The following is a 72,089-nucleotide window of genomic DNA, read 5'->3' as shown; positions in this document are numbered from 1 at the left end:
AAGCTTCGTTTCCCGCCCAAACTTATGTAAACAAGTACCCACGTGCTACTGTACAATGTCAACTCACTATTCACATCACTGTTCCCTCTGAGCAAGGGTCATGCTTAGATAAAGTATTATTATTTTAATCACGGACCAACGGTCCAAAGCTTCCCGCCCATAAAGGTCAACTCTCTATGCAAACTGGAGGTAACTTAGTTTGAACACTGGACAAAAGGCTTGGTCACTCCTTCTATATCATTACTTTCATTTCCACTCCATTCTAAATGCTCCAAATTAGCTCCTTTAAGCTCCGATCACCTTTAAACATAAAATCAATCAAAGTATTTTTGTTCGATACATATAAACAAGTAAAACATACAATATAAAACTCTTAAAGCACGGTCTTTAAACCACACATCAGCACCCACAATTGGTTTCTCTCTATTTTGTTCAAGTCTCCTGTTCTCGATTTTCTAACGGCAGTTGCTGGAGTCTTAGAATAACACAAGTCTATAATCTTCGTGTTGTTCTAGGGTTCAACCCTATAGTTTTCATCTTCTTGCTTTTGACCCGTCTCCTTACACCTATGGGAGACCAAGCCCAACGGCTTTCCCCTTGTTTACTTCACAACCCCTTGGGCACTAGACCACTCTCGACCGAATATGGCAGTCACCAGCTTCAAGCGTTCCTCCTACAGCCACTACATGGGAGCAGGCCATGTCGGTCCTGCCCTTGGCTCGAAGTGCTGCGATGAGCACTCCCATGGGAACAAGTCAAACAGCAACAACTCCTGAAAACCTTCAAGGCTTTAACCTCATGCCTCAGATGATGGCTCAAATGATGGCACACTTTCCTTGGACCCAGCTCATCAACCAAGCGCCGGGTACCCACCAAGGAACCACAAGTCATAATCCTGCTGTAAGGCTAGACGAAGATCTGGGAAAACCTTACAAACCCAGTAACCTATCTTGTTTCTCCCAACAAATCGCCGATTATGACTTTCAAACAAAAATCAAGATGCCACCCCATATAAAAACATATGATGGGACTGAAGATCCCTCCAGGTCTTCACTGGAGCAGCCAGAATCGAAAAATGGTCCCATGCTGAATGTTGTTTGATGTTCATGCAAACGTTAGTTGGATCAGCCAGGATATGGTTCAATGACCTTCCTGCTCAAAGCGTTCGAAGCTTCGACGATCTGAGCAAGGGCTTCTTGGCCAACTTTTCACAACAAAGAAGGTACGTCAAGGATTCCACGGTCATTTTTCAAATAAAACAAAGGATGAAGAGAGCCTTCGAGATTTCATCGAAAGATACAAAAAGGAAGGGTTGACATATGTGGGGGCTGATAAAAAAATGAGGGTGGCAGGCTTCATAAACGCCATCACCTCCAAATAACTCACAAGGGACTTTAACAAGTGCCTACCTAAAACCCTTGAAGAAGCTCTCGAACAAGCTGAAGCTCATATCCGAGGCGAGGAGGCCGTTGATTTCAAAGAACAAAGAAAAAGAGCTCCTAGTTGGCGAGGCAACAGCCCTAACCGAAAGAAAGGGAACTACAATCCCTATGACAAATATCCCAGAAGCTCAGATCAACGAAGGCCTGAAGGCCGGAACCCTCCAAGCAGGGAAAAGACTGTGAACTTCACAGCCTTAACCAAAACCCTTCAGGAGATCCTTGCCACCGAGGAAGTGAAACACAACTTCCGACCTCCTCGACCCTTGCCCAAAAGCAAGAAGAACGAAAGCTCCACCCAGTTCTGTGAGTTTCACGAAGAAAAAGGTCACCACACAAACGATTGCTTTCAACTCAAGAGAAGAATTGAGGAAGCTGTCAAGTCTGGAGAATTGGCTCATTTGGTGAAAGGGGTCAAAGACAAGATGGCTGAAATAAAAAGCAAAGAAGTGAATATGGTGAATATAGACCAAGGTGTTCCCCACAAACGACAACGCTTGGAGGCTTGGGAGCTTCAATGCATCTGCTTCCCACCGCCTCAATGTGACTTACTCTCCAACCCTCTAACGGTGGAAGCAAACGTGGGAACACTCAGAACAAACAAAGCCTACATTGACGCAGGGGCGGTCACAGAGATCATGTATGAAAGATTCTTCAACCGGCTGAGCAAGGAAGAGCGTTCAAGGCTTCAACCCTCTGAGTCATCTATAAAAGGTATCGCCGACGTACCCTTGAAGCCTTTAGGCCAACTAACCCTTGATGTCTGTTTTAGTGAAGGCAAGATGAAGAAAACCAAACCGCTCACTTTTGTGGTTGTCAACACACCTTCCAACTATGATGTAATCATAGGAAGGCCAGGGCAATGTGTGTTCAACATGGATGTCTCGGTTGGTTAAGGTGTTGTGAAGTTTCCCACCGACATGGGAATTGCAACCCTTCAACCCACCCAATAGGTGTACACGGTTGAAGGGGAAAGTTCAAAGAATGAAGACGAAGAGCAAGGCTTAATCATAAACCCCAAGTACCCTGAACAAAAGGTACGGGTAAACACAAGCCTTTCCAAAGAAACACTTTCACACCTTGAAAAGATGTTGATAAACTATAGCCATGTCTTTGCTTGGTGCCCGGAAGACATGACAGGCATCCCTCGAAGCATTGCAGAACATGAGCTGAAAATACCTCCCGATGTCAAGCCTGTTGTCCAAAAGAAACATAGCCTAGCTCCTGAAAGAAGCTTGGCAGCATGTCAAGAGGTTGAAAAGCTTGTACAAGCGAGGATCCTACGTGAGGTCAAGTACCAATCTTGGGTGGCTAATCCAGTCATGGTTCGAAAGCCTGACAAGTCTTGGAGAATGTGCATTGACTTCAATGACTTAAACAAAGCATGTCCAAAGGATTGCTATCCCTTACCCGAGATGGACCTCAAGGTTGACTCTTTAACCGGCCATCCCTTTAAGTGTTTTCTCGACGCTTACAAGGGTCACCATCAAATTCTCATGAAAGTGGAAGATGAGGAAAAAACCGCATTCCACACGGACAAGGGTATTTTTTGTTATCAAAAGTTTCCTTTTGGCCTACGAAATGCCGGTGCAACATACCAACGTTTGATCGACAAAGCATTTCCTAGCCAAATTAGCAGAAACCTGGAAGCTTATGTTGATGATCTAGTAATCAAAAGCAAAACCGAGCATCAAATGCTTGAAGACATACAAGAAACCTTCCAAAACTTAAGAAAGATCAACATGAAGCTTAACCCTGGAAAATGCTCATTTGGGTTCGAAGAAGGCAAGTTTTTGGGGCATATTGTGGGGAAACAATGCATAAAAGCTAATCCCAACAAAGTCAGGGCTGTTCTTGAAACCAAATCCCCACAAAGCAAAAAAGAAGTGGAAAGTCTGAATGGAAGGCTTGCAGCCTTGAATCGTTTTACCTCCAAGCTTGCTGAGAAATCCCTACCCTTCTTCAAAACACTAAAGGGTTGAACCAATAAGAAAGATTTCAGGTGGACGGAAGAAGCAGAAGAAGCCTTCAACCAAATGAAGCAACACTTAGCTTCACTTCTAGCTATTGCAGCCCCTGAAACGGGAGAGTTGATCTCTGTCTATCTCTCAGTCGCTGAAGAAGCATTAACCGCGGTTCTAACCATCGAACGAGACAAAGTTCAGGTACCCGTTTATTTCTTTAGTAAAACCCTAAAACTGGCAGAGGTCAAATATCCTCCTTTGGAAAAACTTGCCCTGGCCTTAATTCAAACGGCCAGAAGGCTTCGAAGGTACTTTCAAGCACACCCTATACAAATGGTCACTGACCAACCCATAAAAAGTGTGCTTGAAAAACCAGAAAATTCAGGCCGATTGGCCAAATGGGCTGTGGAACTAGGTGAACATAACATCACCTATGTCCCAAGAAAATCTATCAAAGCCCAAGTCTTGGCGGACTTCATTGTAGAAATTCCAAAGCAAGTCATTTCTGAAATACATACAACTGACACTAAACCTTTTGACCCTTAAGCCTGGAAGCTTTTTACCGATGGAGCTTCCAGCATCGAAGGGTCAGGAGCTAGGCTCGTTTTAACCAACCCCGAAGGGTTAGAGTTTACATATGCTCTTCGACTTGAATTTCAGACCACCAACAACGAAGCTGAATACGAAGCATTGATCTCTGGTCTGAATATTGCCAAAGAGATGAAAATCCAAAAGCTACAAGTCTTCACAGACTCGTTGCTTGTTTCAAGTCAAGTCAATGACAGCTATGTAGCCAAAGAACCCAACATGAAGAAGTACCGTGAAAAGGCAGAAGGGTTGATGACCACGTTTCAAGAGTGCACCATCAAACAAGTCTCAAGATCACAAAACAAGAGAGCCGATGCCCTGAGCAAACTAGCATCCCTCACATTTGCACACCTCACCAAGAAAGTATTGGTGGAAGTGTTGAAAACCCCTTCAATTTAAGAATTGGAGGTTCAAGATGTAATCACTGAAGAAGGTCCCAATTGGATGACTCCTATAGAAAAGTTCCTCAAAGACGGTGAGTTACCTCTGGACCAGACGGAGGCTGAAAGGGTTCGAATCAAATACAGACAGTATGTGTTACAAGGAGAAATCCTTTATAAAAATGCCTACCTTGCACCACTACTGAGATGCGTGGGCCCCGAACAAAGTCAATATCTGATCAAAGAGGTTCGCGAGGGGATATGTGGAGCTCATTTTGGGCCGAGAACGGTGGTTGCAAAATTGATGAACCTCGGATACTTCTGGCCCACAATGCACCGAGATGTAACGGAACAACTCAAGAAATGTGAAGCTTGTCAAATTCATGCACCGGTTCCCAAAAGACCTAAACACGATCTAGTCCCCATCTCCTCGGCTTGGCCCTTTCACAAGTGGGGAATGGATATTGTTGGTCCATTCCCACCAGCCAAGGGTGGGGTAACATTTTTGTTAGTAGCCGTGGACTACTTCACCAAGTGCCCTGAAGTCAAACCACTTGCAAAAATAATGGGTAAACAAGTCATTGAATTCGTGTGGGAAAGCATCATTTGTCGCTATGGGTTGCCAGGAGTGTTGGTCACGGATAATGGGAAACAATTTGCTGAGAAGCCTTTCAGCACATGGTGCAAAGAATTCAGAATCACTCAAGTGTTCAGCTCAGTCGCATACCCACAATCCAACGGCCAAGTTGAAAGAACAAACAGAACCATCGTTGAAGGAATCAAAGCAAGGCTGGGAAGACATAACAACAATTGGCTTGAAGAACTCCCAAATGTTCTATGGGCAATAAGATTAACCGAAAAAACAAGCCACAAACGAACGCCTTACAACCTGGTGTTCGGATCGGAAGCTGTAATCTCAGCCGAAGCCGGAGTTGTGACTCAAAGAACACTCAACATGGACCTCGAATCGAACAACAATGAGACCATGTTGAATTTGCAACTCCTTGAAGAAATTCGTGATCAAGCCGTAATACAAGAGGCTAAGTACAAGCAAAAAAATGGAAGCTTATTACAATGCAAGAGTGAAAGATGAACGTTTCAAGCCTGGAGACCTTGTACTTCGAAACAACGAGGCCAACAAGAAAGAAAATCAAGGAAAACTTGGCCCAAAGTGGGAAGGACCATACACAATCCTTGAAGCTCACTAAGGTGGATCCTACAAGCTGGCCGACACAGAAGGCAAAGAGCTTCCAAGACACTGGAACGGCAAAACCCTTAAAAGGTTCCATGCCTAGTCAAAGTCTAAAAATGTATTTCAAGAGTTGTATAATTTTCCTTTTTGTGAACAACAACCTCTTGAATGAATGATAAAGTATTTGTCATAACTTGTCTTTACTATCCTATAATCAGATTGAGAACCTAGCAAGAAACTCCATGGCAAGGGCCATGTAAGGGGATGATCTCCCAGGCCACATCGCTTAATAGATTCAAGGGTTAAATGGACCTATATAAGGGGTGAGTTCCTATATCAATCCAACTCCATAAGACTTAGAAAATTTTTCAACCAAAACTTGTCTCATAGACAGGTCTGAACAGCCTACACCAATTCGTTCCTTAAACTTAGAAAAAGTTTACGAAACAAAAACATACACTAACTAGTGATACAAAGGATAGCCAACATGTGCTTTTTATCTAATGAAGCCTTGAAGCTAAAGTGACTGCAGCACTAAAACTTCTTAAGGAAAGTTAGCTAAAAACACATCAAACTAACAAGACAAGCAATCAAAACACAATACACAGAACATTACGATTCATAAACAAAGCCTTAAAAGGCTAGCATCATCCATGATATGTCATTAAGGCTAAACAAAGAAAATCACAAGGATTCCCATGAAAATGTTCAAAGGGCCAAAAAGGCCAAACACAACCATAAGGCAGAAACTTTAAGAGTTTCATGCTAAACCTACATTGTTTAAGATTACACAACATTGTTTAACGGTGCTAAGAAAGCTACGAATCAAGTGTTTAAACATCAGAAACAAGCTTTGAAGTACTAGCCTTACCACCTTTAGCCTTCTTGGACTTCTTGACTTGCGGTCCAACATCAGCAACAGCCGACCCTTCGAGGCTTGTCACATGAGATTCGTCGCTACCCCCCAGATAAAGTTTCTTCACTATCACCAGAACGGGAGCGCTTCTTCGACAAGGACTCAATCACCTATTTAACAACTTTCTCATCAAGGCCGGATGGTTTCAAACCCTGCAACACATAAAGAGGCTTACCAAAGCATGATGAAACTTCACCCACATAAAAAGTGAGCCTTTCCATTGCACGAACTGAATCCATGAAAAGCTTGTAAGCTTCACGGTTGAACAGGGGTGACTTCTCCATAGGTTGGCCAGACTCGTGATAACTACAGCCAACAACGAAGCCCAAATGCTTACCATGGGCCAACAGCTTCGTATACACATGGCCCAACACCGAGTTGAATTCATTAGAATGAAGCAAGTAAGTCACAACCTGTTGAAACCTATGCTCAATCAGCCACTTGTTGTCGTCAGAGGTCTGGCTGACTGAAGACTTCAAGCCTTCTTTCTCCATCTCAAAGGCTTTCCTCTGCACCTCAAAGGCTTCCCGGTCAGCATCCAACTTAGCCCTATCGGCCTCCATAGCTTTCTTCAACCCTGCCAGCTCAATCTCATGGCCACGGAACAACTCATCAATCTTCTTAACATAACCCTCCTCTTTCTTCGAAAAACCTTTAATCTCTTTCTTCATATCCATCATGGAAACCTTCATCCCCTCTTTCTTCTTGGAAAAGTCCTCATACTCCCGCATCCCCTTTCTAAAACGAGTAACACCCTCTTCCAAAAGGGCATAAAGGTTGCAAGAACTCAAGATCAACTTCAATAGCATGGAATCACATTCCATGCCAGAAATAGTCTCACAAACTCCAGGAGGAGCAAAGTTGGCTAACACATCAGCAAAAGCTTCCGGATTCTTGAAGCTATCACCAACCTTCACGTTCCACTCCGGCACAAAGAATGCATCCCCATCCAACCCTTGAACGACCGGCATCACAACCTTCTTGCCAGTCGACTTCTTCTTCTTGGAAACAACCATTTCTCCACTTCCACACTCGGACCTTGATCTTCGACAACCAAAACATCGTCACTAACATCAACCGGCTGATGAGAAGACGATTGACCAGAAGACTTCAACAAACGCCGTGTAGAACGACGAGTCGAAGCCTTGGGACCAACAACCTTGGTGAAACCTTTAACGTTCGGCACTCCCACATACTCAGCATCTTCAAAACGACCCTCTTTCCCTCAAACCACTGAATCCTCCCCAACAACAGCAGCAACATCGGTAAACCCAACGTCTGAAGTATCGTCACTCTTCAAAAAGTCCAAGGCAGACATAACTACAAACACAAAGGAAAATCATTAGCAAACATATCAACAAAACAAAGCAAATATGGACAAACAAATGCATACCCTTATTATCCCTCATAAGCACGGGATCCCGATTAGGCTTATCCCACAATTTGCTTATTCCTAACAACACAAGAAGATGTTCGGGAAGAGGGCGAAGACATGACGAACATTTTCTAATTGATTTCAAAAAAGCCTCATTCAACTCCGATTCGGCCGGCTCTGGTTCATATAGAACAGCCTCGGGTTGTCTCCAAACTGGTTTAAATGGAAGGATAGAATCAGAAACAAAGAAAAAACGGTCCTTCCAAGAACCAAGGGTTGTAACCGTCGAAGAAACCAAACATATGTCAACCTGTGTGTGTTCAAACGTGTACCAATCGCCGTTTTTCGCTAAGCAAAAGAAACGGAGAAAACTCAACAACGAAGGGTCATAACCTAGGGCTCTACATAAAACTTCAAAGTGTAAAACTCTAGCAATACCTAAGGGATAAATCTGACCGAATGACACACGATAATATTCCAAAACAAAGATCTAAAATGGATGCCGTAGATTCGAGAACTCAAAGTGACGGCAATAAAGGGCAATAAAACCCGCTGGACAACGATCGATTGAAGAATCGACCGGCGGAGCAATCGGTTTATACTTTAACCCTAGTCCCCATTCAACACAAAATGATTCAACCTCTTCTTGGGTTAATCGAGAAAAGATTACTGACAGATCCTTTTTAGCAACCATAATTTTGAAAGAAAGGGGAAGGATTTTAACTAACCTGATGAAGGATTGAAGAAAAACTCGATGGATGTTTCAGAGAAAATGTGGAACTATAAACGAAAAATGAAAGACAATGAACGGTTATATTATTGAAGAGCAGTTATTGGGAACCGCAATCTGGCAGTTACCATCACATTAACTGTCATGTCAGAAATTCAAAAAATAACCAAATCTGAATAAAGCCTCGAATCCTGCAAACCTCTAAGCCTTTAAGAAATAAACAAAATGTGTGCAAAAGTCAGAAGCCATTGAGCTTAACCCTCAAATTCCTCTGACTTGGGGGGCTGATGACGGGGGTAGCCCAAGGAATCAATAAAATGGCTTCCACACATTAACGCTAAAAAGGTTAAAAGGTTAAATGCTTCGTTTCCCGCCCAAACTTATGTAAACAAGTACCTACGTGCTACAGTACGATGTCAACTCACTATTCACATCACTGTTCCCTCTGAGCAAGGGAAATGCTCAGATAAAGTATTATTATTTTAATCACGGACCAACGGTCCAAAGCTTCCCGCCCATAAAGGTAAACTCTCTATGCAAACTGGAGGTAACTTAGTTTGAACACTGGACAAAAGGCTTGGTCACTCCTTCTATATAAAGAGGACTTAGCCATAAACAAGAACAACATGATCTGGGCAGATATCATACTCTCCCTGATCTTCTCTTCTTCCTTTAGAAATATGCTCTTAGCTTATTTCTTTCTTACTCCACTAACTTCATAGCTTCACCAAGAACATCATCCAAAAATCGATTCCAAACATCACGGTTCTGGATCCTTGGTGAACTGTAACGATCAAACATCAAACTATTGAACCTCCTTCTACGTTTTGCAAACGTAGAGGAACACCACGACCTGCGTTAGGTTAACTTGAACCCTTGAAGCCTGTTAGCCTAACCAGTCCATTCACTATCATTGGTCTTATCTTTGTTGTAGCAACACTTTAGATAACAGATATTTGAATATCTTATAAATAATGTAATGTATAGAATAATCTAATCATACGCAAGCTTTAAATAATCTCTACCTATTCACAATTCGCTAATCGTGTTTGACAAATATAAGTGAACTCATTAGCTACTTTGCTATAAAGCCATGAACTAGCAGAAAAGCTCTATTCTAGTTCTAAATACTCCAGTTGCCTAAAATTCATAGTTGCACTAAATGTTATCATTCATCTACACTTAGATTTCATATGAGTTTCTTGTTTGACACTTAGATTATGCAATTTTAAATGTTAAATGCTTTATGATCACAAACTTGCAAATGATTGTTTATGCCTCGTAGGCCAGTTACATCACAGATTCAAGTGCTTAACACAACATAGTTGCTTTATTTTCCTACTTTTTGAATGAAGGAGTAAGACATAAAAGAGAAATAAGTGAGAGAGAAACGAAAGAGACAATTAAATAGACGTAGACAAATAATGGAGACACGGTGAAGAGAAACAAACTCTTCGTAAATGGAGAGTTGAAGAGAAGATACTCTAAATGATCAAATACGAGAAATCAAAGCTCAGTCTCGTCACTCATTTCTCACGTCTCTCTCATACTTTCTTATATATAGGAGTGTTGGTAATATTATATGTGTTTATGTGTATTGCACGATTAATTATTACATTTCTAATTGTCAGAGTGTTTATTGTGGTGGCCTTATCCTCATCCTCATTAGTATGATCATATGTCATTCGAGTACATTTGACCGAACTAGTGTCATGGTATGAAGACTTATTTGTTTTATTAATTGTTATTAATACCACATCTAGAGTAACTTGACCGATCTAGTGTCATGGTGAAAAAACTTAATTGTTTTATTAATTGTTGTTAATACCACATCGGAGTAACTTATCAATTTATCATATCACCAAAGTATGAGTAAACACTGAAATAATGACCAAAAACGAGTGTAATTAAGAATAAGTACCCGATATAGCAAGAACGGAAAGAAACAGAAGAAATGCAAAACAAGCAACTGAATTTTTGGCCATGTTTGAGAAACTAAAGTTCAGGAATACTTGTTGCTGATTTTGTGAAGAAAAGGTCGAGATGATGAGGGCATTTATAGGAAGGAAACGTACATGTTGCATGTCTCCAAATGAAGACAAATAAGGAAGAAAATATTGCTAAAGTTTCCACACAAATTGTCTTGTTATTGACTTTTCAAAATATATGCATGCATCTAGAAAATAGAACAAGTTTTCCACACAAAATATCCATAACGGTTACAAGATCATCATGCTTTTCTTCTCTACATAAATGTTAGCTATATTTTAAATTTTTGGATTTCATAAAAGATCAATTTATTTAACTTACGTAACTATAGTATTTAACTTATGTAACTATAGGATGCTTTACACAATTTAACATAGTTAATTTCTATTTATATATATATATTACTATTATTTAAAAAAACAACCTAAAAGTGAACGATTTTTTTTCCTTTCTCTTTTATTATTATTACTAGATTATAACACGTGTACTATACGGGACAACATCAAACATTTTCAAATTAAAAATAATTAATAATAACTAATAAAAATTATATTTAATAATATTCAATTTACAAATTACATATTAATTTCATTTGAATAGACATGCATATATTATCTACTTTTAACACTCATTCAAAACCTAAATAATAGTAGTCATTCATAACTCCAATAGGTCATATGATCAGATGAGATGGTTATAAAACAAAAAAAATTATAATATTGTAAATTTCGATTCATACAACTAAAGTTAAGAAATATCTTACTACACTATTAAAGCAATACAACATATCCACATGACATTTAACTAGCATGTGCAAATATGCTTCCAAGTCATCTGATTTCCATCCATACAATTGCCGCATAATTCACTAATTAATATTTTCTATAATCATAACCTCACTAATTAATGTTTTCTTTAATCATAACCAACTATTTTCTTTCAAATGATTTAAAAACCGACTTGGACCACAATTAATTATTTATAAATGATTTTGGTGTTCCCTTTTTTAGTATGACTATTGTTTTAATAATTCAGTTATTTGTAAAACAGTTTTTCATTCCACAATTTATACATATTTTTCTACATCTTGTTGTTTTGCAGAGAACAAAATAAAGAATTCTTATGATATCTACAGACGTTTAACGTTTGAAATATTTTCCAACCATGTGTAACGCGGCCAATATCCTAGTAGTATAATAAATAAAAACAAAGATCCATATATCATTAAATTAATTTTTGCATGGCTAATATAAATTTACAATTAAAGATTCTTTAAATAAATTTTTGTATAACATTTGTAGTTTTACAACGTGTTAGCAAGTTTGACATTTGCCAATGGTGTTTGCGGTTAGCCCTGTGTACCCTTAAACCTCTTCTTGGTGGCTACATGCCTTCTATTTATTAGTGTGGCGTCTCAAATTAACAATTTAACAGTAAAAATTTTATTGATAGTGATTTTTGAATAACTCATTGGAGAACAACCATTTTGAAATGAACTCATTTTGCTTGAAACCGGTTTTGACCCGAAACAAAGTATGTGTTTTTCAAAACCCGTTTTGACCTGAAACAAATTAATGTTTTTTTAAAACCCGTTTTGACGTACCGTAAACAAATTAATTTTTTGTTTGAACAACTTGCTTTGACATTAACTCAGTTTTCTCATTTGACAAACTTAGTTTTATCATATTCTATCCCAGTGGCGGAGTCAGAAACTTTTTCCTATGGGTTCGAAATTTTCGATGCTTGATTTTTTTTTCAGGTGTCAAAGTTTTTGCGCCCGAATAGGTCGGGTTAGGGTTGGGTTGATCATGCGATTAGATAAATAAAATGCAATATCACTATCATAACAAAAATATGTTGTTAACATTCAATAAAATACAAAGTCATTAAATATAAAGATATTGCATATTATAATTTTTCCTTAAGTGTTTTCATGTTTTGAAAAATATTTTCAATCGCGACTTTGAGAAAAGAACTCATTCTCAATACAACAAATACAACCATTATTCATATAATCGTCACCTAAATGATTATATAAATCCGACTAGACATGTTTCATAGAAGAAAAACACTTCTCAAACGATAGACCAACAGGTATTGGTTGTTGGTGATGGTTGAATCCTTCAGGCGAACGGCGAAGAAAAATAGTTGATCGGTTGCTGAGTCGATGACCGATGTTTTTATTTGTTTATTAACTAAACTTTTTATAATCAATGGGTTCGAATATACTTTTTTATAACGATAATGGGTTCGTTCGTCGAAAAAGGATGGGTTCGCTCGTTAATTCAACACTATTGGTTATATATAAAACCGAAAAAGGACCGGGTTCGGCTTAACCCGGTGTTGACAGGGTGGCTCTGTCACTGTTCTAGCCCATAGTAAGTCCCCCATTTACGATCCAAAAGAAAGCCACCTCACTATAGACTATATTTCACAAACCCAAGCATGTTGGATAATGTAGAATATCAAGAGGAAACAAAGAAACATTTCCTTTCACTTTTGGTTTAATTTCTTAGTCTATAGCTACATTATCTCACTAAGTTCTTTTTCTTCAAAAACTAAATAACTATTATGTCTATCTTTATGGACAGTTTTATTTCTAAATTATGCATAGGTGCAAGGATTTCGTTAGGATGGGTGTCACTGACACCCTTGATATCGAACACAAATGTGCCTTTTAGTTACAGTAAAATACAATTTATATTAAAATAATTAACTTAATATACCTGCTTGTACGCAAATGAGAGATGGATTAAGCATAGTGAAATATAAAAACCGTAACAACCCCTAATAATATGGATTAATCTAGTGAGGTAAAGATGACATATTTGTTTTTATTCATTTGGACTTTGACCCTATCCCCCTCGTTAGAAGCATTTATCAAGGTCAAATTTTCAAATATCATTATGTAATTGTTGGTATTGATCTCCACTGCACAAGTTTATGGGTGGAAATAATTATAGTTGTGAAGAAACACTAACCGGACCCCGGGCAGATTACTGGTAACCTGGGGGTTGGATAGCTGTTTCCCACGAGGGGTTAGACCCTTGGAAGATGGTTCTTCTGATAACCTGCAAAACAGACACCGTGAGCTCGTCACTGAGAAGGGGGGGGGTTCCTCCTTGTGACCACCCTCCGGCGTGAGAATCAGACTAGATTGCTCTTTAAATATAAAGGTATATTAAGAGATTGCTAGAGCAGATATCAGGTATAATATGATGATAATGTAGTAAGATATGTTGTGTTTTGATGATCATACCATTTGGGGTATTTATAGCCGAAGGTAGGTTTCCAAGGAGGTATGGCCGGCTGCAACAGTGTTTCTGTTCATCAACAGTAGCCTACGCACGTGCCCTGCTGGTAGTTGGTGGGTAGGCAGCGGCTGATAACGACCAGGCCTGCTGTATACTATTCCCTTTCCACCAACTGCCGGCTACGCACGTGGTATGACAGTAGTTGGTGAGTAGGCAGCGGCTTAATAGTGATACAGTACAGGAGCATGCTGCTCGCCATACTGTATCAGTGAGCTGTCGTATCCCTGATCAGATCTTTCGCCCATACCTCGTCAGGTACAGTGAAAGGTCCTTCAGTATAGACTGGCTTATTTGGGCGGGAGTATTCCCCCTCCCGCCTCTGTGCGGGATTGCTCCCGGCTTTGCTCATTCCTTCAGGTGACACTGAATGATCGAGAGCTAAGTACCTAGTGCGTGTAGCCATGCTGCGCGGGTGGCCTTCCCTCATGGCTTGTATCCGAGGCTGCGGGAACAGGCGGAGTCCTTCACCATGTGAGGCATTTCCTGCGGGACCAGCTTGCATACTGCGCGTAAGGACGTCACTTCTCTGAGCATGGTTGGTCCTGCGGATCCAGTTGGTCTCTGCGCAGACGTCCCTGTTTAAGGTGAGTCTTGCGGGTCCAACTGGGCTCTGCTGGGACCTACCTCTTCAAGTCCCCCCAGTCCAATGTTCTTCTCATGCGTGTTTAATAAAGTGAGGTGAACTTTTGGACTTAAGCAAAGGGTTTTGAAAAGGGTTTTGTAAGGTTTTCCATGGGAAGTCCTTGTCACTTGCAGAAATGCCCGAGTTTCCTGCTTGGTCTTTGGGTATGATGCGGGTAGGTCTGTAACCTCCTCGCAAGTCAGGAGCATTGAGTCCCAGTTGTGTGGATTCTCCATGAGGTTTTGGTAGTTTTGAACATAGTGATCAATTATGTTAAAACCACCAATTCCGTCCTGGCGCTTCAAACAACGTAGTTCTCAACGTTCCCGCTATGCGGGGATGTTATTTCCGTTTCCGCAAGCATTGCCCAGAAGATCCTTCCTGGTTTCAATTCCCAGCGGAGCGCTAAGTATGTGAAGGGTTTTGCCTTAACACTGTACCAGCGCTCGTCTTACGGTTACTTTACTTCCAAGGTATTCCTAGCGTCAATTCCCTGCAGGTGCTAGGTACGTGAAGGGTTTTGCCTTTACACTGTATCCGCGCCTGTCTTATAGTTACTTGGTTGCCGAGGAATATTTGGCTTCAATTCCCTGCGGGTGCTAGGTACGTGAAGGGTTTTGCCTTTACACTGTACCCGCATCCGTCTAACGGTTACTTGTTCGCCAAGGTTTACTTGGCTTCAATTCCCTGCGGGTGTTAGGTATGTGAAGGGTTTTGCCTTTACACTGTACTGTCACACCCGGCCCTGAGCGGCGGAAACAGCCGGGCGCGCGCGAGTGGGAATTGATACTTAAGCACGGGCCATTGCAAACATTCAAAGTAAGATTTTCATTGCGCATGAAAAGTTTAATACAAATACATTACATTGTAAAAAAAAACATCCAAGTATAAAAATTGTTGAAGATTTCCACGCCATATCCCCATGCGCGGCGGGAACAACCACGCGCATCGAAGGGATAGAACTAAAATCTTCCAAAAAGCTAGTTTAGATGTTCAGCGTGAGGTGCTCTAAGTGTGACTCCATGCGCTACCTAGTTATCTCCTGAAAGACACGTAAAAACATTTGAATCAGTATAAACTGAGTGAGTTCACAAGTCTTAGTAACTTGATAAATCGTATTGCATCATAATCTTGATACAAATCATTCTGAAACATGATTCTGATAGCATCATTAAAACACATGCTTGGTAAAACATAGTTATAACATATTCTGATAAAATCGTTCCGCGGGTTACGCGCGAACATTTCTGGGAACTGTGCTCGTCTATGCAAAGTGGCGCTGCCACTACGAGCTAAAATAAGTAATACCGTCCCGCGGGTTACGCGCGAACGTTTCAGGAACATGTGCTCGTCCATGCAAAGTGGCGCTGCCACTACGAGCTAAAATAATAATTCCGTCCCGCGGGTTACGCGCGGACGTTGTGCCGGAAAACAAGGCGCTCGTCCATGCAAAGAGGCGCGACCCCTACGAGCGGGTTCAATCCCATAGTACTGCCCCATGACCATACTAGGCACTCGTCCATGCAAAGAGGTGCGACCCCTACGAGTGGGTGGATCAAACCAGCAGTCCCTACCCTTAGAGTTCCAATGGTAAAGTGATCACTTACTCGAGTTCTAGCGCACATACATCGAAAACCTTAGATAACCGTTTGCATTACTCATCATGAAACATAACTTAAACACATAATCGCTTGCATAGCTTGTAAGTATACCATGATAAAACATTATTTAAGTACGTGTCCCTCGCCCCGAAAACAGTTTAAAAATAGTGAAAACAGTGAAAATAGGGGCTGTGAGACTCACCTGTGGTTCTTGTTAAGGGATTAATCGAGATTCGGGTTTTCTTGGTGTTGGCCTCGGAATTGAAGGTCTAGAATACGATTAAATAACAAGAAGTATATATATTAAGATCAAGAAATAGGAGAATATAAGGGTTGGAAAGTAGATCTCAAGGTTATATTCTCGGCTTACCTAGTAACAGGATCGGAGCTGAAAACAACGGATGCTTGGGAGAGGATTAGTGCAAGTTTGCAGTTCTTTGGAGTGTGTTTTGAGTGATAATTTAGGTTACATATTTATAGGCAAACTCAAGGGAACACAATCCCTTGCTTTAGGGGATTGAAATCTTTTCATATCTAGGTGTAATGATGATAAAGTATGGAAATGTTTATTGTTTACTTAAAAGTGGAGGAGTGGACAAAAGATCTTGATTTGATTTGGACAGGACATGCAGGTCTGGGGTTGGTGAGAATAGGGTGGCTGACAGTTGACTTTTCATGTTACAGTGTGCTTTTTCAGGTACTTTTGTCAGTGTACAGTAAAAAGTGGAAAAATCCCTGAAACACGCTACTGTTTCCTTTTGGGCGGGAGAAATCTCCTTATGTCTGGAGAATAGACTAAGTGTTCTGTGCGCATCACTTTGTGCGCATAGCTTTCTGCGTGAAGGACATTTCTTTGCTGCGGGTAGGTGCGTAACCTTCTCGCAGTTAGGGACATTGAGTTTCATTTGTAGATTCTCCAGGTGGTCTTGGTATTTCAACATAGTGATCAGTCATGTTGAAGTCAATTCCATCTTGGAGCTTCAGACAAACTAGCTCTCAATGTTCCCGCCATGCGGGGAGGTTAGTTCCCTTCCGCACGCGCATAAACGATTTAGGATGCACCCGCCTTAGCATCATGCGGGATGGTCAACCCATAGACAACATAACGTTAAGTTACATGAAAACATAAAGCCAAAACATTCACGCATGGCGCATATAACATATGCTCACGCTGGTTCTTAACATGGTGTGCTCGCGCAGGGCGCACCTAACAAATGCACGCGCTGACTAACATGGCGCGCTCGCGCAGGGCGCACATAACAAATGCACGCGCTGACTAACATGGCGCGCTCGCGCAGGGCGCACATAACAAATGCACGCGCTGACTAACATGGCGCGCATAATATTTACAATCACCTAATTATTAGGTTGATTACTTAGTTTAAGGGATTGGGAATTTACCGGGTGTCACATTCTCCCCTCGTTAAACGAATTTCGTCCCGAAATTTAGGAGACGTTGCTGGCAGAAGCCATGTTCTGAAAGAGGTGTGGGTATTTCTTGCGCATTTGGTCTTCTCTTTCCCAAGTGAATTCAGGCCCACGCCTCGAGTTCCATTGAACCTTTACTAACTTGATTTTGCTCCTGCGTAACTTTTGTTCTTTCCAATCGGTTACTGCTATAGGTTCTTCTATGAAGTGTAGCTGTTTGTCGATGTGAATCTCTTCCATCGGCAAAATCAACGTTTCGTCAGATAAGCACTTTTTGAGGTTGGACACATGAAACGTATCATGAACTCCACTGAGTTCGGCGGGTAAACGGAGTTTATAAGCAACCGGACCGATCCTTTCCAGGATCTCGAATGGTCCAATGAAGCGCGGAATCAACTTTCCTCGCTTGCCGAAACGGGGGACTCCTTTCCATGGAGAGACTTTCAAAAGTACTTTATCCCCTACTTGAAATTCCAATGGTTTCCTTCGCACATCTGCGTAGCTCTTCTGTCTGTCGCGCGCTGTCTTAAGGCGATCCCTTATCTGAAAAATCTTGTCTGTTGTTTCTTGGATCAATTCTGGACCAGTCATTTGCTTGTCACCCACTTCAGCCCAGCACAGTGGGGATCTACACTTGCGCCCATACAAAGCTTCGAACGGCGCAGCCTTAATGCTTGTGTGATAACTGTTGTTGTAAGAAAATTCAACCAATGGGAGATGAGTATCCCAGCTACCTTCGAAATCGATTGCGCACGCGCGTAGCATATCTTCCAATGTCTGGATTGTTCGCTCGCTTTGCCCATCCGTTTGAGGATGATATGCCGTACTCATGTCAAGACGAGTACCTAAAGCCCCTTGTAACGATCTCCAAAACCTTGATGTGAACCGACTATCTCTATCAGAAATGATGGACACTGGGACTCCATGTTTTGAAACTACTTCTCGAATATACAGTCGGGCTAACTTTTCCATCTTATCGGTTTCCTTGATCGGCAGGAAGTGCGCTGACTTAGTTAGCCGATCCACAACAACCCATATTGTGTCATAACCCCCAGGTGTCCTTGGCAGTTTGGTGATGAAGTCCATAGAGATTTGTTCCCACTTCCACATGGGAATTTCTGGCTGTTGAAGCAACCCTGATGGTTTCTGGTATTCAGCCTTTACCTTCGAACACGTCAGGCACTTACTGACATACGTCGCGATGGCGCCTTTAAGATTGGGCCACCAATACAGCGTTTTAACATCTTGGTACATCTTGTCTGCGCCAGGATGTACGGAATACCGCGTCTTGTGAGCTTCGTTCAATACCTGCTCGCGCAATCCTCCCTTGAGAGGGACCCATATGCGGTTAGCGAAATATAGATTGCCGTTCTCTTTAAGTTCCAAATTCTTAACCATACCCCCAAGGCATTCGTTTTTAACAAACTCTGGTTTCAAGGCTTCTTGCTGAGCGTCTCGGATGCGGGTAGAGAGATCTGCGTGAATGGTCAACCTTAGAGCCTTGACTCGTAGCGTTTTTATTCGCTCCTTCCTACTTAGCGCGTCTGCTACCACATTCGCCTTTCCAGGGTGGTACTTAATTTCACAATCATAATCGTTCAACAACTCCACCCATCTTCGTTGCCTCATGTTTAAATCCTTTTGATCAAATATATGTTGAAGGCTCTTGTGATCCGTAAAGATTATACACTTTGTACCATAGAGGTAATGGCGCCAAATCTTTAGCGCGAAGACAACCGCTCCAAGTTCTAAATCATGCGTTGTGTAGTTCTTTTCATTGGTCTTGAGTTGGCGTGAGGCATACGCTATGACTTTGTCTCGTTGCATAAGGACACATCCAAGTCCCTGATGTGAAGCGTCGCAGTAAACAACAATGTCATCCATCCCCTCGGGCAAAGACAAAATTGGCGCACTACATAACTTCTGTTTCAACATTTGAAATGCTGTTTCCTGATTTTCGCCCCAAACAAACTTCTTGTCTTTCTGAGTTAGCGCGGTCAGAGGTAGAGCTATTTTGGAGAAGTTCTCAATGAAGCGTCGATAGTAGCCAGCTAGTCCTAGGAATTGCCTCACCTCAGTTGGGGTTTTTGGCGCTTCCCAGTTTTCGATGGCCTTGACTTTGGAAGGATCAACGTGAATTCCTTTCTCGTTTACAACGTGACCGAGAAAGTGAACTTCTCTAAGCCAAAACTCGCACTTGGAAAACTTCGCATACAACTTTTCTTTCCTCAACAATTCCAAAATCAATCTCAGGTGTTGCTCATGCTCGGCCTTGGTCCGTGAGTAAATCAGAATATCATCTATAAACACAATCACAAACTTGTCCAAGTATGGTTTGCACACACGGTTCATCAGATCCATGAACACAGCCGGCGCATTAGTTAGCCCGAAAGGCATCACTAAGAACTCATAATGGCCGTATCTAGTTCGGAAGGCTGTTTTCGGCACATCTTCCTCATGGACCCTAAGTTGGTGGTATCCTGACCGTAGATCTATCTTCGAATAATAACTGGATCCCTGCAACTGGTCAAATAAGTCGTCAATCCTCGGTAAGGGGTACCGATTCTTGACTGTCAGCTTGTTCAGCTCCCTGTAGTCAATACACATTCTGAACGAACCATCCTTCTTCTTAACAAACAGTACTGGAGCTCCCCAAGGTGAAAAGCTTGGGCGTATGAAACCCTTATCCAATAGTTCCTGTAACTGATTGGATAGCTCTTGCATCTCAGATGGAGCTAATCGATAAGGCGCTCGAGCTACTGGCGCAGCTCCTGGGACTAAATCAATACGAAACTCGACTTGTCGCGGCGGCGGTAATCCGGGCAAATCTTCAGGAAAAACTTCTGGAAATTCGCGCACTACTGGTAAGTCTTCAATTCTTCGCTCATCTCCTTTCTTTTCTACGACATGCGCCAGGAAGGCGTAGCACCCTTTCCTTAGGCACTTTCGCGCCTTTAGGCACGAAATTAGTTTCGTCGCAACTCCCCTTCTTTCCCCTTGAATTACCAAGGTTTCTCCGTTCAACAGTGGGATCCGAACCTGCTTCTCATGGCAAATAACTTCCGCGCGGTTCTCGACTAACCAATCCATACCTACCACAATGTCAAAACTTCCCAAGTCTATTGGCAACAAGTTAATATTGAACCCGTGACCTCCCATGACTATAACACATTGTTCAGTTCTTTCGTTCGCGCATAACTGCCTACCATTGGCTAGTTCTATAGTATAAGGCGTGTCTAGTCTACTGGTTGCTAGGCCTAGGGAGTCTTTAAACTCGGCGGATATAAAACTTAGGTCAGCGCCAGTATCAAATAAGACAGATGCAAAATGTCCGTTAAGCAAAAACGTACCGGTTACCACATTCGGCTCTTCTTTAGCTTCGCCTGCGCCGATCACAAAAGCTCTCCCGCGAGCTTGGTTCCCCTTTTGCGGGCAATCCCGACTAAAATGCCCTGGCTTCCCGCATGCGTAGCAGTTGTCGCTTGCTCCAGCTTCTCTGATACGGCAATTCATCGTCTTGTGCCCTGGTCTGCCACATTTGGCACATTCGATTCTTGCGCATTCACCCTCGTGGTGATACTTGCATTTGTTGCACCATGGGCGAGGCCCGCTGTATCCTTTTCGTGGTGGCTCCGCGGCCTGAATCGCGTAAACCCTTGCGCTTTCCTGCTTCTTGAACGGTGGCTGCTTGGAGTCGGACCCTCGGTGGTGAGAGTTCCATTTCCTCTTGGGATCAGAGGTTCGCTGCTCGATTCCGCGCGTAGTCAACATACCCGCACGGATCGTATCCCTTGTAAGGGTAATGGCCCGCGCTACCGCCTCATCAAAGGTTGGAGGCGCTGCGGCGTTGAGCGGAACCCTAACAACAGGAGGTAACCCAAAAATATACCTCTCGATCTTCTTTTCCTCCGTGTTTGCCATGTCTGGCACCAACTGGCAAAGTTCGTTGAACCGGTTGTTGTAGGCGTCGATATCCGTTCCTACCATGGTGTGGTTCCAGAATTCCTGTTGTAGATTCTGGATTTCCGCGCGAGAGCAGAACTTTCTCATCAACATCTCCTTTAGTTCCTCCCAGGTCTTGTGGAGAGCAACTTCTCGCCCCAATGTTTTCGTTTGAAGCTTCCACCAAGACGAAGCTGCCTCTTGGAACATGCAGGTCGCGTAAAGGACCTTCTGGTTCTCACTACATCCGCTAATGGAGAGAACTGTCTCCATCTTGTCAATCCAGTTGTAGAGCCCAATGGCCCCTTCGGTTCCCTTGAATGGCCAAGGCTTACAGGCCATGAATGTCTTATAGGAGCATCCTTTGTCCAAGGCTCCTGACTCGGGTTCTGGGGTCTCATTCTGACGACCCTGACTTGATTCGGCCTTGCTGGCCTCATGCGTCGCAATCGCCTGCGCGATTATTTCCGCGAGTTCCTCGGGTGTCATGGTAATTCCTTTGGCTCTAGTTGGAGGCATTCTCGCTTTAAAAGAATGAAAATATCAGACTTAGCGCATGTACTCTGAGCACATAATGTTATCATTATTTACTAGACAGTGTGACCCGTGTTCCTAAGTGTGTGTATAGTTTCTTTTGAAAATATTTTCTTTGAAAAATATTTCATGCGATTCCCCAACGGTTATAGTCTAGGTTAAAACTTCTTTTCCTAGTTCGCTATAACCAGTGCTCTGATACCAATCTGTCACACCCGGCCCTGAGCGGCGGAAACAGCCGGGCGCGCGCGAGTGGGAATTGATACTTAAGCACGGGCCATTGCAAACATTCAAAGTAAGATTTTCATTGCGCATGAAAAGTTTAATACAAATACATTACATTGTAAAAAAAAACATCCAAGTATAAAAATTGTTGAAGATTTCCACGCCATATCCCCATGCGCGGCGGGAACAACCACGCGCATCGAAGGGATAGAACTAAAATCTTCCAAAAAGCTAGTTTAGATGTTCAGCGTGAGGTGCTCTAAGTGTGACTCCATGCGCTACCTAGTTATCTCCTGAAAGACACGTAAAAACATTTGAATCAGTATAAACTGAGTGAGTTCACAAGTCTTAGTAACTTGATAAATCGTATTGCATCATAATCTTGATACAAATCATTCTGAAACATGATTCTGATAGCATCATTAAAACACATGCTTGGTAAAACATAGTTATAACATATTCTGATAAAATCGTTCCGCGGGTTACGCGCGAACATTTCTGGGAACTGTGCTCGTCTATGCAAAGTGGCGCTGCCACTACGAGCTAAAATAAGTAATACCGTCCCGCGGGTTACGCGCGAACGTTTCAGGAACATGTGCTCGTCCATGCAAAGTGGCGCTGCCACTACGAGCTAAAATAATAATTCCGTCCCGCGGGTTACGCGCGGACGTTGTGCCGGAAAACAAGGCGCTCGTCCATGCAAAGAGGCGCGACCCCTACGAGCGGGTTCAATCCCATAGTACTGCCCCATGACCATACTAGGCACTCGTCCATGCAAAGAGGTGCGACCCCTACGAGTGGGTGGATCAAACCAGCAGTCCCTACCCTTAGAGTTCCAATGGTAAAGTGATCACTTTCTCGAGTTCTAGCGCACATACATCGAAAACCTTAGATAACCGTTTGCATTACTCATCATGAAACATAACTTAAACACATAATCGCTTGCATAGCTTGTAAGTATACCATGATAAAACATTATTTAAGTACGTGTCCCTCGCCCCGAAAACAGTTTAAAAATAGTGAAAACAGTGAAAATAGGGGCTGTGAGACTCACCTGTGGTTCTTGTTAAGGGATTAATCGAGATTCGGGTTTTCTTGGTGTTGGCCTCGGAATTGAAGGTCTAGAATACGATTAAATAACAAGAAGTATATATATTAAGATCAAGAAATAGGAGAATATAAGGGTTGGAAAGTAGATCTCAAGGTTATATTCTCGGCTTACCTAGTAACAGGATCGGAGCTGAAAACAACGGATGCTTGGGAGAGGATTAGTGCAAGTTTGCAGTTCTTTGGAGTGTGTTTTGAGTGATAATTTAGGTTACATATTTATAGGCAAACTCAAGGGAACACAATCCCTTGCTTTAGGGGATTGAAATCTTTTCATATCTAGGTGTAATGATGATAAAGTATGGAAATGTTTATTGTTTACTTAAAAGTGGAGGAGTGGACAAAAGATCTTGATTTGATTTGGACAGGACATGCAGGTCTGGGGTTGGTGAGAATAGGGTGGCTGACAGTTGACTTTTCATGTTACAGTGTGCTTTTTCAGGTACTTTTGTCAGTGTACAGTAAAAAGTGGAAAAATCCCTGAAACACGCTACTGTTTCCTTTTGGGCGGGAGAAATCTCCTTATGTCTGGAGAATAGACTAAGTGTTCTGTGCGCATCACTTTGTGCGCATAGCTTTCTGCGTGAAGGACATTTCTTTGCTGCGGGTAGGTGCGTAACCTTCTCGCAGTTAGGGACATTGAGTTTCATTTGTAGATTCTCCAGGTGGTCTTGGTATTTCAACATAGTGATCAGTCATGTTGAAGTCAATTCCATCTTGGAGCTTCAGACAAACTAGCTCTCAATGTTCCCGCCATGCGGGGAGGTTAGTTCCCTTCCGCACGCGCATAAACGATTTAGGATGCACCCGCCTTAGCATCATGCGGGATGGTCAACCCATAGACAACATAACGTTAAGTTACATGAAAACATAAAGCCAAAACATTCACGCATGGCGCATATAACATATGCTCACGCTGGTTCTTAACATGGTGTGCTCGCGCAGGGCGCACCTAACAAATGCACGCGCTGACTAACATGGCGCGCTCGCGCAGGGCGCACATAACAAATGCACGCGCTGACTAACATGGCGCGCTCGCGCAGGGCGCACATAACAAATGCACGCGCTGACTAACATGGCGCGCATAATATTTACAATCACCTAATTATTAGGTTGATTACTTAGTTTAAGGGATTGGGAATTTACCGGGTGTCACATGTACCCGCATCCGTCTAACGGTTACTTGTTTGCCAAGGGGTAAGGGGTATTTTCCCGCTTACTTTTTAATATTTTTTAAATTTTGAATTTTGAAATTCGAAGAGTTGGTGGAAAGATAAGAACAGTCCAAACCTCTGAAACGTCGTGCGACGGTTTCTTCTGACTGTGTCAGGACGTGCAGGAAGTTATGGTGACGTGACAGAACATGGTCATTCCAGTCGCTTTTTCAGGCGCGTGGGCATGATTTTTCGGGCGCGTGGCCGCGAAATTACTGGCACACGTCCTTTCAACAGCTGTTGCCAGCCTGCTTTTTGCCACGTGTCATAGTTTCATTGCACCTTTGATTTCTCTCTCCTCCGCATTAAATTCACCGCATTAATTGCGATTACTATATAAAGGGGAAGAGGGTTATTTGTAATTCACACTTTCACCTTTCTTCTTCTTCTTCTTAGTGATTTCCGGCAAATACTCCCCTTTTTCAGGCAAGCATTTTCCCGAAATCACTTCTCTTTCTGCAAAAATGTCTTCTCATGATGCCGACGATCAGAAGACTGCTGGCGAGTGCCAGTGTTCTCTTCCTGTCGATCTGTACCAGTATATCGTCAGGAAGTTCATGCTCGAGTCTCTCGAGCCTGAGTTTCCTGAACCCCACCATACTGTGTACGATGCCCCTAGTGGCAAGATCGGGGTTTATGCTGCATTCTTTGTCTACGGGAACCTTAGGTTCCCGTTGACAAAGTTTGTGTACCGTGTTCTTGAGAGGCACAGCGTTCATTTGACCGAGCTGCACCCCATGGCGATCGCCAAGATTCGTCATTTTGAGTGGGTGTGCCGGATTCTGGGCATCGAGCCCTATGTGGACCGCCTGATGACCTTCTACACTTGGAGGTGCATCCAGGGGTGGTACAGTCTTACAACCCGGATTAAGGGTTTAAAGATTTGTACCACCGAGCGGAGTCTTCGCTCGTGGAGAAGAGAGTTCTTCTTCATATCCGCTCGCGCCATCCCCATTGCCATGAAGTTCAAGAACGGCCAGGCACTTCAGAGCCTTCACGCCCCCAACTACGAGGAGGCGGAATGGTTCTCGAAGATATCCCGGGTCCAATCCCCGGTTTTCCGTTTTCCGGAGTCAGCGATGGTAATGCTGGGGATGAGCCGAGTGTGGAAGGCGGCGAATGCGCAGAAGGTTCCGATTGTCCTTGAATATGGTTCGAACTCTGTCCCTTATGGTATGTCTTGTTTCTTTTTGTTGATGTTGACTTTTTTCTAACTTTCCTGTTTATTTCAGAGGGGAACGACCTACAGTCGCTCCTGAATCCGCGGGAGGAAGATGGTCCCGCACGGATGGGTACTCGTGCTCTGGACGAGAACGAGTTGCCCATCCTAGAGCAAACTGCGTGTCGGTTCGTGGAGGTTTACCCGCCGGGCCAAGAGATCCTGAGCCACCGACGGCCTGGTAAGCCTATCTTCTACCCTGAACCCCTCAATGCTGTGCCTGCTGCTGGAGTTCTTGACATTTCTTCTTCTGAGGAATCCGCAGAAGGTCCTCCGTTGGTGCGGAAGAAAAAGACTGCTGCCGGCGTGAAGGGGAAGGAGAAGGCCACAGCTGATCCAGTGGTTCTATCTGACACGGAGTCAGATAGTGAAGAGGTGGCGGGGAAGCCCGGTGGTGAGAAGACCACTGCTCCGGAGGCTACGACCGTTACCTCCGGAGAACCAACGAAGACGACGGTGACCGGTACCAAGAGGCCGGCTCCATCGGGTTCCTCCCCGCCCGTCCGTACGTTCAGGGTCAAGAAAACCCGTAAGTATAATCATAATGCCTTTGTAGATTTGTCAATAATTTTCTTTTAACACTTTCTTCTTTGTGCAGGCGTGGATGTTGACGCAATCCTGGGTGAAACGCAGGGGAGTACTTCCTCGCCAATGATGGTAGGCTCGGTCAGCCTTCCTGAGGCGTCGACCCAGTCGCCTGCGCCTGCATCCGCTGGTCCAGTTGGTCGTTCCGTCGAGCCAACTGTTCCGGCCGAGATGACGTCACCGCCGGCCGTGAGTGCGATTTTTACAGCGTCCTTCACGGAACCGGCGGTTACTGCTGCTTTTAAGGAGGCGGCGACCGCGGCGGAGACAACGATGGCGACCACGGCGGCTGCCACCATGCCCGCGCCACCGGCACCAATGGCCGGACCATCAGGTACGCGCAGGGCTTCACGCCGATCTTTGCCACCTTCCCGTCTGCCTGACCTGTTGGATGGATTTCCTTTAGGTTCAGGTGATGGGTTTGGCGGCTATCGGCCTGTCATTGACCCTACAGGTGCGTAGGGTTCCTTTCTTTTTCCCTTAATGTTTTTCATCATCTTTTCCTTACTGCTTTTGTTTCTTTTGCAGTGTCGGATTCCAATGAAGTGTATGTTCCTCGATGGAACATACGCCGAGGAACAACCCTTCGCACACCCGTGGAGTGCGTGGACTGGGCTCGCCACGCTGCTCCTCCGGGCGCGTTGGGGGAAGCCATGGCTAGCTACCAGGAGGATAGGCTAACTAATGAGCTTCGGGTTCTCCAGGCCCGGATGCAGCCGCGCGTCGAGCTGCTTTGTCGTGAAAACGACAAGTTGAAAGCAGCTCACGCCAAGGACATATCTGAGGCGCGTGCTCTTCGGGAGGAGAACCAACAGCTGGCGGCAGCTGCCGCCGACAAGGAGAAGGCCTTCAAGGCCCTCGAGGTTGAAGTTCAGGCGCGACTCGAGGCCCGCTCCAAGGCTGCCCAAGCTGTGAATGAACAGCTTCGGTTGGCCAGGGAGACTGCGCGAAACGCAACCGAGAGGGCTGCCAAGGCTGAAGCCGTTGCTGAGCCTTTGCGTGTGGAGAATGAGGAGCTCAAGGCCAAATTAGAGGCTCTCCAACGCGCTCATGATGCCTTGGCAATGGAAGATGCCAAGAAACTCCAGGAAATCCTGGACCAAAGGGGGGTGCTTGACCAGACCCAGCGGAAGCTTAAGGGCGTCGAAGAGGCTGCCGCTAAGGAAGTTTTACTTGCCAACCTTAACAAGAGCGAAGCCGAACGCGCCCATACCGAAGCTCAAGCTGCCCTCCGATGGCTTCTTCGAGAAGCGTTGCCTCAGGTATGTTTAGATTTATCTTCACGCATTTCTTTTGTAAGAAAAGGTTCTAATACTTGTTTTCTTTGTAGGTTGTGCGTCGGGTCTTTTCAGAGACCTCTTACGATGATGCTATGACCGCAGCCCTCAACGCTTCTCATGATGATGGGGAAAAGGCCGGCTTCATGCTTGGTCTAGGGTTTGTTGAGAAAGGCGTCCCGCCTTCCAACTTCCCTTTGTTCAATGTGGATACTGAAGCCATTTATGACCAAGCATTGAACCAATACGCCGCCTTCCCGCATCCAGTGGTGGAGAAGGTGGACGAAGTAGCTGCTGCTGATAATAGGTTAGCTGTCCTCAAAGCGTTCCTCGAACCCCCCCGTTCTGACGGAGCGGGTCCAAGTGGTAGCGGCCCTGAGGCTTGATCCTGAAGATCCCTTCCCATTGCTAAGACTTGTATAGTTTTTTATTTTCTTTTAGGCGGGTAGTTACCCGGCCATTCTTGTAATATATTCTTGAAATATTAATCTTTTTGCGTATAAGATTGTTATTTCCTTCTTTGGGTTCCTTGCTTTATAAACTTATGACTTGCATACTTAGTTTAAATTAGCAATTTTCCAAGTGTTTAGAATAAGAACCTTTGAACGTGGTTGATAGTGGGTTAAAGTTTCGCTTCCTCCTTCGTGATTGTGCGGGTAGAACCGTCACTTGCACTTGGTAGGATGGCTAAACTTTAACTTTTATCTAACCTGCGTGCTGGTTTTTCTTACTTTTTGAGGATAAGTTAACCTTTGAACGTGGTTGATAATAGGTGTGAAGTTTTGCTTCCTCTTTCGTGATTGTGCGGGTAGAACCGTCACTTGCACTTAGTAGGATGGCAAAACTTTACCCATACCTGACCTGCGTGTAGGTTTTTCTTACCTTTTGAGGATAAGTTAACCTTTGAACGTGGTTGATAATAGGTGTGAAGTTTTGCTTCCTCTTTCGTGATTGTGCGGGTAGAACCGTCACTTGCACTTAGTAGGATGGCAAAACTTTACCCATACCTGACCTGCGTGTAGGTTTTTCTTACCTTTTTAAGAATTTTGTTTTGAACCGTTCGACGCGCGGTTATCGATAGGTTAGTGTTCATTTTCCTTTCATGATTCATGCGGATAGACCGGCACTTTCATTTAATGGAATAATTGAACTCCTTCAACTGACCTGCGTGAAGGTTTGTCACGTTATTGGGTTCGTGCGGGTAGGACCGCCTTCCCATGCAATGACTTCACGTAATTATGCGGTGAAAACCGGCATATTAGTGTCCAGAAAAGTATTAAATGTAAAATCATCAGCTTCGATATTCTTAAGAGAATCATTTCCATTAGAAGTGGCTCTTGGCCTTTTCTTTACAAATTGGAATTGATTTACATGCAAAATGTGTAAATGAGCTCCCTTCCTTGTTGGGATGGGAGTGCCATCGAGCCGATACGCACCTGGTTCGGGATCTCGTTCTTTACGCAGCATGTTGTCTCGATTTTGAAGCTGGAATTGATTCGTGTTTTCCCCAGCTGGGGTTCTATACGCACCCGCCTGCTCAGCCTTTATTACGCCACGAGGTGCGCGAGCGTCCCATCTCTGACAAATGCTTCGACCATATCTTTTACATCTATGCATTCTTCAGTGTTGTGGCCCTTTGTCTTGTGAAAGTCACAGTATTTGCTCCGATCTGCATCGTGACGATGTCGGATTACTGGCGGTTTTGGCCATGGGAGCCCTTCAGTGGCGAATATCTCAGTGACGCTTTTGGTGAGTGGCGTCCATCTGGAGTTCCGGTGCGACTGTACATTATCCCTTCCGCCCAACCGATTTTGCAAGCCGGATGAGGTGTCAAAGTTTACCCTTGACTGCCAGATGCCTAGCTTTCGTTTTTTATTTAATCGGGCGGTGAGGACGTTGTCTTCTCTCGTCCTCTGGGTGTAGAGGTTTGTGCTCTGTGGGAGATCTCTACCCAGTTGCTTCTCTGTTTCCGCATAGCGTTTTGCTGCTGTCATGATGCCATCCCATGTGGATGGCATGCCATCTTTACCCGTTAGGGTGCGGATGAGCTCTGGGTCATGTGCGCCCTGGATGAAGGCAGCGCGAACAAGATCTTCACTGATATTGCCCAAACTTAGCTTCTTTGAGTTGAAGCGAGTGATGAAGTTTGGCAGAGATTCGTCTTCCTCTCGTATGCATTTGAGGATTGTCCATTGCTCCTCGGTATACTTCCGTTGCTGGCTGAAGTGTTGGCTAAACTTTTGTTGGAAGTCTGCCCAGTCGTAGATGTGGTTGACCGGTAGACGATCGAACCATGCTCTAGCAGCCCCAACCAGCGTCATTTGGAACATGTAACACCACGTGGGTTCCGTCCAATTGCTGACGGTTGCCCCTGCTATGAACCTGTTCAAATGATCGTCTGGATCAGATATACCGTCATATGTGCCTATGTTGGGCATTTGTTTGGCACTCTTTGGGGCGATTGCTTCAGCAATGTCCCTCGCAAATTTGGACGTTCCTGCATTTGCAACGTTTGGTCTGAACGTTTTAGAGAAGTCTCGTGGACTTCCACCTGTGCTTTTTGGTTTGAAGGCTTGTCCAAAATGCCTTTTCGGTTGGGATTCCGTTTCCTTATGCTTCCCTTTTGCCCTATGGCGAGGGTTCGCGTCGGAGTCGGATTCCTCCGATTCATCCTCCCAGTATTCGAATTCGTCGGCTTGTTGCACGGAACGCAAGCGTTCGTCCAACTCAGCCTGGAATTCCTTTTGTCGTGCCTCCGCCCATGCCTTAACTTCATCGAGAGTTTGGCGGGGGAGTCTTCGTTTCTCAACCTGGGTATCAGTGGATCCCAGTAGGCGATCATTTACTGCACTTGCCCCAGCTTTGGTAAGTGGGGTAGTGTTCGTAAAATTTACTTCGCTTGCCCCGGCTTCGGTTGCCGGGGTAGTGTTCGTAAAAACTGTGTTGCCGGTATTCCCCCTAGTAGCAGGGGTTATGATTACCGGAATTTCTCTAACCATCTTTGCAGAAGTTTGAAAAAACTGGAGAAAAATAAAGTTCTAGCTTTATGCACGGATGGCGCCAATGAAGAAACACTAACCGGACCCCGGGCAGATTACTGGTAACCTGGGGGTTGGATAGCTGTTTCCCACGAGGGGTTAGACCCTTGGAAGATGGTTCTTCTGATAACCTGCAAAACAGACACCGTGAGCTCGTCACTGAGAAGGGGGGGGGTTCCTCCTTGTGACCACCCTCCGGCGTGAGAATCAGACTAGATTGCTCTTTAAATATAAAGGTATATTAAGAGATTGCTAGAGCAGATATCAGGTATAATATGATGATAATGTAGTAAGATATGTTGTGTTTTGATGATCATACCATTTGGGGTATTTATAGCCGAAGGTAGGTTTCCAAGGAGGTATGGCCGGCTGCAACAGTGTTTCTGTTCATCAACAGTAGCCTACGCACGTGCCCTGCTGGTAGTTGGTGGGTAGGCAGCGGCTGATAGCGACCAGGCCTGCTGTATACTATTCCCTTTCCACCAACTGCCGGCTACGCACGTGGTATGACAGTAGTTGGTGAGTAGGCAGCGGCTTAATAGTGATACAGTACAGGAGCATGCTGCTCGCCATACTGTATCAGTGAGCTGTCGTATCCCTGATCAGATCTTTCGCCCATACCTCGTCAGGTACAGTGAAAGGTCCTTCAGTATAGACTGGCTTATTTGGGCGGGAGTATTCCCCCTCCCGCCTCTGTGCGGGATTGCTCCCGGCTTTGCTCATTCCTTCAGGTGACACTGAATGATCGAGAGCTAAGTACCTAGTGCGTGTAGCCATGCTGCGCGGGTGGCCTTCCCTCATGGCTTGTATCCGAGGCTGCGGGAACAGGCGGAGTCCTTCACCATGTGAGGCATTTCCAGCGGGACCAGCTTGCATACTGCGCGTAAGGACGTCACTTCTCTGAGCATGGTTGGTCCTGCGGATCCAGTTGGTCTCTGCGCAGACGTCCCTGTTTAAGGTGAGTCTTGCGGGTCCAACTGGGCTCTGCTGGGACCTACCTCTTCAAGTTGCCTGAAAAAAAAATCAGACTAAACCATGTGACTAACTTCAAATATCATAAAATTAAAGTTTGTAACCTCACTTTAACTGTATACACAAGTAATTTGCTGATGTGGAACTGATTAATATCATGTCTGCACCAAATTATACACCACTTAAACTAAAAATGAATATTTAGCAATAAATTAAGAAAATGCATTTATTTATAAGATTGAAAAAAGTTATTTTTTTATATTTAATTTAAAATTATATAGTATGCCACCACCACATTAGATGCCACACAAATTATAAGAACTTTTTTTTTGAAAAATGATAACAAAGATAAAAAGTTACCAATCCCGCCAAACAGAAGTTTCACCTATCCAATTCACAAATTATCTCTTTTGTTGTTTCACTAACAAAAAGTGCATAGGATCCTTTGAATATTATTCAGATGTGAACTTGAAGATGTGCAAAATGATGTATCCATAATAAGTGACACTGTATATAAAGCAAGATAAAAAGTTCCAATCTTTTAAACATTTAAAACTGATGTTAAAGACAGGCGTAACCACATAACAGATCTAAAAGTTGACAGAGTAACGATTGTAAACATAGCATGCTCATAAATCACCTGCAATTGTCTACCTTGATATCTCGTATACAGTCCAAGCCTTAAGATTATCATACAAAGGGGGTGATACATAGCAATGAAACCACAGCCTCATAGTCTGTCACATGTAAAATGTTATAAATAGCAAGTAATGCACTTGATGCTTTAGATAACAGATATTTGAATATCTTATAAATAATGTAATGTATAGAATAATCTAATCATACGCAAGCTTTAAATAATCTCTACCTATTCACAATTCGCTAATCGTGTTTGACAAATATAAGTGAACTCATTAGCTACTTTGCTATAAAGCCATGAACTAGCAGAAACAAAAAGCTGAAAAGCTCTATTCTAGTTCTAAATACTCCAGTTGCCCAAAATTCACAGTTGCACTAAATGTTATCATTCATCTACACTTAGATTTCATATGAGTTTCTTGTTTGACACTTAGATTATGCAATTTTAAATGTTAAATGCTTTATGATCACAAACTTGCAAATGATTGTTTATGCCTCGTAGGCCAGTTACATCACAGATTCAAGTGCTTAACACAACATAGTTGCTTTATTTTCCTACTTTTTGAATGAAGGAGTAAGACATAAAAGAGAAATAAGTGAGAGAGAAACGAAAGAGACAATTAAATAGACTTAGACAAATAATGGAGACACGGTGAAGAGAAACAAACTCTTCGTAAATGGAGAGTTGAAGAGAAGATACTCTAAATGATCAAATACGAGAAATCAAAGCTCAGTCTCGTCACTCATTTCTCACGTCTCTCTCATACTTTCTTATATATAGGAGTGTTGGTAATATTATACGTGTTTATGTGTATTGCACGATTAATTATTACATTTCTAATTGTCAGAGTGTTTATTGTGGTGGCCTTATCCTCATCCTCATTAGTATGATCATATGTCATTCGAGTACACTTGACCGAACTAGTGTCATGGTATGAAGACTTATTTGTTTTATTAATTGTTATTAATACCACATCTAGAGTAACTTGACCGATCTAGTGTCATGGTGAAAAAACTTAATTGTTTTATTAATTGTTGTTAATACCACATCGGAGTAACTTATCAATTTATCATATCACCAAAGTATGAGTAAACACTGAAATAATGACCAAAAACGAGTGTAATTAAGAATAAGTACCCGATATAGCAAGAACGGAAAGAAACAGAAGAAATGCAAAACAAGCAACTGAATTTTTGGCCATGTTTGAGAAACTAAAGTTCAGGAATACTTGTTGCTGATTTTGTGAAGAACAGGTCGAGATGATGAGGGTATTTATAGGAAGGAAACGTACATGTTGCATGTCTCCAAATGAAGACAAATAAGGAAGAAAATATTGCTAAAGTTTCCACACAAATTGTCTTGTTATTGACTTTTCAAAATATATGCATGCATCTAGAAAATAGAACAAGTTTTCCACACAAAATATCCATAACGGTTACAAGATCATCATGCTTTTCTTCTCTACATAAATGTTAGCTATATTTTAAATTTCTGGATTTCATAAAAGATCAATTTATTTAACTTACGTAACTATAGTATTTAACTTATGTAACTATAGGATGCTTTACACAATTTAACATAGTTAATTTCTATTTATATAAATATATTACTATTATTTAAAAAAACAACCTAAAAGTGAACGATTTTTTTTCCTTTCTCTTTTATTATTATTACTAGATTATAACACGTGTACTATACGGGACAACATCAAACATTTTCAAATTAAAAATAATTAATAATAACTAATAAAAATTATATTTAATAATATTCAATTTACAAATTACATATTAATTTCATTTGAATAGACATGCATATATTATCTACTTTTAACACTCATTCAAAACCTAAATAATAGTAGTCATTCATAACTCCAATAGGTCCTGTGATCAGATGAGATGGTTATAAAACAAAAAAGAATTATAATATTGTAAATTTCGATTCATACAACTAAAGTTAAGAAATATCTTACTACACTATTAAAGCAATACAACATATCCACATGACATTTAACTAGCATGTGCAAATATGCTTCCAAGTCATCTGATTTCCATTCATACAATTGCCGCATAATTCACTAATTAATATTTTCTATAATCATAACCTCACTAATTAATGTTTTCTTTAATCATAACCAACTATTTCCTTTCAAATGATTTAAAAACCGACTTGGACCACAATTAATTATTTATAAATGATTTTGGTGTTCCCTTTTTTAGTATGACTATTGTTTTAATAATTCAGTTATTTGTAAAACAGTTTTTCATTCCACAATTTATACATATTTTTCTACATCTTGTTGTTTTGTAGAGAACAAAATAAAGAATTCTTATGATATCTACAGACGTTTAACGTTTGAAATATTTTCCAACCATGTGTAACGCGGCCAATATCCTAGTAGTATAATAAATAAAAACAAAGATCCATATATCATTAAATTAATTTTTGCATGGCTAATATAAATTTACAATTAAAGATTCTTTAAATAAATTTTTGTATAACATTTGTAGTTTTACAACGTGTTAGCAAGTTTGACATTTGCCAATGGTGTTTGCGGTTAGCCCTGTGTACCCTTAAACCTCTTCTTGGTGGCTACATGCCTTCTACTTATGAAGATAAACGCATATTAGTGTGGCGTCTCAAATTAACAATTTAACAGTAAAAATTTTATTGATAGTGATTTTTGAATAACTCATTGGAGAACAACCATTTTGAAATGAACTCATTTTGCTTGAAACCGGTTTTGACCCGAAACAAAGTATGTGTTTTTCAAAACCCGTTTTGACCTGAAACAAATTAATGTTTTTTAAAACCCGTTTTGACGCACCGTAAACAAATTAATTTTTTGTTTGAACAACTTGTTTTGACATGAACTCAATTTTCTCATTTGACAAACTTAGTTTTATAATATTCTAGCCCAGTGGCGGAGTCAGAAACTTTTTCCTATGGGTTCGAAATTTTTGATGCTTGATTTTTTTTTCAGGTGTCAAAGTTTTTGCGCCCGAATAGGTCGGGTTAGGTTGGGTTGATCATGCGATTAGATAAATAAAATGCAATATCACTATCATAACAAAAATATATTGTTAACATTCAATAAAATACAAAGTCATTAAATATAAAGATATTGCATATTATAATTTTTCCTTAAGTGTTTTCATGTTTTGAAAAATATTTTCAATCGCGACTTTGAGAAAAGAACTCATTCTCAATACAACCATTATTCATATAATCGTCACCCAAATGATTATATAAATCCGACTAGACATGTTTCATAGAAGAAAAACACTTCTCAAACGATAGACCAACAGGTATTGGTTGTTGGTGATGGTTGAATCCTTGAGGCGAACGGCGAAGAAAAATAGTTGATCGGTTGCTGAGTCGATGACCGATGTTTTTATTTGTTTATTAACTAAACTTTTTATAATCAATGGGTTCGAATATACTTTTTTATAACGATAATGGGTTCGTTCGTCGAAAAAGGATGGGTTCGCTCGTTAATTCAACACTATTGGTTATATATAAAACCGAAAAAGGACCGGGTTCGGCTTAACCCGGTGTTGACAGGGTGGCTCTGTCACTGTTCTAGCCCATAGTAAGTCCCCCATTTACGATCCAAAAGAAAGCCACCTCACTATAGACTATATTTCACAAACCCAAGCATGTTGGATAATGTAGAATATCAAGAGGAAACAAAGAATCATTTCCTTTCACTTTTGGTTTACTTTCTCAGTCTATGGCTTCATTATCTCACTAAGTTCTTTTTCTTCAAAAAACTAAATAATTATTATGTCTATCTTTATGGACAGTTCTATTTCCAAATTATGCATAGGTGCAAGGATTTCGTTAGGATGGGTGTCACTGACACCCTTGATATCGAACAAAAATGTGCCTTTTATATTTAATTTAAAATTATATAGTATGCCACCACCACATTAGATGCCACACAAATTATAAGAACTTTTTTTTTGAAAAATGATAACAAAGATAAAAAGTTATCAATCCCGCCAAACAGAAGTTTCACCTATCCAATTCACAAATTATCTCTTTTGTTGTTTCACTAACAAAAAGTGCATAGGATCCTTTGAATATTATTCAGATGTGAACATGAAGATGTGCAAAATGATGTATCCATAATAAGTGACACTGTATATAAAGCAAGATAAAAAGTTCCAATCTTTTAAACATTTAAAACTGATGTTAAAGACAGGCGTAACCACATAACAGATCTAAAAGTTGACAGAGTAACGATTGTAAACATAGCATGCTCATAAATCACCTGCAATTGTCTACCTTGATATCTCGTATACAGTCCAAGCCTTAAGATTATCATACAAAGGGGGTGATACATAGCAATGAAACCACAGCCTCATAGTCTGTCACATGTAAAATGTTATAAATAGCAAGTAATGCACTTGATGCTTTAGATAACAGATATTTGAATATCTTATAAATAATGTAATGTATAGAATAATCTAATCATACGCAAGCTTTAAATAATCTCTACCTATTCACAATTCGCTAATCGTGTTTGACAAATATAAGTGAACTCATTAGCTACTTTGCTATAAAGCCATGAACTAGCAGAAACAAAAAGCTGAAAAGCTCTATTCTAGTTCTAAATACTCCAGTTGCCCAAAATTCACAGTTGCACTAAATGTTATCATTCATCTACACTTAGATTTCATATGAGTTTCTTGTTTGACACTTAGATTATGCAATTTTAAATGTTAAATGCTTTATGATCACAAACTTGCAAATGATTGTTTATGCCTCGTAGGCCAGTTACATCACAGATTCAAGTGCTTAACACAACATAGTTGCTTTATTTTCCTACTTTTTGAATGAAGGAGTAAGACATAAAAGAGAAATAAGTGAGAGAGAAACGAAAGAGACAATTAAATAGACTTAGACAAATAATGGAGACACGGTGAAGAGAAACAAACTCTTCGTAAATGGAGAGTTGAAGAGAAGATACTCTAAATGATCAAATACGAGAAATCAAAGCTCAGTCTCGTCACTCATTTCTCACGTCTCTCTCATACTTTCTTATATATAGGAGTGTTGGTAATATTATACGTGTTTATGTGTATTGCACGATTAATTATTACATTTCTAATTGTCAGAGTGTTTATTGTGGTGGCCTTATCCTCATCCTCATTAGTATGATCATATGTCATTCGAGTACACTTGACCGAACTAGTGTCATGGTATGAAGACTTATTTGTTTTATTAATTGTTATTAATACCACATCTAGAGTAACTTGACCGATCTAGTGTCATGGTGAAAAAACTTAATTGTTTTATTAATTGTTGTTAATACCGCATTCGCATAAGAAATGTCTTTTAACTATTATTATATATTAAATCTTGTGTTTTGCCCGCTCAACATATTTTCTTTACGCATGTTACATGTTTGCTTTATTAAATGTTTGGAAGGTTGAATATTGAATTGAGAACGTTATCCCGAAAGACTACTGAAATTGTGTTTGACATTCACAATTTCATTGTAAATCGTTTACCTGTCAAAAGGGGGTTGCGGCGCAGCTTGTTGCCACTTCATTGTAAATCGTTTGGATGTTTTTATGAAATATAAAAGAAAGATTAATTGTAGAATTTTGCGCACAAGATGTGAGTCTACAAGCTTCAATTAAACCAACATAATTTAAAAAGGTAAACTTATCAATTTATCATATCACCAAAAATTTTTGCATAGACTCATCAAATGCAATAAACAATACATCATAGAATTAATACTTAGTATGCAAGTAGAGAACATTTTCTCCTTATTCATAATCATATAATATTTGTTACTCAAGGTGTTGTTGACACATTTTTCGCTCCAACCTTCTCTTTAGCAAGTTGTTCTGCTGTGAGTTTATCTTCAGCCAACTTTTGGGCTTGAGGGCAGTTGAAGTAGCAAAAGCACATGTGTTTCCCATCGCGCACGTGACAAGCTCCATGAGCTGCACCCTCCCATGTCTGACACTGTTTGTCACAGTGTCCTGTGTTGCGACAAGTTCCGGACCATGTCTGGCTTGCCTTCTCACATAATGCTCCCTCAACATATCCGATTTCTGTATACATTATGCAAATCAAATTTTATAAATTAAAGTTGTAACTATTATACTAAATATATATTTATAAGGAGAAACAGGCATCTTAAGCATCATCAACGCGTATTGTGTGCATTGAACAATATTGGATGATATGAGACATATAGTTAGTTTATGCATGAAGAAACTAATCAAATCACTTTTTATACATTGCTTCTTTCTATGCGCTCTGGTAAGTGTGTTTTATGTTAGCTTAACTAGTATGTAGTAAAGTACGAGTAAACACTGAATAATGAACAAAAACGAGTGTAATTAAGAATAAGTACCAGATATAGCAAGAATGGAAAGAAACAGAAGAAATGCAAAACAAGCAACTGAATTCTTGGCCATGTTTGAGAAACTAAAGTTCAAGAATACTTGTTGGTGATTTTGTGAAGAGAAGGTCGAGATAATGAGGGTATTTATAGGAAGAAACCATGTTGCATGTCTCCAAATGAAGACAAATAAGGAAGAAAAAATTGCTAAATTTTCCACACAAATTTTCTTGTACCGACTTTTCAAAATATACCCATGCATCTAGAGAATAGAACAAATTTTCCACACAAAATATCCACAATGTTTACAAGATCATCATGCTTTTCCTCTCTACATAAATGTTAGTTATATTTTAAATTTTCGGATTTCATAAAAGATCAATTTATTTAACTTACGTTACTATAGGGTGCTTTACATAATTTAGCAAAGTTAATTTCTATTTTTATAACTATATTACTATATATTATTAAAAAAAACAACCTAAAAGTGAACGGTTTCTTTCTTTTCTCTCTTTTATTATTATTACTAGGTTATAACCAGTGTACCACACGGGACTCAGCATCAAACATTTTTATATTAAAAGTAACTAATAATAAATAATACAAATCATATTTAACAATATTCAATTTAAAATTACATATTAATTTCATTTGAATAGACATGCATAGCTTATCTACTTCTAAACATTAATTCAAAACCTAAAAAAATGTAGGAATTTAAAACTCAAATAGGTTAGAACCAGTTATCACATAAGATGGTAATAAAACAAAATAAAAAAAAATTATATTATTATAAATTGGATTCATACAACTAAAATTAAGAAATATCTTATTATACTATTAATACAATACAATATGTTCACGTGACATTCAGCTAGCATTTTCACATAGGCTTCCAAGTCATATGATTTCCATCTATACAATTGTCACATAATTCATTTTAAAATTTGTTAGAATCATAACCTCACTAAGTAATGTTTTCTATAATCATAATCAAGTATTTCCTTTTCAAATGATTTAAAAACCGATTTGGACCACAATTAATTATTTATGACTGATTTTGTGTTCCGTTTTTTTAGTATGACTATTATTTTAGTAATTCAATTATTTGTAAAACAGTTTCTTATTCCACCATTTATACAATATTTTTCCCTACATTTTGTGGTTTTGTAAAAAACAATGTAAAGAACTCTTATGATATCTACATACATATAACGTTTGAAATATTTTCCAACCATGTGTAACACGGGCTAGTATCCTACTAGAGTAGTAAATTAAAACAAATATCCACATAACATTAAATTAAATTTTACATGGGTAATATCCATTTACAATTAAAAATTCTATAAATAAATTTTTGTATACAACATTTGTAGTTTTACAACTTGTTAGCAAGTTTGACATTTGCAGTTAGCCCTGTGTACCCTAGACCTCTTCTTGGTGGCTACATGCCTTCTAATTATGAAGAGAAACGCATATTAGTGTGGCGTCTCAAATTAACAATTTAACAGTAAACATTGTATTGATAGCGGTTTTGAATAACCCATTGAAGAATAACCATTTTGATCTTGATCTGAACTCATTTTGCTTGAAACCGGTTTTGACCCGAAAGAAAGTAAGTGTTTTTTAAGAATCTGTTTTGACTCGAAACTAATTAATGTTTTTTTAAAACCCGTTTTGACCCGAAACAAATTAATGCTTTTAAATCCCGTTTGACCCTAAACAAATTAATATTTTGTTTGAACAACTTGTTTCGACGTGAACTCGGTTTTCCCATTTAACAAACTTAGTTTTATCATAATCTAGCCCATAGTAAGTCCCTCATTTACGATCCAAAAGAAAGCCACTTCACTATAGACTATGTTTCACAAACCCAAGCATGTTGGATAATGTAGAAAAAAAAAAGAGGAAACATAGAAGCAGTTCCTTTCACTTTTGGTTTCCTTTCTTAGTCTAGAGCTCAATTATTTCATTTAAGTTTTTTTTTTTTCTTCAAAAAGTAAATAACTATTATGTCAATCTTTATGGTTTTTCAAATTATGCATAGGTGCAAGGATTTCGTTTAATGGGTGTCACTAACACCCTTGATATCGAACACAAATGTGCCTTTTAATAACAGTAAAATACAATTTATATTAAAATAATTAGCTTAATATACCTTCTCATACGTAAATGAGAGATGGATTAAGCATAGTGAAATATGAATCCGAAACAACCCCTAATAATATGTATTAATCTAGTGAGGTAAAGATGAAATATTTGCTTTTATTCGTTTGGAATTTGACCCTGTCCGCCTCTTTAGAAGCATTTACCAAAGTCAAATTTTCAAATATCATTATGTAATATGTTAGTTTTGATCTCCACTGCACAAGTTTTAGTTAATACCAACAGAGATTTGGTAAACTGGATTTTCCCTTATTGTAAAACTTTAGAAAGATGTTTATGGGTGAAAAAGATTATAGTTACCCGGAAATAAAATCAGACCAAACCATGTGACTAACTTTAAATATCATAAAATTAAAGTATTTAAACTCACTTTAACTTTAAACACAAGTAATTTGATGATGTGGAACTGATTAATATCATGTCAGCACCAAATCATACACTAAAAATGAACACTTAGAAATAAAATAAGAAACTGCATTTATTTATAAGATTAAAAAAAAGTTATTTTTTTATATTTAACTTAATTTAAAAATATATTGTATGCCACCACCACAATAGATGCCACACAAATTATAAGAACTTTTTTTAAATGATAGCAAAGATAAAAAGTTACCAATCCCGTCAAACAGAATTTTCACCTATCCAATTCACAAATTACCTCTTTTGGTGTCTCGCTAACACAAAGTAAAGAGGATCATTTGAATATTATTCAGGTGTGAACTTGAAGAGGATCAAAATGATGTATCCACAAGAAGGGACATTGTAGAAAGCAAGATAGAAAGTTTCATTCTTTCAAACATTTGAAACTGATGTTAAAGACATGCGCATAACCACAAAACAGAGAGCTTGATATCTTGTATACAATCCAAGCCTTAAGATTATCGTACAAAGGAGGTGTTGCATAGCAATCAAACCACCTGCCTCATAGTCTGTCACCTGTAAAATATTATAAATAGCAAGCAATGCACTTGATGCTTCATATAACAGATATTTGAATATCATAATGTATAGAATAATCTAATCATATGCAAGCTTTAAATAATCTCTACCTATTCACAATTCGCTAATCGTGTTTGACAAATATAAGTGAACTCATTAGCTACTTTGCTATAAAGCCATGAACTAGCATAAACAAAAACCTGAAAAGCTCTATTCTAGTTCTAAATACTCCAGTCGCCTAAAATTCACAGTTACACTTAATGCTATCCTCCATCTACACTTAGATTTCATATGAGTTTCTTGTTTGACACTTAGATTATGCATTTTTAAACATTAAATGCTTTATGATCACAAACTTGCAAATGATTGTTTATGCCGCGTAGGAGTTGCACACTGTACGAGTTGATCAAATCCGGCAAAACTTAGGATTAATCGGACATAATTGGCCTTTTCTAACGAGTTTCTTGCAAAAATCGACGGTTTCTAGGGAGATTCAGACAAAAATTAGCGGTTTCCGAGGAGATCCTGCCAAAATCAGCGATTTTCAGCACGATTCCAATCAATTTCCGGCCAAAATGTGTTTGTGTATGTATAAAACTAAAAATTACATATAAAAATGTGTGTGTGTGTGTGTATAAAACTAAAAATTATCCGTTTAAAGTCTGATCCGATTAATCTCGATTAAATCCTATTAATCACTAGTCCCCACCACACCGTCCGACTAGAGACGTTTACAACACTGGCTACACGACGGACCCTTTATTGACCCATCGCGATACGCGACGAGGTCGCTACGTAGACGTGACACGTTGTCTGCCACGTGGCATAGCTAGGGCAGACTTAGCAACCCTATAAGCTAGTTGCGCTACGCGATGACCCTCCTTTTAGGCCTTTGTGACACCCGACTAACCTTGAAATCAGCTATAAATTGGGAGGAATCCAAGCTTAGTCTTGTCACTCATTTCTCACGTCTCTCTCATACTTTCTAACATACAGGAGTGTTGGTAGTATTATATGTGTTTATGTATATTGCACGATTAATTATTACATGTCTATTGTTTGGTGGCCTTATCATCATCCTCATTGGTATGATCTTATGTCATTCGAGTACACTTGACCGAACTAGTGTCATGGTATGAAGACTTATTTGTTTTATTAATTGTTGTTAATACCGCATCGGAGTAACTTGACCGATCTTGTGTCATGGTGAAAAAACTTAATTGTTTTATTAATTATATAATATATTGTTCCCCATCAAAGAAACCAACTTTTGAATGAATTACCACCGTTAGATCATCTTCGAGATGAAATCTTGACCCTTTAAACTCTAAAAATTCCTTCTAGAAGCAGAGGTTATCAACAGTTACAGTAACAATTGTTTGTATGTTCCTGTTTTTACGTTGTTCATCTTTTTCTGGCAGCAGTTACAGCTCTCCTCTCTCCCACGTTTAGGGTTTTTATCGCCTATTTAACACAGACGTGATGAGAAACTCCTTCCTGTTCAAAATTCCAGTTCTTAAAGAAAAAAATGATTGTCAGGATTGATGTTAGCTTCTGAGAGATCAGAGATGATTGATTTTGTTGCGGCGTATCACTGGCTTCTTGTAGGCACCACAAACGGCTTTTGTTAGTAAGTTAGGAGATGATGAGTTCGGCCCTGATTGCCGGTTTTGTAAATCGAAGGTACTTCAACTGAACCGCCGAAGGCAAGGTTTACCCGACTTTTAGATTCAATTTATTATATTGTTATTGTTTCAGCTGCTGCGTATGATTGCTTCTTAATGCAGTTTTCAGAGAACCTTCCCATTGTCTATTAGCTCTTCATTGCAAACTGAGCGCTAAGTGGTAATGTGTACCTAGCTTTCTGTTTCTAATTCACAATTAGTTGTACCATTCAATATGAATTGCTACCTGTCTATAATTTTCAAGATTTATGCTCGCTTCATAATTCATATTTTTCTGAATTCAAAGGGTGGATGAAATATTTATGACGTCGGTGGTACACACAATGCAGGTTTTTTTGATTCCCGTTAGTTTTGCATTTATATCTCTGATTCTCTTTTTTTTTTGTATATATTGTGGATTAATAATCTAACAAAAATATATTCTGTTTAGTCAAGGATTGCTTTCTTTGAATTTCAATCTTTTGCTATTATGTTATTTTCTACCTCACAAAGATATTGATGAACACATGATTTTAACTAACAAGGAATCTCATATGACATAATCTCATATTCTTTTTTTCAATTCCAGTCATAGTACGGGTTTGTGGATGATTTTGATACATGAGAGGCATCTGTAAGTAATAACCTTAATATCTTTTTTTGCATTATTGTTATTAGCCAATACTAATTGCTTTTGAAAACATGTATTCACAGGTTTAGGCAACCTATCTAAGTTAATTGGGTGTATCGCGTATGCCAGTTTGCCATCAGTTTTTTTTCTTGCTAAAGTTGTTGGTTATACAAAACAAATAAGCATATTAGCATATTTCCATAGAATTTGCCTAATTTAAGGTATAAATATCTTTTTGACTTTCTTCATATCTATATATATATATATATATTAAAGTGTCTGGAAATAATGGTTTAGGTTAGTCGGGCCGGATGTAGGGGTGTTCAATTGAGGAGTTACGGGCCGGATGTAAGGGTGTTCAATTGAGGAGTTGCGGACTTACGGTAATATTTATTATATGTTATATGAAGCTATGTAGACCCATTATCATTCCTGTATGATGAAGGGTATTCTAGCTATTAAAATGGAAAAAAAGAATGGTGTCCGTGCAGTTGGTTGATGGAAAGGTATAGCATGAAGAATAATTTGGGCTTATGTATGTGAAGGATTGGCTGGTTAATACTTGGTTAATGCTGAATGCTTCATTAATTTTGACTTTCAATGGATTACACCATTAGATGATGTTTATAATTTGTTTAGAATAAGGATTGCACCATTAGATGGACCTGGTGAAAGTATGGATTTGTTGTTTGTATTATGGATCTTGGTTGTGATTGGTGAGTTTTGTATTATATAAATCCTGTTGTGTTATATAAATCCAATTGTGTAAAAATAACTTGAGAACGTTATCCTACGAGACTATTGAAATTGTGTTAGACATTCACAAAAAAGAGATTAATTGTAGAATTTTGCGCACAAGATGTGAGTCTACAAGCTTCAATTAAACCAACATTATTTAAAAGGTAAACTTATCAATTTATCATACCACCATATATTTTGCATAGAATCATCAAATGCAACAAACAATACACCATAGAAATAATACTAAATATGCAAGAAGAGAGCATTTTCTCCTTATTCATAATCATATAATATTTGTTACTCAAGGTGTTGTTGACACATTTTTAGCTCCAACCTTCTCTTTGGCAAGTTGTTCTGCTGTGACTCTATACTCGGCCAACTTCTGGGCTTGAGGGCAGTTGAAGTAGCAGAAGCACATGTGCTTCCCATCACGCACGTGACAAGCTCCATGAGCTGCACCCTCCCATGTCTGACACTGTTTGTCACAGTGTCCTGTGTTGCGACAAGTTCCGGACCAAGTCTGGCTTGCCTTCTCACATAATGCTCCGTCAACATATCCGATTTCTGTATACGTTATGCAAATCAAATTCTATAAATAAAAGTTGTAACTATTATACTAAATATATATTTATAAGGAGAAACCGGCATCTTAAGCATCATCAACGCGTATTGTGTGCATTGAACAATATTGGATGATATGAGGTGTCGGTCGTAAACAGTTAGTTTTAGGGTGAACAGAACACATATAGTTAGTTTATGCATGAAGAAACTAATCAATCATTTTTTATATATTGCTTCTTTCTATGCGTTCTGGTAGGTGTGTTATATGTTAGCTTAAGTATATGTAGTATTGTAGTAAAGTACGAGTAAAAACTGAAATAATGAACAAAACGAGTGTAATTAAGAATAAGTACCCGATATAGCAAGAACGGAAAGAAACAGAAGAAATGCAAAACAAGCAACTGAATTCTTGGCCATGTTTGTGAAACTAAAGTTCAAGAATACTTGTTGCTGATTTTGTGAAGAGAAGGTCGAGATGATGAGGGTATTTATAGGAAGAAACCATGTTGCATGTCTCCAAATGAAGACAAATAAGGAAGAAAAAATTGCTAAAATTTCCACACAAATTTTCTTGTACCGACTTTTCAAAATATACCCATGCATCTAGAGAATAGAACAAATTTTCCACACAAAATATCCACAATGTTTACAAGATCATCATGCTTTTCCTCTCTACATAAATGTTAGTTATATTTATACTTTTCCCAAGTACACAAGTTTATCAAATAAATAAATACAAAGTAAAAGGAACAAAACACGTCTTCTTGTTTGTTATTGAAATAACCTAACTTCTAGTGTCTTTCGTCATTTCATCCTTTAATGTAAGTACCTGTAGCATATATATAGAATAAAGTCAACTAATTGAATAGTTGGTGAGTCCACACAAGTTTGATACAAATACATAAAAACTATACAATTCCATGCAACTTAGTGTAGTAATAGCGCAAGCAATGTCTTTTCCATTCGGTAACAACCAAATGTACTCGGATCGGGGGTCCCTATTCCACTCATAACATCGAGGTCCTTAGTGCATAGGGGGGCGTATGATCATACTTATTGAGGATACCATGAGCAAGTAGTCTTTGAGAAAATAAGCAAATAAGCACACAAGTCCATATAACGAATTGTAGTTTGTATTAATAAATAAACGAAATTGAATTGTTGATAAGATATATATGCTACCCCCCAAAATAGTAAAAAGGGTAAAAAGGGGGTGTGAGAAACTCACCTTTGAGATTGGATGATTACTTGAAAGTAATATAATAAGCGCGTTATATGGAACCGAATGATCAAATCTCACGAGCTAAAATAATAAAAACACAAGAATTACTAACTAATTTGTTGAAATAAAATGTCGGTTTTATAGTTCATACATTTTTATTTATAAGTATTTTGTTACACATTTTAAGTGTATTAATATTTAAGTTAACGAGTTTTCATGAATTATTATTATAATATTACTTATAAGTTTTATACTAAATTTGTATATAATAATGTTACGGGATTTTAGCGTTACTGGTATGATTATTAGTATAAGTGTTTGTTGATTTAGAATTTATAAAATTACGACGACAATATATATATATATATATATATATATATATACTAGCTAAATGCCCGCGCAATGCGACGGGGCGCGCGCTCACCTTGGCATTGAATGCATATTCATTGTCGGTACACAAGTCATCTGATGATAGTCCGCACGTAGACCAAATTTAGCGCGTAGCTCGTGCAAGGCCGATTGCGTGTAACCGAAGATTGAGCACGCGTAACCGGACCATAAAGCACGTTACCGAAATTAAAACATGCTTAACCAACACCATGTGTGTAATTCATGTCGATTACTGGCGCATGACGTTGGGATTGAGTGCTTACCAAGTTTGGACTATGCGCGTTACGTGGTGCCGGACACACGTTTACCAGCCGCAGTACATGTAAACAACAACATATGCGTAACGAATGACGAAATTCAAGAGGCAAATCTGAACTATACAATAATATTAAATAAATGATTTTTTAAACCAACTTGTTTTGGCCCAAAAACCGTTCCGACTCGACAACATTCTGACATGACCCCATTTTACTCGAACTTGATCCGACCCGAACCTTATTCGCCATTTTTTGTATCGGCTCGTTCCAACCCATATCTAGTTTTATAAATAACCCGGGCTCGCCGACTCAACATGTTGTCAGTTCTAAATGTTAATCACGTAACATGTTAATTTCGTAAAAGAAAAAAACTATAATAATATCATACTAAATTAAATAGAATAAAATGCTTGTTTTTATGGTGTAATTTTTTTGAAAAAAATAAAAGTGTGAAAAAGTTATGGCCATTAAAAAGTCGTGAGGTAGTTGGTTTTGAATTAGAGGGTATGTGTGTAACTATTTCTAAATTTAACAAAAAGCAAGTGAAGTTGGGGGACCAAAGTTGTAAGTGTATTATGAAAGATTAGTTTACTTAATACTTGTGAGTAAAGACATAATTGCCCCTAATAACTATATTTTTGATGCAATGTGTGTTGTACATAAAGCAATGAGTTTGGTACCTCTTAAAATTTAAGAGTTTCATAACTCATGCTTTATATATAGTATATATATATATATATATAACGAGTTTTAACGAGCGGTTTGGGTTTTTAAAAGTTGGTTCTTGAACGAAATTGCTAACAGAAATTAAAACATCTTTTATTTAACTATAAAAATAATTTTATTTATTTTGAATAATTTATTAATATATATTTGATTTATTAAAATTGATAAAAATGGTTTTTAAAAGAAATAAAAAGGATCTGATGTGACCCGGGTTCGAACCCGGGTCTCCATGACCACACAACACATACACAACCATTGGACCAAACACTTTCTATTGTTAAAAGATGGAAACAGTAATTTAAAAACAGATTATCAAATTCTTCTTCTTCCTCACAAAACCCTAGATGTTCAATTATTCTAAACTGTTCTATGTTTGTTAAATTAGAGTTAGGGGTTTTCTTTGTTGGGTTAAAATGAATCAAATCCATGTAACAGTTACCTTAGATGGTGTCGGAAAGTGGGTGAACGACGAGTTGGCCGGAACCGAGTTTATAAGTACGATTTGGTGATCTTAAGAGGTTTGTTAGTGTGATTTTATGTTTATAGCACGTTTAGAAGAAGATTAGGGTGCTATTTATAGTTGTAATTGGTCCGTTGGATGATTAATTCAAGTTATTACGATTTTAATAATATCCGGCTGTTTGGGGTGTGAATCCGAACGTTGGAGGTGTTAATACGCGTAATGAGGCTTGATTAATCATTAAGATGATGGTGCAACGAGTTTATAACATTAAAATGGGATTAAAATTGGCGTTTTGAGATGTTTTAATGGTTTCCGGAGTTGATCCTCGCCGTCGTAGACGGTGTACCGGAAAAACGAAAGGGGGAAGGGGGTAAAGGCGGCTGGGTAGGGTTATTAATATTATAATATTATATTTTGAATTCCAATTTACACTATAAGCCCCTCATCTTTGAATCATTTTATATATTGTTTTTAAACTTATAAATCTTATCCCTTTAACTTTATAATTATACATAATTGATTAAAACTTGTTATATTTATAATATTCTTAGATTGTTTACGTTTTATACCCGATAGATTTAAACTTTGACTATTTTATAGACTTTTCTAGCTCGGAGATTTGTTATTTGAATTAAACAAATAGACAATGAACGGGTAATAACTATAAATCATCGTAATTAATATTAAATGATAAACGACAAAATGAATTTATTGAAACGACACAACGGGTCGGTTAACGAATACAAATACGAATAAAAATTGACAAATGTCACAATCATCATCATCATCTCACAACCTCAGGACTCTCATCCCTCCTTTGTTGCCACCGCCCACCGGAAAACTTCAACCACCAAACCCAAACACGAACCACATTCAATTCAAACCAAACATCATCCTCATCCAGATTTAAACCCCTGACCACATGAGTTTTATACAATAATTTTTTATTTTATTTAAAAAAAAAAGATTTAAGGTGTGTGAATGATTAGAAGATACGACGGGGGGGACGGGGAGGTGGAGTGGAGCTACGAGCACGGCGACGAGGAGGTGGTGTGGCGACAGACAGGAGCAGTGGTGTGGCGATGGGAGCAGGGTGAGGCGACGGAATGGTGGTGACGGCGGCGGTGACGGGGTGCAGGTAAAGTGGGAAGAAGATGAGTGTTATAAATATATAAAAGATGAGTATTGTTTGAATGAATTTTCGGTATGTATTGTTTGGATGAATTGGTTGGAGATGAAGAATTGGTTGGAGATAAATATATAAAAGATGGGTTTGTCATATTCATGTTTATGATAATTGGGGTAGATGAATATGAAGAATTCGGGTAGATGAAGATGGATGAATTGTTGGGTTTGGATTTAGGGTTCTTGAATGTTGAAGATGAAGATGAAGATGGAGGGGTAGTTATGTCATTTAACCACTAATTTTTACAGTTGGGGGTACTGATCCCATCAATATTACACATGGGTTCGATACGCGAAGTTTAGTTTTCAGGGGGTAATGGTGCGCATGCCGATGTTACACAAGGAGGCAAATCATAGTTTTCTCTATATTTTATGTAGTTCAATCATTATATATGTGTAAATTGATTGTTACACATATATGTAACTTGGTTATTATATATATATATATATATATATATATATATATATATATATATATATATATATATATATATATATAGGGGATGGTACAAGAGAGAAATGAGATTATTGCGAGAAATACGAGAAATAGATCTGAACCATTGATTATATGTAATCAATGGTATAGAATAATAGTGGCAATCTTGTAATTTTTATAGCATAATTTGCATGGTTTGAAAGTAAAAAGGGCAGTTAGTATTTTGTGCAGGTATATCATTAAACTCATTTCCATATTTTACTCCTAATATTTCTTCCGATATATTAATATATTAATTGTCTCAAGATAAGCATATATAATAAAAAAATTATTGCCATACAATTATTGTCATCATGTAAAAAAACAATTATTGTCATCCATATTCCCCTGCAAGTTTTTATCCGTCAAGGTTTGTGGTTTTTTTTTATTATGAAGAGATGAGTATATATATTTTAGTTTTTAATCTGGTTAGAAACTTGTCACACCCTCACTTAGGGCCTAGGCGTGTGACCAATAGTTGGTACCTATTTTGAAAATATATCAGAGTTTTAGCGGAAGTCTTTAGTTTATAATAAAATATTAATTTATGTTTTAAAACATTAGTTTATTTGTAAAATATAACAAAATATTTGATTTAATATAAAGCTTCTCGAATAATAAATATTCAAGAGTTTGATTTTTAAACATTTGTCTTATTTATAAAACTTTGTTTAAATATTGTTTGCAATATTTTAATAATTTAAAATATTGAGCCATCTCTACCTTGCGAGCATCTATCTCCATGAGTTGGCTATAATTCCATGCTACCTGTGCTAACTTTATTTCCTGTAATATTGGGGGGGGGGGGGGAATACGTCAGCGATATGCTGGTGAATCGTTGACTCTAAAAACATTTTATAAATATTTCTTTGACTGACAAGATAGTTTTCATGAAACAATCTCAGCAGAAACGTCTCTTATTTCTGGGATTTGTACCACTTGCCATACACACACAATTACGGTTCTCCGGGAACTGACGCCCTTTGAGAACTGATGCCCATTGGAGAACTTTTATTATGATCTCTAGTCTGCGGCCACGTAGCCTTGACTGATAGACTAGATTGATTATGTTTGGATCCAGACACATGTGTACTCGATCTGAGTTTGCTTTTATTTTCTATCTTGTATAAAATAGGGATCACGTAATCCCATAAATCTTTATTTGATTGTCTTTGTTTTAAGATAAACAACCCGTTTATCTTGACTGAAAAAGGTTTAACGTATTCACCTGTGACTGTCTGTTGTGAATGATATGGTGATCTCGTTTGAAAACCTTTGTGAATGAATGAATGATTGAATGATTGACCTATAATAAAATAGGTTTATATAAATACCCGGATCGTCTCTTAATCCGGCTACAGACCTTTAGTCTAGTTTTGATAGCTTAAACCTTGATTGATCATTTATTTATAATCTTTTGTATATAAAATATCATGTTTCTTAATCATAAAGAAACACTAATTTTAACTATACTTCTTGTAGGTAAAACTTATCTTTCTTACTTTTAAAGAAATATTATTTTAACTACTTTCTCATGTATATGAATATTTATATTTCTTAACCATTAAGAAATTATATTTTAGTTATAACCTTTGTTTATATAATTTTGTATTTCTTACTTATAAAGAAATTTGATTGTTATAATTTGATCAAGGTCTAGGCTATACCTCTGACTAGGGTCTAAACCTTGAGATAATAATATTTTATTTTGACAGAAACCCTAACTTGCTTGGCTTATTATTTTCTAGATTCTCTGGCAACACTTCTACGCTTGCACGTATATCGAGAATCTTGATCAACAACTCCTCGGTACGCAAATCTAGGCAACGTTTGGAGGTCACCGGGTCTTGCACGTACTTCGAGGCAGGACGTCGGGTCGTCTCGGGTCGGCACGGTTTACGAGGTCGTCACGCGTTACGAGGTCAGCACGCAAAACGAGGTGCGCCGGTCGTCGGGGTTGTCGGTACGAACTTCGAGGTGTCGTCGGTATATGGTACGGATTACGAAATTATAATGTCGGGTCGGGGCACGAGAACCGAGGTAGAGAGAGAAAGTATTTCTAGAGGGAGAGTGGAATAGTGTGAAGAAAATGAGCCATGAAACGTTTTATTTATAGTTGAAGTGTCGCCACGTGTCGTCTTCTGAGACACCTTCTGCCACGTGTTGACACGTGGCGGACACGTGTCACTTTCTTAAACACCATTTGCCACGTGGCGGACACGTGTCATTTTCTAAGACACTCTTTGCCACGTGTTGACACGTGGCGTACACGTGTCGCTTTCTTATTATCCTAGTCATTGCCTATCGCGATGGCTTAATGTCTTGAGCCGTAGCGTATCGCGACACCGCCCTTTTTGGGTTTCTGTGACGTTCCTATCACGATGTCTCCTTGACTATGTCTGTCGCGTATCGCGATGGGTTAATAAATCAAAATTTTTCATTTTTAATCCCCTTTCTTCTATTAACTTGTCATATTTGGATTGAAATTTTGAGGATATTTCATCCTCCCCACCTTGGAATGAATCTCGTCCTCGAGATTTGTTGTGGTTGATTCCTTGCTCATTGGTTTGCTATCAGACTTTTTCTAATCTGATGATTGGCTTAACGTGTACTTCTCGAAAGGTTGTAATTTATGATTTGTTTGTTAACTCACATCTTTGGATGATGTATTCAGTCAATGGTTCAGGATATCATAAGTAATTGTAAATTGCTAAGCACAGTGGCCAGTTGTGTTTAACTATTTACCTTACCTTTTGTATTCTAAATATTTACTGATGTTAACAAGATTGCTTCTTGAATTCAGTCTATCGAATCCTTTTAACTTACTCATCTTGATACCTTTAAAGAGATTCATACTTGAGTAATAATATTCCTTAGGAATTTTGGTCGAGAACTTTTGAGTTTTGACATACAAAAATCTTGAATTTAAATATGAGTATTATTATTTGATAAATAATGATTTTAAGATAATAACAATAATGTGGTTTTGTAAAATGAAAATAATTAGAAAGAATATTAATAGTGGATAATAATAATGGTTAAATATATTCTGAGACAATGAGAATAAATGATGATGGAAAATCGATATGAAAGTGGAGTAGTCCGACTCAAAGATGCTTCTTCCCACACCGTGTGTCGACCGTGTTTTAATTTATTTTGTTTCAGTTCGACTAAGTTTAACTGACTTTAGTTTGTTATATCCAGTGTTGTAAAAATCGCTAGTTACTAGTCTGGATTAGTCGAGATTAGTCGGAACAATCTTTAATGTATAATTTTCAGTCTTATATACACACGCACACATTTTTATATATAAAATTCTTAGTTTTGTATATACACACAAACACATTTTGGCCGGAAATTAGTTGGAATCTCGCTGAAAACCGTCGATTTTGGCCAGAACCTTTTCAGAAAAAGCTGATTGATCTTGATATTGGTCGGATTTGACCATTGACCGATTAATTGGCTGATTAACCCAAAATTAATCGGTGGGGTGGGACTAGCGATTAATCGACACCTAGCGGGATTTTTATAACACTGGTTATATCCATTAAATTTATGATAAATATTCCAATTATGTATATATTTTTTTGATCAGCAAATATTCCAATTATATAGGGGATGAGTAATGTATAAATACTAAGTATCGTACAAAGCTGACCCTTGATATAAAACAAAAACGTGATATCAACGTAATTGTAAATAAATGAAAAATATAGGTTGGTGTATGTTCTTAATGAGTTATTATTTAATACCTCATACGTAATTATTTTTCTTCATGCGTAATTTACTTTATGTGTAATAATGACGCAGAAGGAATTTGTTCCTTTGTAACATATATTTCTTAATGTAATAAATGGTTGATAACATAACTGTTTATGTACATATGAAAAGAATTACAAGAATCATGTTCTATAGGAATAATATGATTGATGACACCATGAGAACGTGTGTGAATCTTGAATGATATTTTGATGTTTCAGACAACAAGAACAAGAACATATTGGAACTTTTTCTCGGTCACCGGCCTTCAGTTCGACACACCGTTGCATGACCATGGTTGCCCGGCGTCAATTTGTTTCTTTTTTTCTTTTATCTTTCTGTTTCTCTGAGATACCGTGTTTATACTTCCAGAGACAATGAACCAAAACCGAGGAATGCCGTTGACATACAGTACTTCAGGATCACTACCTTGAAGAATATTGAGATTATTTCTTTTAGCGGAATCGAGCAGCTTGTGAATTTTTTGATAAAATTTTGAACCAACCCTTTCAAGAACTGAGATCGAGACTAGTTTGTTATTATTGTAGTTGTTCTTTTTTATGTTTCATTTTTAAAAATTGTTTTTCCAGTTTCTTTGTAAGGGAGTATTGGACTATATTATTATCTGGTTTTGATTTTTGTGCTGAATAGGTGGGTCTTTTTAAAAAAAAGATTTTAGGTGCCTAACTGAACTTTAAAGTGCTTTTAGATAATTTATTATCTCAAATACCAGATTATCATCCAACTTGAATCCGTGTCATCGTCCTAAAATGGCGGTTTGCGTAATCCACTAGGATTCCACATGTCACAATTGGATAATTTGGACTGACATTTGAAAAATTAGTTGATGTGTCATTATCTTATATAGCAAGTTACCTAAAAGCACTTAAAAATCTTGTCAGTCACCTAAAACCACTTTTAATTTTGTAAAGCCACCTAATACGGAAAAAAATCAGGTTTCAAGAGTCAACTTAAAATTTCTATATACTTTAAGACAACCTTAATCAATAAGATATTCACGGTTTTATAATCTTACGCTGCGGAAAAAATGTAAGAACAAAGAGGTAGCAAGTAGTCCATCGTGTCAATGAATCACTCTCAACTGCAAGTGCAATAAAGCAAGACATGCATGGAAAAAGGGTTGGCTTTAGAGAGTAAATTTTATTCTGTATATATTAATGTATCATAAATCTAAACTATGTGTCTATGCAAATATCATTGTAGGGGTATGGTACTAAAACCCGGTTCTACGACCCTAAATCTATTATGTTTGGCCTATTTTATCGCATGGACTAATACAATGTTATTGGGCCGAGGGGGTTTTGTGGAGGTAACCCTAACTGGGCTAGGCCCATTAGGGTACCATGATGGTGGCCATGAGACTCTATATAAGGAGGTCTCCACCTCCTTATCATGGGTCATGCTCAGTAAGAGCCACCACCACTTTTTGTGTCTGTGAACAAGAAATCCTCAGGATATCTTAGCAGTCGCCTCCACACCCCCGAAACCATTGCAGGTCTCGACATTGCAGGTCGCCGGCGCAGCCACAGAAGAAGAAGAAGATCAAGACGTGGTTCGTTCATCTCGAAAATCCGTGGAAACATCGTCATGGATCAGGTAAGATTCATTTCGTGATTCGACATTGGCGCCATCCGTGGGACGGCAACGAACTGCCCTTCGATCTTCATCTCGGCTGTCAGATCTCTCCCAAGAAAAACGCAGATCTGGAAGTTTACAGAAAAAGGCTTCAAAGCTTGTTCTATTTAAAGCTCAAAAAGATCCATAGATCTAAAAAGAGGCTTCCAGATCTGGGCAAGAAGGAAAATCCGTGATTCAAATGATCAGATCTCCGAATCTGTGAATCTGTGATTCAGGATCTCCGAATCTGTGATGGTTTTAAATCTGCTCCGAATCTTCAGATCTGTCCAGATCTGATTTACAGATCCAGGTCTAGATTACAGACCTGGATTTTAGGTCTAAAGTTGCAGATCTGACTCTTAAATTGCAGATCCCGAAGTTACTAGACTTCCGCCGCCATGTACGCACGCCCCGGGGTTCTCACTCCGCAGCCGTGCATGTGCCGCCGCGGAAACCACCATCTGGGTTTTGCGCAAGAGACCTTCGCCATGCACACGCACTTGCGAGTCACCACTCTATCGCCGTGCATGCGCGCATCAGTCTACGCGCCAAAACTTCAAGGTTGGGAATCCTCCTAATATCCCATACGGCTACGCGCCAAGGTTGGGAATCCTCCTAATATCCCATATGGCTACGCGCCAAACTTCAAGGTTGGGAATCCTCATAATATCCCATATGGCTACGCGCCAAGGTTGCGAATCCTCCTAATATCCCATATGGCTACGCGCCAAGGTTGGGAATCCTCCTAATATCCCATATGGCTACGCGCCGAACTTCAAGGTTGGGAATCCCCATAATATCCCATATGGCTACGCGCCAAACTTAGGGGTTGGGAATCCTCATACCATATGTTCACGAGTCACATATGCTCACGCATATTACACATGCCTACGCATCACATGCTCGCACATGTCACAGTCTACACGCACGCGCACGCAACATCTGCGCGTGGCGCATAACACAAAACCAAAAGTCTACGCGCACGTGCATGCAACATCTGCACGTGGCGCGTGACATAAAGTAGCTCGTAAGCCGCCTCACGCGCAAGCTCCACTATTATTACGGCTCATAAGACGCCTCGCGCGCAAGAAGTTATTATTCTTACAGCCCGTAAGTCGCCTCACGCGCTGGCTTTATTATTCACAGCTCATAAGACGCTTCGCGCGCAAGCTGTTATTATTCTTACAGCCCGTAAGTCGCCTCACGCGCTGGCTTTTATTATTCACACAGCTCATAAGACGCCTCGCGCGCAAGCTGTTATTATTCTTACGGCCCGTAAGTCGCCTCACGCGCAGGCCTTTTTTATTCACAGCTCATAAAACGCTTCGCGCGCAAGCTGTTATTATTCTTACAGCCCGTAAGTCGCCTCACGCGCTGGCTTTTATTATTCACACAGCTCATAAGACGCCTCGCGCGCAAGCTGTTATTATTCTTACGGCCCGTAAGTCGCCTCACGCGCAGGCCTTTATTATTCACACAGCTCATAAGACGCCTCGCGCGCAAGCTGTTATTATTCTTACGGCCCGTAAGTCGCCTCACGCGCTGGCTTCATTATTCACAGCTCATAAGACGCCTCGCGCGCAAGCTGTTATTATTCTTACAGCTCATAAGACGCCTCGCGCGCAGGCATTATTATTCTCAAAGCTCGTAAGACGCCTCTCGCGCGCAAGCTTTTATTATTCTCAGCTCGTAAGACGCCTCTCGCGCGCAGGCTTTATCATTCTTAGCTCGTAAGTCGCCTCTCGCGCAGGCTCTATTATTATAGCTCGTAAGTCGCCTCGCGCGCCAGCTTCTTTATTATTTTACAGCTCGTAAGTCGCCTCACGCGCCAGCTTCATTATTCTACAAGCTCGTAAGTCGCCTCGCGCGCCAGTTTCTTTATTATTTTACAGCTTGTAAGCCGCCTCACGTGCCAGCTTCATTATTCTACAAGCTCGTAAGTCGCCTCGCGCGCCAGCTTCTTTATTATTACAGCTCGTAAGACGCCTCGCGCGCCAGCTTCTTTATTATTACAGCTCGTAAGTCGCCATGCGCGCAGGCTCTCACGTGCCAGCTCAATTATTATTCTTATAGCTCATAAGACGCCTCTCGCGCGCAAGCTTTATTACTTTCACAGTTCGTAAGTCGCCTCACGCGCCAGCTCAATTATTATTCTTAGCTCGTAAGACGCCTCACGCGCAGGCTTTATTATGCTACAGCTCGTAAGACGCCTCTCGCGCGCAGGCATTATTATTATTTTAGCTCGTAAGTCGCCTCACGCGCGAGCTTCATTATTATTATAGCTCGTAAGTCGCCTCGCGCGCAGGCTTTTATTACAACATGTCACCGTCATGAAGAAAGCCTCTCAAAACTCAGACAATAAAGACAAGGCCAAAGAAAAGGGGAAAAAACCGCCTCACACCTTATAAAGTCCAGCGCTCCACCTAGACGCTTGCGCGCCCAGGAGCAACACTGGACTTGGGGGGGCTTGTAGGGGTATGGTACTAAAACCCGGTTCTACGACCCTAAATCTATTATGTTTGGCCTATTTTATCGCATGGACTAATACAATGTTATTGGGCCGAGGGAGGTTTGTGGAGGTAACCCTAACTGGGCTAGGCCCATTAGGGTACCATGATGGTGGCCATGAGACTCTATATAAGGAGGTCTCCACCTCCTTATCATGGGTCATGCTCAGTAAGAGCCACCACCACTTTTTGTGTCTGTGAACAAGAAATCCTCAGGTTATCTTAGCAGTCGCCTCCACACCCCCGAAACCATTGCAGGTCTCGACATTGCAGGTCGCCGGCGCAGCCACAGAAGAAGAAGAAGATCAAGACGTGGTTCGTTCATCTCGAAAATCCGTGGAAACATCGTCATGGATCAGGTAAGATTCATTTCGTGATTCGACAATCATATAAGCTATAATGATATGTTTTATATATATCTTATAAAGTAGTCTGATCAAATGTGCTAGAGGTCAAGATTGAAATGCAAAAAATAAGTTATATTAATGGATTTATCGAATTCTCGCAATTCTCTATTTTAAACCGGATTTGTATAAAATGTTTATGCGAATATAGGTAAAAGGTAAATTCAAGTAGAAACAGTAAACTATATTGTCATTTTCATAATTAATATAAACTATACTAGTAAATACATTGTGTTATTGTTGTAACATTTTATTAGTTCACGTAATAACAAAACATGTATAGTGTATTCACCAGTGAACACATTATTAGAATCTAAAGAGATTTATATATCGATTGCATGCACTCAATACACAGTATACACTATAATACATCATATTCTGACCTGACATGTTTTTTTACTATGATTACGAAAGTATATAATACACAATATAAAAAAAATGTGTGTTGGTTTTATTAATCTCAACTATTATCTTATACTGATGTCGGTCCCAACTAACGAATTGGCTGATAACGAGCCCACCTTTTATCATATTTGTTCCCAACGGTCTGCAGTTAACAGAATGCTAACGCCGTTAGTGCATGTCGCTGGAAAAACGTTTTTTTGCCGGAAAACTCAATATTTTCGTCACAAACTTCTTTGTAACCTTAGATTAGATCGACCTTGGGAAATCATTTTCTAGTAAAAGGCCCAATTATTGAGGTCGCCAGAACCCTAGAATCATCGTCGGAATCGATTGGTTCCTCAAGTGGTGGTGGTTGGTTGGTGGTGAGCTAGTTGATGGTTGTGTTCAGGTTGAGTTTCCCGGCAAAAAAATGTGACTTTCCGGCCAAAAGCATTTTTCGATGACTTGAAACTAACGGCGTTAGTATTCTGTTAACCGCAGACAGTTGGGAACAAATATGATAAAAGATGGGATCGTTATCAGTCAATTCATTAGTTGACATCGACAACGATCTAAAATTGATTGATAGTTGAAATTAATAAAGCCCAATATATCTAATTAAAAAAAATGATCAAGAAGATTAAATAGCTCTTTAACAATGAGAAATTGTTTAAACAAATGGTAGTGGTAGACGTGGGTCTAGCGTCAAAAGACATTAAACTTTACTATTCTCTACTAGATCAACTCCTTTATTTCATCAACTAAACTTTTTGACACGTCTTTTTTGGCAAATGACTTCTATTTTCTTAATCATACCAATATCTTCATTCAATTTGATTCATTCACCTTAAACTATGATTCTATTTAGTATAAGTTATTAAAGCCAAGCTTCTTGAACACACTTACAAAAGTAACATTTAAATATTATCTTCTTGGAGAAATTAAATGCACCCATGCATAGGCATGTTCAAAACGGTTTGTGACTAGGAACCGGAACCGGTTCCTAACCGGTTCCTATATTCAAAACCCCCTTTTAAACCGGTTCCAGGCTCGAACCGGTTAGGGAACCGAACCGGTTCTCCCACCCTCGGACCCCTAACCTATCTAACCGGTTCTTACCGGTTCCTAAACCGGTTCCTGTACCGTAACCGGTTCCAACCGGTTACAGTGTTAAAATTTTTTTTTTTTTCGTTTTTCGTTTGCGATTTGGATTCTAAACTACGATTCGTATTTGTATAGCATGAAAAATAAACAAAACAATTAACATAAAATTCATTTTATTTACTTTAAGAAGTTCAAAAAAAAAAGGTTACATGTTTTAAAATCTTCAAAAACAAACTAACAAAACATTAAACTTATAAATATAAAGTTGTGACATATTATTTCTAGAAAAGCCTTCTTGTTCGTCGTAATTATTGAGCGGCGACTTCTTCCTCAGAATTACTTGTAGAAATGCCTTCTTGTTCGTCGTGCACTCGAACATCAAGTGGTGTTTCATCTTCGAGAGTGGTTACGTGTTGAATACGATCGATTGAGTCCAAGTGATCCTTTAAGCAAATGCACATCTCCACCGACTCCGAATTTAGTCTTGTTCTTCTCACCGATATTACCCTGCCACTAAGAGAAAAAGCGGATTCCGAAGCTACCGTAGAAGCTTGGACGGTTAGTAAATCACGGGCCATGGTGGCAAGAATCGGAAACTCGGTTTCCTTTACCTTCCACCAAGCCAAAACATCAAAAGTGCCATATTCCTCTTCGGATAAACCGGTAGAGTAATCATTTGCACTATACTTTCCTAGTTCGCTTGAAGGGGTGTTACCCCCTTTGTTTTTTAGCCGTTACGTTGCGAACGGTGTTCATAAGGCTAATCATGGGATCTCGTACTCTAGTAGCACTTGAACTTGATGAAGACCTCCCCGGCATAGGCATGCGTATGTTTGACCCATATTTATTTAAATAAAAGTCATACATAAATTTAAAATTCAAGTTAAAATCATTTTTTGCCTCTGTTGAAAAGTTTGGGTTAACTTCATGCATATCTAAGGCTGAAAAAATTTCGTCTATCACACATTCAACCCCCGTAACATTTAACATTGGGTTTAAAGCGGCGGCGCAAGTAAAAACCGGTGGCAATTCAAGAAAGTATTTTTTTAATTTAAACTTCATTGGTAATATGATGTTTGAAAACATTGGACTTTTATTTTCAAATTCTTTAAGATTGTTAACGATTAAAAATAACTCCGAAAGAACCAAGGGACTTGTCGGATAATACGTTCCCGATAGTTTCGTAGTTGATGTTTTAAAAACTTCAAGAAAAGTCGATAAGTCATTGATAATTTCCCATTTCTCATTTGAAAAGGGGATTGCCAAATCATTCTCGGCAAGACTAGAATGAAACATTTGTAAAGTTTCTCTTTGTTTCAAAGCACTTTGAAACATTATGCAAGTGGAATTCCATCGATGAGGTACATCCCAATTAGCTCCCAAAGCTTTTCTTCCCGTATCTTTACAAAATTTTCTATATTCCATTTGTCTTTTTTTACTTTTCTTAAAAACTTCATGTATCATTAGCCTAAAATCGTTTATAACCGATGTAACCTCATCCGAAGCAAGTCCGTCTTGCACGATTAAATTAATGATATGTGCAACACACCTTGAGTGAAAAAATACACCATTGCAAATCGGCGTATATTTTAATTTTAATTTATCAACCGCCGATGTATTATTCGACGCGTTATCAAATGCCATTGAAAATATTTTATTTTCTAGTTTATAAGTTTTTATAACATAATCTAAAATTTCAAACAAATTATCTCCCGTATGTGGATACTCAAAGAGTTCGAAAGCAATGGTGCGTTTCATCATTTCCTACGATGACGGGTCTACCCAATGAGCGGTGACACAAAGATAAGATTCGGGTAGACCATGTGGAGCCGACCAAACATCACTAGTTAAGTTTATTCCCGTATTTATATTTTCAAAATATGCAATTAGTACCTCTTTGGCCTTCTTCCACAATTTTAAACAATAACGTTTAAGAGTATGACGACTTACGTGAGTGTATTGTGGTTGAAGCGTATCTCGAATCATGGCGGTTAAGCGAGGGTTGTCGAAGTGGCTAAACGGCAAAACTTCTTGAATCACAAACTTCGCCATACGATCTTGAACTCGATCAATTTGGTATGTAAATATTCCGCCTTCACTATCCATTTGTGTTTGTTGCGAATCGACGTTCTTTTTCAACGCCTTGCAATACGGTTTTTCGATGTGTTTCTTCAAATTTGAATTCGAAAGTGGGTTTAAATAAATCCCACAAAACTTGCACCGAGCCTTCAATGAATGGTCACTCAATTCAACCAAATCCCAATTGCACCAAATCTCTTGATTACGATTATGAGGTACAATACGAACGAAACTTGGTTCGGCGTTGGAACCTTGACCAACCGATGATTGTGAGGCAGCCATAACAACAAATATGAATATAGAAGAAGAGAAAACAAAAGATTAGAGAACTCAAAACGTTGTAATAGCGTTTTTTTGTATTTTTTTGCGTTCGGGTTTGCGTTTTGAGTGTTGTGATGAACCCATGACACCATATACCTATTTATACTAGTGGTGGGGTGCTTGTGGGAGCCAAAAAACGGCTATTTTTGACCCCAACGGTCAAAAAACGGCCAAAAAAACGATTTCCAACGGCTATATTCGATCCAACGGCTAGAACCGGTTAGGAACCGGTTCCGGATGGTTCGGTTCCAGAACCGGTTCCGGTTCGGTTCCGGTTCCTACCCGCCCCCACTCAGAAATGCAAGAACCGGTCACGGATCATCGGGTTGAATCAGATAGGGTCCGGTTCCTACAAAAATCAGGTAGGAACCCATTCGGGTCCGGTTCGGGTCCACCGGTTCGGTTCCAAGAACCGGTTTCGTTGATCTTCCCTACCCATGCATAGATTCATTAGAGCATTCCCATCCCATCCCCCATAATTATGTGAGGGGATTGGTAAATTATAGGGATGAGTTTTGAATGATTGTGAGTGTAAATTATAGAGTGGAGAGAGAAATGTGGTGATTTTTTGTAAATTTGGGGAAACATTTAGGGAACATTGTTTGCCCCTATTTATTTTTTAATATTTGTTGGATTGGTTGTGAGTAGGGGAGAGAGAAAACTGTAATGATAAAAGTATTATTTAATTAAACAGGAAAGAGAAATGTAGTGTTTTGTAGTGTAATTATAGAGATGGGGATGGAGAACGGAATGTGAATGCTCTTAGTTGAATCTTATTGTAAATGTAATTAAAAAAAAAACTAGTAAAGTTGTGATTTTTTTAGCATCTCCTTAACATGTAAACGTTTTTGTTTTGACCCGGTTTAGCTTCTAGCTAACCGGTTTTGTGATTTTTATAAAGTTGTCTTTCAAAAACAAATTATACATATATATACATACGTGTGTGTGTTATATTCTGATTTTACATTCTATTAATTATGTAAGAGCTTTTGCAACGAACCAAATTATGTTTAAAACGAAGCTAAGATTAATGAGAAAATATGAAAGAATTGAGATAATCAAAGCTTTACAATGAATCAACACAGTGTCCAAAACGGCTACTTTCCACCTTTTCTCTATATCATGCGTAATATGACGTTTTGATGGTGCACTGTCAAAGCAAACTTGATAAACCGCTTGAAAGCCACCTTTTTCAGTTGCTATTCAATTGTTGTGGCATGCGCGCAGTTGCCACTGTTGGGTAAATGAGAGTTTTGGGTGGTTTAGTTTAGTCCATTTTAATGTAGGTTTATTATGTCATTTATATATTTAACATGCATTTAGGCTAAATGAGCACTAAGGTTCCTACAAACTTAAAAGTTAAAACATAATTTTATCAAATTTCTCATACGATCTTAAAGCCTTATTGTAAAGGGTTTTACGCCCACATGCATTGACACTGAGAGACGAAAGTTGGGGAGTGAATGAAATTAGATATTGTTTTTTTCCGACAAAACATGTGAGTTTTCCGTCATCCTGCAACTAACAGTGTTAGGATTCTATTACTCACAGCAGGCTGTCGGTAACAAATATGTTAAAATATGAGACTGTTGTCAGCCGTATATTTAGTTGAAACTGTTATTTGTCAATAATGAATAATTATGATGTTAAAACCACTTTTCCTTTAAATTTTCATACCGTGTGTCACATTTTTTCGGTATATAAACTTTTCTTAGAATCTGAATTTTTTATTAAGTATATCATCGAAAGGGTATATATTCGTAGATATTTTTAATGATTCACAAAAATAAAGTATATTCGAAATTTTGAAGAATTTGCATATAGAAACAGTAACACTCAGTTAATACACATATTTGAGTGATATATACCTTTTGATAAAGTTGATGAGTTAATTATTTAAAAAAGAGTTAATTACAAAGATAGTCCATGTGGTTTTCGTAAAGTATTAAACATGTATAAATGAGATGCCGCGAGTGCTAGAACCGAGTTACATGTCAAACGTTGTGTTAAGCACATAATGGTTGAGTTACATGTGTTGCGTGACGACCAACGCGTGTTTCCTGTTATGGTCCGTGTAACCAGCTTTGCACACGTAAATGAAGCCCGAACGAGCATAATAACCATTAAACAAGCGTAACTAACTTCGTGCATGTAACCAACATTAAACTTGTGTAATTGACACGCTGAGCTGGGTTAACCATGTACCACAACCATATAATGTGTGTTACGTTGGGTTGGACACGTGTTTTCCCGGCCAAGGTTAGCAAAGCCGTCTCTGAGAATCGTAAAAAAAATTTGGGCCGAAGGCGAAAAAATTTGATAGTTGAGTAATTGGGTTTAAACAATAAGAATATATTTTTTTTTTCAAAAAAATATATATATAATTTTTTTAAAATAATCGAGCCTATCGAGGTGTCGGGCTGGCGTCGATCGACCACCCAGCCCTACCTCATAGCCGGCCTTGTCGATGGTAACCGACTCCGCACACTGGAATACACATAACCGACATTTAAACACACATTGTCACACCCTCAAAATCCACTAACGGAGTTTTACCGTCAGAGGGTGTGAACTGGCAGGATCGGATTCATTAGTTATAACCAAACCAAAGAAAAACGTTTAAATGAAAGTAAATGCGGAAGCGTAAAACCTTAATTCAAAAGTTGCGTCACGCAGGACGACTTAAAACCAAATGTAACTGTTAAAATTAAGTTTGCAGAATAAAAGTGTTTTCATTAATGCATGCTCCTAAACCGCGCGCCCGCCTCGGCTACCTGAGAATAACATACTAAAAGGGGTCAACACGAGGTTGGTGAGTTCACAAGTTATATAAGATAAATCGTTTAGCGTTTGAGTTCAGCGTTTTCGTTAAGTGTTTTGCGTAACCATGTTACGGCGTTTAAAAGTTTTGCGTAACCACGTTACGGCGTTTAAATGTTTTGCGTAACCACGTTACGGCGTTTAAGTGTGTAACCACGTTACAGCGTTTAAGTGTGTAACCACGTTACAGCGTTTAAGTGTGTAACCACGTTACAGCGTTTAAGTGTTACCAGATAATGTTATGTCAAATTATATATCGATAGGTAGCTAATCTATACAACAAGTATTACTAAGTGGTTCGAGACCGAAGCTGACTGTTTATCAAGTGCCCGTCACCAGGTCAACCCAGACCATGGTAAGTGTTAGCCAAAATTACACCCACTCAACCTCCAGTTGAGCTTAGCGTCGGGTGGGGTTTGTCAAACCCAGTAGTACTACTCAACAGTGACTCGCTATTCCAAATATTAACCGGTTCGATGCGTGGGACTTCAAGGGTTACGTGCCGCTTAGCCTCTACAAGTGATATATATAATTTATAACAAAATCTTAAATATGTGTTTATCTCAAAAATGCGTTTATCGGAGTATGTTATCTCCCCCAAGTGAAAAACGTTTGAAAACAGTTCAAAGAGCGGGGTAAGTGAACTCACTGTTTGCGAAGAATATTCCAAATTAGATCACCGAGTGATGCGCGTCGTAGAAAACTCTCTAGCGTTCTAAAATAACAAAGAGATTTTCTAAGTATCGGAACGTTTAACGAGTCTCTAGACTCGGCACATAATACCTATGCACGTATCATGTTTCGTGTTTCGTTTGTGAACCGTGTGTGATTTAAACAAGTACAATTGTGATACGATACACGAGTGAGCAATTACTTTCGTGTCATGTATTAATAACATACTTACAAGCAATTATTCCCGTAAGGGCATTTTGGTCAACAAACAAAGACTAACCATTATTCCCCATAAGGGCAATTTGGTCAATTCATGGCAATCAAACTAGCAACTATTCCCCGCAAGGGTATTTTGGTCAAAATACAACAATTATATAAAAACTATCATATTTCATGCATTCCTACACAACTCAGCAGCTAGTTTCATTGTGACAGAATTTCTACTTGAAAGATTGTACTATTTCACCGATCATATCATCTCAATTAATTCACCAAAAATCACCACTGAAACATACATGTCTTAGGTTTCCAGAACATATTTTATATTATTTTTATTCCATATAGATTTCTCATAATGATCAAAACACTACAGTAAACTCATATCAGTCAGATTCATGCACAACAGAATGTTATTTGCAATTCCCGGTAAAAGAAAAATCCAATAAATGCAAGACCACTTGGGTTTGGTTCCTAACTCAGTGAGTCAACTTCCAGAAGTGGAACCAACCCAATTGGCCTCGTAGTTCATGAGATATAGAATTTACAATATAACCTAACAGCAGGTCTAACAGCTCAGCTTTGCATCACGTTTTTGTAAAATCATAAAAGTATACTTCCACTTATCCAAAAATTACGAATTTATACTTTATAGAAACTAGACTCAACCTAGTTTACTGCAGTACCCACAATCTCAATCAATTTTCACGTTTACACTTCGTTACAGTCAGTTAAACATCGTATATATATTCTGTCCAGAATCTGTTCACATCAAAACTCAACATCATAACAATCTATGAACTATCATGCATCCATATAACCCTCTAGACACCATAACTACTATCCATGCATATAAATCACACCATACATACAAGATTAGGGTTTGTGATCTAATCCAAATCAAAGACAACTATGAATCATGCAACAACATCAATCTAGTTATCAATCTATTATGCAACTAACAAGAATCATATTGATCACATACATACATATAATCGGCCTACTTAGGGTTTACATACAACCCATTAAACATCAAAATTACACAACAAGGAGGTAAGGGATGATCAAGTATACCTTCCTAGCACCTAGTTCTTGGATTAATCTCTTGATTGATGTGTGTGTGTGTGATCTTTGTGGACGGCAGCCGTGGAGAGGGAACAAGAGACTTCCGATCGGAAGTTGTAGGGTTAGGGAAAATAGTTAGGGTTTAGTGTTTAAGTTATATTTATAAATAATCAAGTTACATTCTAGTCCCTCTTCTTTCCAAGTGTTGTTTTTCTAGAACATTCCATCATACTTGGACAATAAGTTAACATGACCATAGTATTATCACATAGCACATAATCCTAACACATAATAATCATATAATTATTGTTTTTACGTTTGTCGTTTATTTATCAATCGTTTGCGTCAACTCGTTTGCGTTTCGGTGCAAATCCCGAAAGACTACCCATGTAGTGAGTGTTAAGCGTCATTTAAACCCTAGTTTAAATGTAATGAAGTGTGCGTTATAGATTCAACGATCTTAAAGTTTGAATTGACGGAGTTGAGTTAACGGAGTTAACCTGGAATTGACGATTGTCACATCATTCCCTTGTTAAAGAATTTTCGTCCCGAAAATTTGAGTCAAGTCGTGATGAGAGTCTGAAAGAGTAAGAAGAAAAATTTCAGTTTGTCATATCATCCCCTAGTAAAAAGAAATTTCGTCCCGAAATTTAATTCATACCTCCGGTGATGTTTGACGGTTTGCCGGGTTTCGCGGTTTTCGGTGTTTGGTTAGCCCTTCAAAAAGGTGGGGATACTTTTTCATCATTTGATCCTCGCGTTCCCACGTGAACTCCGGTCCACGTCTCGAGTTCCAACGAACCTTAACGATTGGAATTTTGCTGTGTTTGAGTGTTTTGGTTTCCCAATCCAAAACTTCGACTGGTTCCTCAATGAACCGTAACTGTTCATCAACTTGCAGTTCCTCCAAAGGGACTACTTGGGTTTCATCAGATAGGCATTTCTTCAAATTTGATACGTGGAATACATCGTGTACGCCACTGAGTTCTGTTGGTAGGTCCAGTCGGTACGCCACCGGACCAATGCGCTCAGTTATCCGGTACGGACCAACATACCGTGGGTTGAGTTTGTTTCGCTTACCAAAGCGAACTACACCTTTCCAAGGTGAGACTTTGAGTAACACCCGATCGTTCACTTTAAATTCGAGAGGTTTTCGGCGCTTGTCGGCGTAACTCTTTTGGCGATCTCGTGCTGCTGCCATGCGATTTCGGATTTGAACGATCTTTTCCGAGGTTTCGAGTACCAGTTCCGGACCAGTGATTTGGCTATCACCCACCTCTGCCCAGCAGAGTGGTGATCGACACTTCCGTCCGTACAGCGCTTCAAACGGTGCTGCCTTAATACTTGCGTGGTAGCTGTTATTATACGAAAACTCTACCAAGGGTAAGTGGGGTTCCCAACTCTTTCCGAAATCTAAGACGCATGCACGCAACATATCCTCCAGGGTCTGGATAGTCCGTTCACTTTGCCCATCCGTCTGAGGATGGTATGCTGTACTCATATCGAGACGTGTGCCCAGTGCGCTTTGCAGCGACTTCCAAAAGTGTGAGGTAAAACGAGAATCTCGATCGGAAATGATCGAGACAGGCACTCCGTGTCTAGACACCACTTCTTTCATGTATACTCGAGTCAGTCTTTCCATTTTGTCCGTTTCCTTAATCGCTAGGAAATGTGCCGATTTAGTCAACCGGTCAACGATCACCCAGATGGTATCGCATCCCGTCGGTGTCTTAGGCAAACCCGTAATAAAATCCATTGAGATGTGCTCCCATTTCCACATTGGGAGTTCCGGTTGTTGCAGTAGACCAGATGGTTTCTGGTATTCAATCTTGACTCTGGCACAAGTCAAGCATTTGCTCACGTAGGTGGCAATGTCGGCTTTCATGTTCGGCCACCAGTAAAGTGCCTTTAAATCATGATACATTTTATCTGAGCCAGGGTGGATAGAATATCGGGACTTGTGAGCTTCGTCCATCACTAGAGTTCTCAACTCTCCGTATCGTGGAACCCAAATCCGGTTCTCAAAATATCGGACCCCGTCCGATCTGGTTTCAAGTTGCTTGTTCATGCCCCGCATGAGTTCCGATGGAAGATTTTCATCTTTCAAAGCTTCCAGTTGCGCATCGCGAATCTGATCGGGTAAGCTGGCATGAATCGTAAGTTGCAATGCTCTTACTCGTCTGGGTTTATCTGTTTCTTTTCTGCTGAGGGCGTCGGCCACCACATTGGCCTTGCCCGGGTGGTACTTGATGGCACAATCATAATCTTTGAGCAGCTCGACCCAACGACGCTGTCGCATGTTCAGCTCCTTCTGATCGTAGATATGTTGGAGACTCTTGTGGTCGGTGTAAATGGTAAACTTGGTACCGTACAAGTAATGCCTCCATATCTTAAGAGCAAACACCACAGCTCCGAGTTCCAAATCATGGGTCGTGTAGTTCTTCTCGTGAACCCGTAGTTGTCTAGAGGCGTAGGCTATAACCTTCTCGAGTTGCATCAGCACACAACCGAGACCTTGTATAGATGCGTCACAGTGTACCTCAAAATTTTCTGTTCCCTCGGGGAGGGCTAAAATAGGGGCGCTACAAAGCTTGGTTTTCAACAGTTGGAAAGCGGATTCTTGCGCGTCACCCCAGTTGTACTTAGTGCCCTTGTGAGTCAAAGCGGTGAGGGGTTGAGCAATCTTTGAAAATCCCTCGATGAAACGCCGATAGTAGCCGGCCAGTCCTAGGAATTGTCGCACTTCAGTCGGAGTCTTAGGTGCTTCCCAGTTTTTGATGGCCTCTACCTTACCGGGATCGACATGGATACCATTCTCGTTGATCACATGTCCTAAAAAGTGAACCTCGCGAAGCCAAAATTCACATTTCGAGACTTTAGCATACAGTTGTTCCTTCTTCAGTAGTTCCAGAATTATCCTTAAGTGCTCTTCGTGGTCAGTCTCGTTCTTGGAGTAGACAAGAATATCATCGATGAAAACAATCACGAACTTGTCGAGGTACGCCTTGCATACTCGATTCATGAGATCCATAAATACGGCTGGCGCGTTGGTTAGGCCAAAAGGCATAACCGAGAACTCGTAGTGACCATACCGTGTTCTGAAAGCCGTCTTTGAAATATCTTCTTCGCGCACTCTCAACTGGTGGTAACCGGATCGTAGATCGATCTTCGAGTAGTAACTCGATCCCTGAAGCTGGTCAAATAAATCATCAATTCGGGGTAAAGGATAACGGTTCTTGACCGTCACCTTGTTCAATTCCCGGTAGTCGATGCACATTCGGAAAGTCCCGTCTTTCTTTCGAACAAACAAGACAGGGGCTCCCCATGGCGATGAGCTAGGTCGGATAAAACCTTTATCCAACAAATCTTGCAACTGGGTGGACAACTCCTGAAGTTCCGCCGGTGCGAGCCGATACGGGGCTCGTGCTATGGGTGCTGCACCGGGTGTCAACTCGATTTGGAATTCGACTTGACGAATAGGAGGGAGTCCGGGCAAATCCTCCGGGAAAACTTCCGGAAAGTCTCGCACAACCGGTATGTCTTCAATTCGTTTCTCCTCCGCGGGTTTCTCAACAATCTGCGCCAAAATTGCCGGATGACCCTTTCGTAGATACTTCTGTGCTTTCATAAGGGTGATGATGCTGTTGGTCATGCCGCTTCTCTCGCCTCGGACCGAAATGATCTCGCCGGAAGGGGTGGTAATATGGACTATTTTATCATGGCATATAATCTCCGCTCGGTTCTCGGATAACCAGTCCATGCCGACAACGACATCGAAACTACTAAGCGTAAAAGGAATAAGGTCGATGTCAAAAACATGACCTGACAGTTTCAACTTACATCCCGCAAGTATATGAGTTGTTACTACAGTTTTACCATTAGCTAATTCAACAGGAAACTTAGCGTCTAACGGGGTTGGAGTAAGGTCTAAAAGTTGGCTAAAGGCTTTCGACACAAAACTCCTATCAGCTCCAGTGTCAAACAAAATAGAAGCAAAATAATCGTTTACAGGGAACTTACCGGACACCACATGCGGATCATTGCGGGCTTGACCCGATCCAATCACAAACGCTCTTCCTTTGCCATTTCCTCCACCGTTACTGCCACTTCCATTGCCCCCATTGTTGTCATTATGTTTCAGCTTGGGGCAATCCTTCCGGAAATGACTTTCCTGTCCACATTCAAAACATCCCTTAGTCATCGGTTGCTTAGGAGCACCCTTTGCCGCAAGGTCTCCTCTACATTCTTTCGCTTGGTGACCTATCTTTCCGCATCTTTGACACTTGACACGGTCACACTGGCCAACATGATGATAGTTGCACCTGTTGCACTTTGGATACTTCCCAGCATATCCGCTCGAAACCTGCCCGCTACCGTTGTTGTTGGAGTTGTTGTTGTTGTGATTCTGAGTGTTAAAGCTCCGGGTGAACTCGGGTTTACGGTAGTGTTGTTGCGGTGGGAGGTTCGAGGATGAAGATCTGGTGTTGTCGAACTTTCTCTTCCCGCTGTTCGGGTTGCTGTTGTTGTTACTGTTGCTGACGTGGTCATTACTCGGGTTGTCACGGGCTTTAACAGTCGAACCCCTCGGTGGTAACGCACCCTGGGTCACAGCCTGATCCGTCAGTTTGTGAGCCAAACGGATCGCTTGTTGGATCGTGGCTGGTCTGGAAGACGTCACCATACCCTGAATCTGTGGTGCTAACCCATCAATGTACATCTCTATTCTCTTGCTCGGCGGATCCACCATCCGCGGACACATCACAGCCAACTCGTGCGAACGAGTAGTGTAGGCTTCAATCTCCGAACCTACCATCTTTAGTGACCAAAATTCTGATTCTAACTTCGAAATTTCTTCCCTCAGACAGTACTCCTCTCGCATCATGCTTTTGAACTCCTCCCAGTTCATCGCGTTAGCCAGTTCCAATCCAAGGATCTGGACGTTCGAATTCCACCAAGTGAGGGCGGAATCCTCAAGTGTCCCAGCAGCGAATTTGACCCTACTGGCAGGGGGACAGTTACACATCTCAAAGGCCGACTCGGCCTTC

At 39.7% G+C, this 72,089-nt stretch overlaps 1 protein-coding gene and 1 pseudogene across 1 annotated transcript; both read right to left on the bottom strand.

The window, feature by feature from the left end:
- Positions 1–38,055: 38,055 nt before the first annotated feature.
- Positions 38,056–38,810, bottom strand: LOC143594746 (defensin-like protein 19). Its single transcript, XM_077073987.1, has 2 exons — positions 38,668–38,810; positions 38,056–38,362 (listed from the first exon to the last, which is right to left on the bottom strand). The coding sequence occupies exons 1-2, from the start codon at positions 38,729–38,731 to the stop codon at positions 38,100–38,102; spliced, it is 327 nt and encodes a 108-aa protein (XP_076930102.1). The 5' UTR covers positions 38,732–38,810; the 3' UTR covers positions 38,056–38,099.
- A 6,287-nt stretch (positions 38,811–45,097) lies between these two features.
- Positions 45,098–45,774, bottom strand: LOC143594747 (defensin-like protein 19 pseudogene; annotated as a pseudogene).
- Positions 45,775–72,089: the final 26,315 nt, after the last annotated feature.

This window comes from Bidens hawaiensis, unplaced genomic scaffold (genome assembly GCF_021521415.1).
Source record: "Bidens hawaiensis isolate Kalapana, Puna unplaced genomic scaffold, B.hawaiensis_p1.1 tig00044156_1, whole genome shotgun sequence".
NCBI lineage: Eukaryota > Viridiplantae > Streptophyta > Magnoliopsida > Asterales > Asteraceae > Bidens > Bidens hawaiensis.
Note: the sequence above shows the minus strand (reverse complement) of the source record. Positions and strands in the feature narration are given on the sequence as shown.

Bases quoted from the DNA above. Each gene is read 5' to 3' on its own strand.
- LOC143594746 (XM_077073987.1), bottom strand. From the start codon at position 38,731: ATGGCCAAGAATTCAGTTGCTTGTTTTGCATTTCTTCTGTTTCTTTCC. The intron at 38,363-38,667 runs GTACTTATTCTT...TAATGTATACAG, and splicing joins TTCCATTCTTGCTATATCTG to AAATCGGATATGTTGAGGGA.